Source organism: Dreissena polymorpha, chromosome 6 (genome assembly GCF_020536995.1).
Source record: "Dreissena polymorpha isolate Duluth1 chromosome 6, UMN_Dpol_1.0, whole genome shotgun sequence".
NCBI classification, from domain to species: Eukaryota; Metazoa; Mollusca; class Bivalvia; order Myida; family Dreissenidae; genus Dreissena; species Dreissena polymorpha.
Window position 1 is genome coordinate 104,334,059 of NC_068360.1, and position 72,089 is coordinate 104,406,147.

Sequence of the window (72,089 nt, forward strand, 5' to 3'; positions counted from 1 at the left end):
TAATAATACAATCAATACTCACTGATGTGAATTCATTTTATGCATGCTTTAACTCATTATTGCTGGTTGTTTATGTTTGGCATGAGAAGTGATACACATGCCGTAATCATGGATTCACAGAAATTAATTAGTGAACAAATTAGTGAAAGCAAGCAATATGTTTATGATAGTATAATATAATGTTACGATAGTATTGAATACAAGATAAAGTAGATACGGTTTTTCATGCGAGGCTAAGACCATGAAAAGATCTACCTCGGATATTAGTTCAACTGTTACTTAATAATTATTGTTTATTCATAAACGAAGTTTGTACCTCGTACACATTAATTTGACATAGTGAAGTATATATGACAACAGTAATTATCGCCCTAAAGGGTAATTATTCCTCAATATAACAATGTAAGGCTCATTGTCTATATAAATAGATGTATATAAACCTATGAATAATATATAATAATATGATATATTAATGCCGAAACGCAATATCAATTAAACAATAGTTTTATTAATAAACACCTGTTTTTGTGAATACAAGGACTTAACGTTATTTATATAGGTGTCTGATTGCTTTAACTTTCTCTGGATGCGCTTGCGTAATACAATATGTTGAAGCTCACAGCAAGATTTTGTTGACATATAATATCGGCAATACACAATATAAGACTAAATCAACGCTCTGAAGGCACTGCAGTTGTTCGCTCTTTGAACGTATTTAACATTACTTACAATGAAAGGACATGAAGTTAGACTTTTTAACGTAGGCCATTCGAACGGCCACGAAAAATGCAAACACCAATGTAATTTACTTTTACATTTCTACAGTGGTGAGATTTTGAAACAAACTTCAAGGAAGAAAATGACATTGATTTGCAATGTCTCATAATTTTATACGGGATTGACACAAACTCCACTTGTGATTACAAAGATGAGAAAAAGAAATTCAACGTATATCTAAGTTGGCGCTAAGGAAAAAACTGTGAGTCTAACAAAGAATGAATCACAGCATAATTCTAATAATAAATGTATTGGTATCAAATAGCATTGCATTAAATTCTCAATCAAACCACATTAAAAAATATTTAATATTTCGCGTGAAATTAAATACTTTAGTATTAGTATATTTCCATTTCATTTTTATTCATTTTCATGTACTGACATTGACGTGTAACTCATCTACTCTCCCACCCGTCACCAATATTTTTATGAACGAACCTTCTACTGCAATGTTTAAGTCATAAATTAACGTATTTTTTCTATAGTTTCAATGAGCATTTAGTCCGATTTAAATTTTCATAAAATACAACATGTACTGAATTGCACGTCTATATTTAGTTACAGCACCTGGTCTGTTGCAACACGCACGATTTTCATACGGGGAACTTGACAGACGACAGCAACAATTGCGCACTCTTATAAAAACACGTTTTTTTAGATGCGTACGAAGGGATTTTAATAAGCAAATATTAACACATGGCTATAGAAAAGCGAAAAACACATGTACTGAACTTAAATTACTACCGCGTAGATTCTTTAAAGTTTGTTGTTTCCACAATTTACTCACCATAAGAATTCATTTGCTCACCATTTGCTTTTAACTTTTCATAAGTAACTATTGTTTACAGTTTAAAGGTATTTGGATGATGCCCTACATTGTCTTTAATGCACTGTATTAATTACCGTTTTTTATTACGTAAATGGTAATTCTTTAATTATTTGCTAAACAATCTGCAATAAACGCTTACTGCATTGACCGACGTACCCAAAAATAATAGTCGCCAGTTAACCCCACCCTCATAAGCATTATCAGAACCGATTGGACGGCGAAAATTACAGTTCGGCGATAGAAAGTAACATGAGAATTTCTCGTGGCGTATCTTCGTCAGCGCATATGACTATGTTATGTGGCTTGAATATTCGATAAGCTCGTAATGCTGTCTCTTATCAGTGGATTATCTATTAACACATGGGGAGTTAACGGCGATTACAAAAACGTACATAGTGCTCCTTTAAAGTGTGTGTGTGTGTGTGTGTGTGTGTGTGTGAGTGTGTGTGCGCGCGGGTGCGTGCGTGTGTGCGTGCGTGTGTGTGTTAAATTTTAATGCAAAAAGGAACATCATAGAGTTATTCACGCTGTTATTTCATACAATCAAAATTAAACTAAGTTTACACATACTTACATCCAGATTATTCCAAAGCCAATTTGTTGCGAGAATGTTTTTAGTTAACTTTTAACACTTGGTTACATTATGCTCAATGTAACAACAGATTGTCCGGATGGCTACATAATGATCTAGTATAATTTTACCTACTATGATAACAGCGTCAATCGACAAAAAAATAACTAAATTATTTATGACTTTAAAAAAAATATATATTTACGTAGCTCATAGTGCCACAATGCCGCGCCATAAATGTGTCGTGTTAGGCGACCGCCTAGTTCGCTTAGTGGTCAAACCGGGCCTGTTTATATCTTGACTTTGCTTGCTAATTTTCTTAGCGGGGGCTGTAATTCTGTGGTACCGCGTATATAATTTCGTAACGAGTAAAGTCGAAATATATAACGAATATAATTAACAAAAGTAATAAATGATATAAAACGGCGAAAAATACGTGACTCGGCATGGGCGTAGCCATCTTGCCTATTTCGTGATTACAACATCTTATATAAGAACCAGTATATTGTTTTGATTTTGACCAAAGTATCTTTGTTTTACGCACATAATAGGGACCGTTTGGGTTGATAAAAAATGTACTCAGTATGGCAATATCTCACGATGTTCATTACTTTTTTTAAACTTTGAAACTTATGTCGCACATGACTATAAACAAATACAAAGAAAGATAACTTCTAAGATAAGTTCCGTTGCTTTATTTTGCACCAACAAGTGATTATCTGTACGAAGTAAAGGGTCATGACAGGTCCTAAGTCCAAATACATAACATCTTCATCAGATGTATAAATCAGAAATCATAACTATGCACAAGCTCATCAGCAGATTTTCACTGTGAGAAAGGATATACGTCATTTTGATACTTGAGGCGATGTTACATTCCCAGATCGGTGTAGTTGTTTCATACATCGTTCTACCAAGGGATGGCAATATTTCATACCCGGTCGAGGATATGTTGTCAGTTGTAACTGAACATATCCGGTAGAGTTCGGTGTGGTTATTACAGAGTTCGCCTTGGCACGAAATCGCAGTCAGTAGTTCCGGTCCATTGGTGTCGCAGTAATCCATCGGCGTTAAGCTGCATGACCGGTAGAAGTAGATAACAGTCCCCGATTCTAAATGAGAGTCGACACAAAGTAATACATTGATGCATTGAGCCTTCATACGTATTGTTATTGTTACCGCTTTGTCGCAAGAGCTTTAACATTCGTATTACCAGATCCGCTAAATCTTACGCCAAACATGATTGAACTGACCAATTTATTGCCCAATACGCAACATACGTATACTTATTAATAAGTCAAACGTACTTATCTTTAGAAGTAAGTCAACATATCTTTTAACCAGGTTATTGATGTTTTTATAGACCTTTTACATACGTTCTCTCGGAACAATTGAAAGAAGTACAGTTCCGTATGTTTTCTGAGCTATTTGAGATATCTCATACTCACCGGTATCAAATTTTGCCTGAGTGATGCAGTAGCTGGTTTCGTTACACGGGAATGTCGGTCGGATTGTTTCCGGGTTGGTAATACACTCCTCCTTGTTCCATTCTGCTTTGTTGTACCGATCAAAGGAGCACTGGTAGCAGTGGAAACCTAGAATACAATGAAACGGATTATTAAGTATATTGACGTTAAAGCAAGATAATTGATAGGTCAACGAGAATTGTGAGAACATATTTAGCCATTAATAAAGCTGCCCTGATTAAAGACAACATTTATAATTTGGAAGGACCCCACATGTTTTTGAGAAATCACATGAGCGGCATGGGTATGAACCACAAGTGATACGTCTATTGGGAGTAAACCTTACATCGCTACATGTTATCGGTAGATGCGCCGGCGCGGTATCAAGACTTAGATTTTAACCCATGTATGCCTAGTGGCTCTCCCATCCTTCTTAATTGGATCAATTTATTAAAAAATTAGGGTTGTCTAGTATATTTATTTCTAAATTTAGAATATTTCTTACATTAATTCCTTTAAGCAAACAGCGCAGACCCTGATGAAACGCCGCATCATGCGGCGTCTCATCTGGGTAAGCGCTGTTTGTCAAGGCCTTTTTTTTCTAGACGCTAGGCATAAATGGGTTAAGTGAGCGAGGAGGATGTATTATAAAAATTAGAAAATGATGAATATACTTCTAGAACCTGAACGATACGTATATTCTAAACATTTCACAAAAATAAGGTCTGCTCAGCCATGTTCTTAAATTGCGAGCAAGATAACCTCACAAGACATTCAATATACTGAACTGTAAGCAAAATTAGAAGAACGGTAATATGTTTACTTCGCGTAATTGCTGTTTCTTTTAACTTCTAAAAAGGTACGTTAACAAGGATAAACTGTACATTTGAAAGATTAAATGTGTTGTGAATAGGGCTGCAACGGGTACCCGAAATATCCGATGATATCGGATCCTACCTCAGATTCGCGGGTACGGATCCACCCCTGGAAATTTCGGTTCCGAATATTTATTTTTATAGTTGTATGTAACCTAGCGCTGTTTTCACGAGTATTGTTTTTATACAGACTGGTTTCATTTAAAAGATAAAGGGGGCACACTACAGTTTTTCACAAATCGGCTACTGGTCATGTAACCCCAAACCGGAACTCCTGTTTTCAGGGTTACATGCAGTCAGTTTGATACTAAGCACACATTGTTCAGTGCATGCTGCCTAGGATTTGTCAAAAACATTGCAAATGGTTGATGTTGGTATCAACTTGAAGGTATATTTGTAAGCAATAAGAAAAAAAGCCATTTTTGTGCTCTACTTTTTGTGTTGATGGTTCCCGGCTTTGAAAGTAGGTCATACTATTTGAGCCCAAAATGGTCGTCTGCACAGCTGTCAAAATCGGTATGCCTATTCTAAGGTAAATATTTTGAGTTAACGCGTATAGAATTTAATGACATGCATTTGTTTTTAAAGATTATGCATTTATCTTTCCAATGATGTATGATGATATAGTGGGTATGCGCTTGATCATGGTAAAAATTGATATCGAACTACAACTATTTTATATGTAATATAGAAGGAAATTAATTGCGCATGCGTAACCTTTAAGCACATCCGTCATTATTTGTCGTCTGCTAAAAAATACAAAATGGAGGCATATAAGCAGGCTGTTTTAGAAAAAATATATGGCAGATGTCATTTGGACCCAGTTAAAGGGTGTATTATGTGGGATGGGTGCTCCAGTAAACATAGGGGGGTTATATATGGGAAAATCAAAGCAAAATGTCCACCCGAGCACTCATCCAAGACCCACTATGTACATCGCATAGTTTTTCAGTTTCACTTTGGCATTAATTTGGATCCCTCTCAGCATTTATCCCATTTATGTCATAAAACCTTGTGTTGCAGTCCCCATCATTTAGTTATAGAACCGGTTTCGGTCAATAATGCTCGAAAAGTTTGCGCTCAAAGCGGCAGATGCACAGGTCATGTTGACCACCCTGCCTGCCTTGTCTAAAAGTTAGCCATTTTTTGTCTTTGCAAACTAAACTAATCCTATTTAACATCATTTGTTTTTTGTAATCATGTGTTTAATTGATTTAATCATACAAAATTGGCCTAAAATAACTTTTTTTATATGCATTGATTCATAAAAACACAAGGCAGCAAACGACAACATAAGTAACTCGTCGGCTTGTTAAATAACATGTCCGATGAAATAACTGCTTAATATGTGGCCGACGTATTAAATTATACGTAATTGTGGTCTTGTAACTGTCCGACACCTCTAATACCATGTACAGTGTCAGTGAGACCTTTATTGTAATGCAAGCGTTCATGTAAATGGTAACGGCGCTGTCGTGCCGCATACCTAGTAATTTTGCGTTTTTGGATAACATCATTGTTTGGCCTTTTTGATATGGCATCGGTCTTCCTTATTTGACGTATGACCGAAGAACCTTTTGTAAGAGTTGCCCCCAGTGATTTGGTTTTTATCAGCACTGATACTGCATACCCATTGTTAAGTTTAAGAACCTGGCCATGAATCCTTCCCGCAAAGTTCCTAGGGTTAGTGATCATTTTTGGGTTTACAGCTTGGTAGGATCGATTCACGGCCTCACACTTTTGCGTAGATGTCAATAATTTTGTTTTATCAAGGGCTATGGGAGACAGCATGATGTCCATGCATTTTAAAAGCAACACCTTGTCACCCTCAGTCATTCTTAGTTTTACGGTCATGGGCATATAGTTTTTGGCCTGTCTATAGTTACCGCAGCAAACTAAGCTAGATGCTTTGCAGGGCTCACCACAATACCCGCCAAAGCAAGCAACAATTGCATCGGCTACCTTTGGCATACATTGTTTAATTTTGTTTAGGTCACCGTTATAAGATTTGTGGGCCATATTCAACTCTGCTATACACCGGTGTTTAATTGACAGAGCAAAGCGATTCTTTAGGTTTGTGTTTGACGACCCTTTGAACATATTTGAACTAAAGTTGGCTGCGTACACAGCACGCTTCAGTGAATTTCCCAAGTGCCTTATATCTTTAAAGTGTAGAATTGTGTGTTCACTTGCTTTGCTCACCCCTGCATGACTCCTGGAGTCACCATCACCAGTATAACCAGTAACTTGAACCTCATTTGATATGTTACGGGCCACAATTTCAGACCATCTACCTTCGTCACCTATTGGATCTGACTCGGACATGTTTGCCGAGCAATGACCCTTATGATTAGGGCAAACAACATTGTTCCCCTTGTTTCGCAATCTAGCTCCTATCGTGCAAAGTTTATTGGCAATGTGTACCCCTATTATTTTCTTGTTTTTAGTGTTATTTTCACAAAATGTAGTTGTCGCAATGGACCCCGCCTGAAATGGGGTTGAATCGGAATTGAACATAGGGTTATTGTAGCAAGAGTCACCCTCCACATTTACAGTTTTGGCATTTTTTTGACCTATTATGGCATTTTCTTTTACAAGAGTGACTCTTTGCTCATGCATGTCCCTAATATTGACATTTTTTATCTTTTCATTTACTTTATTACTTAATCTTTGCATGGCGCCTAGGTTTGGGGCTATGATGTTTGCATTATTAAAAATTCTGCGTACACCTGTATTGCTAATTGGTGTAGTACACAGACCAAGCTGAAGGCCAATATTTACCTTTGCAGCACGCCTACCCGGACCTTTTTTATTCTCAACCTCCTCATACAGATTGTGATAATCGCTCATGTATGAACACTTTGTACATTTTAGCCGCTCACGCCAACCCATACCCCACCTAACTGAGTTAGCGGCATCGAAATTCAGATCCCCGTCACAGTTCGGCTTATCATGTCTATGTTTTTTTAAGGAAGAATTAAAAAGAGCCTGGACCTTAGCCTGAACCATCAACTTATTGGTATACAAGTCTGGATGAAGTGACTCGTCACCACAGCCACTATACTCGTCAACTACATTAGACGCGTTCGGTCGGGGTCGCAAGGCTGACACTGTTGTGTCCGTACCATCAGTATCTTTAAAGGTTAGTACATTGTTATTGATGTGAACTCTACTATCAAAGGCTTCCTTTTCCAACCTGACATACTTATTCTTAGCAACAGTAGGAAAAACCACAGTTTGACTCTTTGTAGGACTGACATTCCCCTTTTTGAACCAAATTTTCCGTAAATGAGCTCGTCGCTTAGACAGCCCCATAGCTAATGACTCTATTACTTAATAAAACAACCTACACAGTTTACAGTGTGAGAAAAATATACAAGACTTACACTAAATAATCCTATATTTGATCAAAATGCATATAAGAACCTTTTATTTTCACAGATTGCACTGCAGAGAGTACCTGAGACAGTCTGGGGAGTACTGAACACTGGCCCAGAAGGATTTCACACCTGCCCTGCAGACTCTAGTGTCACATTAGACTGTGTATTTACACCCGGTATTGACACTTTGGGGTCAGATTTGTGTCTGTATGTGCGAGAAGTGAATGTCTGTTAATGCATATGTAAAAAAAAACTTTTCTGGGGACAAATGACATCTGAAATGCTACTTAAATCTTCTTATCACCCCCAAAAATGCGGAAAAAAAATGCTCGAAAGAGCCTAAATTACCATTTTGTTCAATTTAGAATACCGCTGAAGAGTGTTGTTAACTCTGTTCTCATTTTTGCTACCTTCTATGCCTTAAGAAACTCAAAGCCATGCTTATTTTTGGATTAAAACTATGTTTTCAACATGAACCCAAAAAGTTTTTTCTGCTCTTAGTTTTCAACTCAAAATGCATTTGCATGTGTTATTTCCAATGCCTTGTTTTTCCAATAAATCCTCACTTGAGCTTGACAGTACTTAATATTTTTTCTGAATATACATCATGCTTATTAAAAAATATTGTTTTATTAATATCTGAAAAGGTTGGGTTCTCTTAAAGGTCATGTAACCCCAAACCGGAACTCCTGTTTTCAGGGTTACATGCAGTCAGTTTGATACTAAGCACACATTGTTCAGTGCATGCTGCCTAGGATTTGTCAAAAACATTGCAAATGGTTGATGTTGGTATCAACTTGAAGGTATATTTGTAAGCAATAAGAAAAAAAGCCATTTTTGTGCTCTACTTTTTGTGTTGATGGTTCCCGGCTTTGAAAGTAGGTCATACTATTTGAGCCCAAAATGGTCGTCTGCACAGCTGTCAAAATCGGTATGCCTATTCTAAGGTAAATATTTTGAGTTAACGCGTATAGAATTTAATGACATGCATTTGTTTTTAAAGATTATGCATTTATCTTTCCAATGATGTATGATGATATAGTGGGTATGCGCTTGATCATGGTAAAAATTGATATCGAACTACAACTATTTTATATGTAATATAGAAGGAAATTAATTGCGCATGCGTAACCTACTGGCTGCCGGGCAATCTCCACGCAGAGTTGTCGTTCCTTGCTCTCACATACAACTCTGCGAAAGGCTCAGCCCTCCATTTTGTCTATAAAATAGATAAAACCGAACAAACGCATTCAACGTATATTTGATTGGATATTTAAGATCGCATGCATTAAATTAAGAACTATGACTTTTAAATGTACGATAAATCGTGCAAAAACTTGCGAGTTTTAATGCAACTCTTTGGAACTAATTTATTGCCCATTTACGCAGATGGAATTATTCCACGCACTTCACAAATGTAAACAATTGAACATATTTTTTTTAGTGACGTTAGGAATTGGGTCGACGTGTGTATGTATGTTGGTTTCTTAACATAAAAAAACCATATCAATTTTATAATAATGAATTAAGACTGATATAAGATATCATGGTATGAGATGGTTTTCTTAATTGCAGTGAATGCAATGTAACCGTCGTGCAAGAGATTGTTTAGTATTCTGTAACCTCAATGATGAACGCTTGGAATGATCATGACATAAATGAGACGCTTTCATAACAAAAGTCCGTTCTGAGCCCAACACAGAGGTGAATGTAATGTAACCGTCGTGCAAGAGATTGGCTGCCGGGGTGCGGGCACTGTCCGTCCTCACAGCTAACACAACGTCTCCACCTGAAATCATACAAAACATATTTTCAGTATTGTTGGGGGTATGACTTCCAAAAAATACATGGATAGCCATGGTGCACCCACTTGCTGTATATTTTTATCATGGAAAATCAGCCAATTTAGGGGTCTGAATGTCACCTGTTTTCGAGGCCATTTCTGTGATTTTCAACACAAATTTACCACTAAACTGCAAATGCCAGTTCATTAAACACTTTCTGTTTTACTTCATCACTAACCAGATATTTGACCGACACCGAAGAATCCTAGGGTCATCCACGCTGTTTTTTTGCAGAAATTCAGTTGAGTGGAGGCACCTTTAAAATTCATGCAAAATTAGCCTTCGGAGCTAGAAACCAGCAAGTACGTATTTCATGACCTTGACTGCCCAGCAGACACACTGGCTAGGCACTGGACACATTTTCGAATTCACTAAGCATGCATTTCAAACCACCACCACTTAAATCTGATACTTTAAACTTGTAAAACACTATTATTGCTGCTCAGTTTTATTGTATCCCTATTTATTAGAAATTTCTCCCTGCCAATTCGACACTAAGGCTCAAAACTGTATAGTGCTACCAAAAGAAACGTATAATAGTCGATATTTATTGACGTGTGACAGTCAAATAGCAGATCATTCGAGATCCTTCGGTTTTTATTGTATAAGATTGTCATTTGCGACAAGGTTACAATATACTAAATAGTTTCCCTACATAATTCAATGTAAAAGCGACATCTTTAAGCGAAAATAAATGCAACATGTTGCACATAGAGACCCCCATACCCATACCTTTTCTTAAAGGCCATTCTACGCGGAGTCGATTTGTGCAAAGATATGTCATGTACGAACCAAGAATGAACTTGTCAAAAGTCAAAATCGACTGTTTTTGCAACTTTTTTTCCGGCCGTTGTATAGTGGAATGTAACCATTTTCAGTGCAATGTTTTACTTAAGTCTCTAAGTTTAGCACATTTCAGGGATTTAGTAGTGAGCACATATTCATGTCCTACTACTTTCTCCAAAAGATAAAGCCAGAACAATAGTTTAAATTGTACAACATGCCTTCGAATCAACTATGATATTTTTTAGAGAGTACAGCACTACATGAAACGTTTATTTAGTATATTGTAACCACAAAGAAAAACTAATTCGAAATCATGGAGGATTTACACATTACAAATGCAATTCATAATGGCAATAAGTAAGTTTTCAATCCTTATTGTCTTTCTGAGTTGTATTAAAAACAACGGTAGTGGATCCAGTGTGTCTGGAATGTTATTCAGGTAAATTGTGCACAATTTCGCGACCTGTCCAATAGTTGCAATAACTCAACTCTACGCTTTATAGCCCTATGGGCTGCTTAAAGTTACAGTTATCAGCGAGAAAAGTGTGTTGAAACATCGTCGTGTTTTTATAGGGTGCATGCAAAGGATAACATCCGTAGGTTGCCATTCAGGTAAATTTAACATGTTTATGAAGTTTATTCATTATTTTCCTCAATTTGTCTCGAACGACGTCTGTTTAGTGAAGCGCACGGATTCACTGCGCTGAACTGCACCCATGTTTATGAAGGGGTGCATATGGACTCCCAGAGCCGCCATAGCAAAAATTATCAAAGACTTTGGGAGTCCGTTTATATGGACGACATGTCCAATTGAGTTCCTGCATCATATTAATTGTAATGTCTTGAAATCATCACCTACTAAGTTTAAATGCTATCTTGTGATGCAAGGAACCTCAGTGCCCAGTGAGAGAATCTTCTGCACAGCAGGAGATCTCGCCAGTGCTCATAGGGCTTGCCTGGACCCGGACAATGTTGAAATGCTATTTTTGTGAAAACAAACATCAAACTGTATGAACAGTGAAAAGCATATGTTAGCAAACAAACAAACTATTAAGTGAATAATTGTTAAGGTTTCGTTTTATTTTGACATTGCTACAATGTTAAACGAGAACTTTGTTATGTTTTTTTTGTTAATAAATGTTTAATGTTTTTTTAGTCAAATTATACTTCTAAAACCATTGATTTCTTTAATTTAGACAGAAACTTCTAATTTTCACTTATATGAGGGATCCGGGTCCGAAAAACTGTAAGAAACCATATTTGGATTCGGATTCGGATCCGAACAAATTTTTTGGATTCGTTGCAGCCCTAGTTGTGAACATTACAATTATTAGCCTCGTACGTGATTTAACCCATTTTTGCATAAAGTCTAGAAAAAAGGCATTGGCAAACAGCGTAGACCCAGATAGGACGCCGCATGATGCGGCGTCTCATCTGGGTCTGCGCTGTTTGCATATAGGAATTGCTGTAAGAAATATTGTAAATATAGAAATAAATTTACTAGACATGCCTAATTTTGGAAATAAATTGATCCAATTTAGAAGGATGGGAGAGTCAACTAGGCATAAATGGGTAAAGTTTTTCTTAATCGGTGTCATACGATGCGCACATCAGCCGCAGAATGTCGTGTTTTCCAAAAGAGCTCAAACTATCTTTCAAATGCAAAACATTTCCTTGCAGGACGTATACTTTTATTTCAAATAAAGCGATTGTATCCCGCATATCACAGTTGCTTGAAACCAAATTATTTAAATATTATTTAAATATAAATTATTTAAATATTTCAACAATTAACCCTACGTTCCCTACAACCAAATTTGGAAATGGATTGCATATAGTGGGACTGTTTATAAGAGCATTGTGGTTTAATTTGAAATGTATTACTGTGTTGTGAATGGATGTGTAGTTGCAAGATAATAGCCCATTATTGCTAATATCTGTGCTAAATAACAAGAATAATCGTCCAAATCGCATAAAGACGATAACTCAGAGTGATTTTGCGAGCTAAGAATTATAGTGAACAATACAAACACAGACAACGTAGTTAATAGGGTGAAGGAAAACTACTTACAGTTGATTGTAGTAAATCGACACTTTACAACATACATTTGTATTAAGCGTTTAACGGCAGGCTTCTCCAAGTTTTTACTAGTTGGATAACAACGTAGTGATTGAAAATGTATGCCGTTCCAAGGAATTTGAATATGGATGTGCTATATGCCGTGAGCACAGTACAATACAACTATTTTAAATATTCGTTTCTTAAACACAGACTAGCAGACAGACGTACAGACGCGCGGACGGACAGACCAACCAACCGACCAACCGACTAAAACAGACAGACAGACAGACAGACAGACAGACAGACAGACAGACAGACAGACAGACAGACAGACAGACAGACAGACAGACAGACAGACAGACAGACAGACAGACAGACAGACAGACAGAAAGACAGACAGAAAGACAGACAGACAGACAGACAGACAGACAGACAGACAGACAGACAGACAGACAGACAGACAGACAGACAGACAGACAAAGACAGACAGGCAGGCAGGCAGGCAGGCAGGCAGAAAGGCAGGCAGGCAGGCAGAAAGGCAGGCAGGCAGGCAGGCAGGCAGGCAGGCCGACCGACCGACCGACCGACCGACCGACCGACCGACCGACCGACCGACACACAGACAGACAGACAGACATTTTTATTGACGTTAAGTTTACATTTCTTGTCATTTGCAAACAGTTCTAAACTTTTAGTAAATGTTAGTACAAGTAAGTATCATATTGATCGTGTAAGGATTATCATACATATATACTAGTACACGAATTTACATATAAAAAATATGTAAAATCCATGAACTATTGAAACGTTATATTAGACGAATTAATATGCAAACAAAAATATTTGATGGCGATAAATCAGTTAATATTTGAACAACTGTATCGCGGAATAGTTAAATCTGAACATGCGTTAATGCTCTACACGAACAATTTGAATATTCAATTGTACAATATGAATAATTTAAATATTAAATTGTTCAAGTATTTAAATTTGTTTTGCTATACTCACATATAAAGATGATGAATACAATGAATTTATTTATGAACTTGTACAGAAAAAACGGAGGATGAAAACTATAAATAAAGAACAGGTAATACAACGTTTTATACAAGAGGAGTTGATATAAAAAAGTAAAGAGAAATTAATTATAAAATGTTTGAACAACTATTATCAACAATACTTAAATTGGAATGTACTCAACATTGAACGCGATGACACAGCAGGGCTAGCAGGCGCGCCGAAAACAAACCTGACATATAATGCCTTACAAACGTTCACATATTCATTTAGATTAAAATAATTCATACAAAAACCATGTCTTTCAATTTATTCTCTATTATTGAACAATAAAACTATCACTTACCACTTACTGACCACGCCAAACACAAACATAATGCTACACAGTGGCAACATCCATTCATATCCATTGCTTTTCTTTGTCTGATGTGCACTTTCGTTTTTTTCGGGTAAAATTTTCCGCAAATGAACATTTCGGGGTCGTCAACTATCTTAGCGGTAACGCGCGGTGGACATTGCTGCGTTGCTACTGATCTGCACGTGAGCAGTGATGTATCATCTCTTTTTGGGCGCCTTCGTGGTAAATACTGGGCGTGGACAATGTTTTCGAGAGAAGTATTAATTTACGTTTGATGAAATGGCAATGGTTGAGGCACCAGCAAATTGTAATCGAAAATGTATACAGGAAAGGAGCACTAAATTGTAGTTATGAATTTAACCGTATGTACAACTGAACACAGTAGTGTAAGATCAGAACAGAACAAATATTTCATTCACTTTTACAGGTCATCGTGATCAATATAAAACATGCATACATGCTCAGAAAAAATAGTAAGAAAGATAATAATATTCGGGAGAGTGTTGTGTGTTTATGTACACACTTAATTTAGTATTTATATTCAACTACATATTAACAAAAAACAGTGGAAACAGCAAAACAAATCACATTCATTTCATAATCATTTCATAATACACTGTACATGTTAACAAAAATCGGCGTTAACAGACAAAAACACAGCTTTACGAAGTTATGCCTCTAAAGTGATTTAAATCAGAACTATCGCCCCGTTTATGTAATGGAATAATTACTCCCATTGACAAGTAAGTATTCATAAATAATATTATCGTTTGAGGCTGCCTTATTATTATTTAAACGCCTTGTAGATTTAATTATTTCTTCTTCGGAAATGTGTTTGTCTAGATCAGGGTAAGAGCTGATTGGATTTTCTATATTATCAAACTGCCGTAAATAACTGTCACTTTCGTCGTTGTTTACGTTAACGTCAGCCTCAGAAGCTTAAGTATTGAAATATTCATAGAATTCTTGCAGCGATATATTATCCGCTTTCGGTAATACCGTTTTTTGTTTGAATAATTTCCAGAATTCGCGATTTTTTTTGCGACTCATGTTATTTAATTTAATTTCACACCCTGTTCTCTGTTTAACTTAGATTTCATTTATGTTAAACTTAGATTTTATTTTTTCCGACATAAATACTTATATTCTTTCCTTGCTGCCAGCACGGTTGTTCGTGTATGCATATTCCTATTTAAATTATACTGGTAAACTGTTTGAGTATATTCTGTCCGTTTTCGTTTGCATTTTTCATTAAACCAGCGTTGCTTGTCGGTGTCAGCGGAAGTTATAAGTTATTAACTATGATTGTTCATAACATTATTGCTAATTACATGTTTAAAATATCGTTCACCTCATTTATTTAGGATATCAGTGAACTCCGAGACAAATATTAATAAATCCGGATCTTATCGCGAGTGAATACCTGTTTGCAAATTGTGTTCTAGTTCTTGAGCACCGTTTAATATGTCGTGCACGAAAGTATCCATTTACTCTGATTTCCATTTAACGTATACGCGCTGATTATTTTTACAGTTAGTAACCGGATTGTTCATGCTCAGAGCAAATATCACTGGGACATGATTTGAGAATTCCGTGAAATCGTGCACCTTAAAATAGGTTAAATCGTGAAAGTTTTTTACTGATGTTAACAAATAGTCTACTGTACTTTCCCGTTTATGGGTAAAACAAGTGAATTTGCCAACTTCTTTATCTTGAAATAGTCTACCGTTTACAATTATTATGTTAGTAGATGTACACACGTCTAACAAATACTTACCAAATCTATTTGCACCAGGGTCACAGGCTGCCCTCTGAAATAAATTAAAATCACTTAAGCTTCTGTCATTGTCACTAAAATCAGCTTTATGAACAGTTCTAGCATTTGCGTCCCCATTGATAAATACTTTCCCTTTACTATTAAAAATGTTAATATCGGATTCTAACAGTTGAAAAATGTTGACATCATACATATCATGCGTTGGTGAATTATCTGATGGAATATACATAACAGCTAAATACATATCATTTTCAATATTAAAATGTGTTTTATCTATTTAAAGCCCTAGCAAAAAAATCAATGTTATTTCTTACTCTTTTGCGAATACTGTCTCTAATATACACGATGATCCCGCCGCTCGAACTCCTTGCTCTACGGTGTTGGAAGCGTCTGTACGAGTGTATAGGATTGATGTAACCTTTAAAGTCAGTTATTGAATTTTCGTTAGTCCAGGACTCAATTAAACAGATAATATCATGTTCAACAAAAAATGACGAAAGTTTGCTGTCACCACTCTTCGTAGAAGATAACCCTTCAATATTCCAAGAGATAACTTTTATGGCTATCTCACTGTTGTCCTATTCGACGTACAGCTGTTTGCTGATAAACAACCTGTCGACCTTAATATAGGCTTCTTTGCCGTATGAGCGTGCCGCCCTCATAATCGGAACCAGCTTTCTTCGTTCTCCATTATTTCCGGGGGATATTGTTCGGCGATCCCAAATGGGGTTACTTTTAGCTGATTGGCTGCTTTCCTTATCCGGCAAAAAAAAGCAAACTTAGCCACAATGGGTCTCACATTGTCTTGTCTGAAAGCCCCAACTCTGTGTGCCCTGTGAATATTTATGTCCTCTTTGCACGTTATATATGTAGTTTTGTGTCAATAAAGTCCAGTTTTCACATTTTTCTTTTTTTCTTCCGTGATTCTAAAAAACAGAAGATTGTCCCGCATACTACGGCATTTTAGTTCCGCCTGAAGATTCGATTCCTTGGCGACATGTGCATCTTCTGTTGTTGTCATGTGTTTCATATTTTTTAACATATTGTCCACCGGCTTTTGTTTATTCTTTATATCCTCTACGGCACTACCACTAAAGTCACGTGATTTTTTAAATACTTCTTTAATTCTGATTTCTAAGTCACTAATACGCCTGTCAACTTGACCTATTCGTAAGTTCATGGCCGAAACACTTGCTTGAATTTTCTCGAGCTGTGACAATTTATTGCCATTTATTTTAAGGACGTATGCTGTAGTTTTAATGCAAATTTTGCTCCACCCAGAATATGATATTTTTTGGTATTTAGGTACAACCATCTGTTGTGGATAGAAAAATAAAATAAAAATCACGGGTCACCGGTGTTGTTCATTTTTTATTCGAACTTGAACAACAAGCATATTTCAGCACAAGAACAATTCACCAATAAGGTAATAACATAAAAGTTAGAGTAAATTAATGAGAAAAGTGTTGAAAACAACCTCTTTTTCTCACAAAATATGTGATACTGATTTAATTTGACTGCAACTTTATTTTTTTTATCATGAATCGATTCATTCATGGTTTTTATCAATTTTTAAACATAAACAAAAACAACAGAATTTCACATATGAAAATAAATAAAATGCATCAAAGTCATTTTTATTTTAACATGCCTTCCTCCACCCAGATTTTTTCGAAATTTACCTAAATGTTTAATGACTTATAACTTAATACAAATATAAAAAGAAAACAATAGGTCACCGGGGTCGTTTGTTCAAAAATGCAGTTTAACTGCAGGTATTAAAATACAATTTAAAAACACAGTGAAAACCATATACATGGTGCAGGATAAAACACATACTAGTACATGTATTGCTGTATGCCAACGAAAAAGGAGATTTAAATGTAAATGAAAACACAAATTATGTGTAGCAAGATGAATAAAAGAAGAAAAATACAGTAAAAAACTAAAAACAAGATGTATACAATATATTTAAGGGGCATATCAAAGGTATTAAGTGCAATTCTTTACACAACTTGACCAATCTACTACTGTATGCGAATTCAAAAGATATTTGACCAATGTTTATGTATGCCAATGTAAAAGTAGATTTAAATTTAAGTGAAAACACAAATTATGTATAGCAAAATCAAACAAATATAGGTTTATACGGAACCAAACACAAAACAAGATACTTGAACACATTTAAAGGGGCATATCACTAGTTTTTTTTTGTAATTCTTGACATTACTTTACCAATTTATTGCTGTATGCAAATGAAGATTTCAATATTATAATGAAAATACAAATTATAAATGATGTGTATCGAGATCATTACATAAGGTTAATTAAGTATTCAATCAAAAACAATACGTATACAATAAACTTAAAGGGGTATATCAACGGTATTAATTGTGATTCTTGACATGACTATACCAATTCACGGCATATCATTTGTATGCATTAATGTAGATTAACGCAGTACCATATTATTGGAATTGCTAGGAAAATAAACATGAAACACAATTTTATTTTCACAGTTCGTGTGCGATCAAAACCTAATCCAACACAAGTATTGCATTTTTAGGAAAACGTTCACATACTACAAACAAGTTTGCATGTGAATAGAGATTCTACAGAAGGCATTTATGACGTATATGTAAAACAATTATTCTACCTACATGAAATTCTCTATCTATATTGAGTTTTTAAAATTATAATAATTTATTAGTTGTTGATACGCCACTGTAATGTAATAATACTGAAATCAGTATTTTGTTTTTAAATCTACAATGACTCACATATTCTAAAGTACAGAACACATTTTAAGAACGTACGCGGTAATTTTAACTAATTATTACATATAGCAAAATGTTTGTTACGTCCATCTTTTGCTAATATTAAAATGACATAAAAATCAAGGTTGACGGCCGACGGGTGTGTCGAATTTGTTTTATCGAGCTTTGAATTAAATGACTATGTCAACGTGTGAGTTCACGTCGCAAATATGCCTCAAAGAACAAAACTGAGCACACAAGTGAGAAAACTGCTGAAAATAATATAATTTTCTGTGTTCATTTATAATTATGATTACAATTTTATTTCATATCATGAAACATCAAATGGAAATAACCAAAGTTATTTGGAAAAATAAAAAATATAATTTCTTGCTTTCAACTTTTAATACCTTTCTGCATAAAGATTTTATCCTAATTTACACAATGGACTCGTGAGTTATCAAAAAGCAATAAGAAAACAGATAAACACGCAAATTCGTTGAATTGATATCCCCCGCCACAAACATTTTGTTTGTGACAGACGGGCGGACGAACTGACGTACGGACGAGCAAGGCCAATACTATATCTCTCCGCCTTTAGAGGGGGATATTAACTAAGACACAAGGCTCTTTTGTGCACAATTACCATTAACAAAACAACTCGCAGTCAAACAATAAATGCTAAGTGCCAACAAATCACGACTAAAAATTTACTAAATAAATAAATATCCGATCCTGTTTTCTCAATATAATGCATTTTAGAGGATGTTGTTTTCCCATTCAAATTCCCCTATGCTACACGTGATTGCATGTCGTGTCGTAAGTATTTCAGCGTGTCACAAAACTAAAAATAAAGATTTTACAATATTTAGGTAGATAGATTTAGATTGCATAACATTCGTTTTATCTGACGTTTTGTGTGTATTATAAATGGATTGCACGTGGTGCGGTACCAGCGCGTGTTCAAATACTTTGATTAACGATTGACAAGCCTGTGAATGACTCAGTGTACATCAATGTTTTTGTTAAATCAACTGCTTACCAAAAATAAACAAAATGTTAGTTTTTTCTAATCATATTGGCCAGAGAGAAATAAATTAAGCGAACACAAATTAATATTATTCAAGTATTACTATATTCACGTGCGGCAAGATGCAGTTACATCCGCACATGGTTTAAACGTATCATTGAATTCATCAGATATTCTATGTAGTAAATTATCTCAAACAACACTACATGAAAGTTGATATCTGAAGCCGTTGTTTGAAAAATTAAAGTTATAAAGGTGTTCCGATTTATTTTTAAGCATAGCATAAAACTTACATAACGATTTTGATTATAGTTTATATAAAACACATATACTTTGATGGCATGTTTTAAATATATGATGATTCAATAACAAATCGGTTAATTTGAAGAAAAGCTGTCCGGTCCGTTTTAATCAAGTCTTACTTGCGACACAAACATGTTCAGTTATAAGGAAGTATTAAGTGCTGTTCCATAATGAGATTCATGCTTGTTGTTACAATCACGCGATAAAAAAGGTTTGTGTGGTCGTAGGGATGATGGTCGATTCGTATTATGTTATATAGAGGCTATAAATTGTTTATCAATTTTCTAAACTTCATAATAATTTATTTCTTGGTATCATTCCCTTATTGAATATGCATCCCGTTTTTATTCTAATATCCGAAAAAACATACACTTATTGCGCAACCGGTGTTTCAGTCAAAAAACATTTGCGTACAACTAAACTGCCGCGTACGTCCTTAAACGGTCAAGTATTGTCGATTAAATGTCATGGTTTGGAGAATTGGACTAGCTAATTGTGCTCATTATAAATTGCCCCATGGGCGCATTCGGTACCTGAAAACAATTTAACAACTGACCGTATCCTGATGTACACTGAACATTTTGCGCCATTTTGTTTTTTTCTGTTTGCCTTTTTGGCGTTCCTGTTTGTTGTTATCTGACCGTTATCCGCCGATTGTTTGATGATTTGCATTTTCTAGTCATCAAGCGATGTTAACAAAATCTAAATAATGATATAAAATACTTTTCCATCCACGTTTGAGCTTGTTATAATAAAAACATTAATTTAGGATAAATATTTTTTTTTGGTAAGATCAATGCAAGGAAAACACAACTTTTTCTATTCTACAGCAATCATTTGATTCAAGTCATAAAAACACACACGATGGACAGCAATTCGTGTTGGATTTCACTCGAAGCTGTAACACGGAGTCGGTGTCCTGGCAAAGTAAAGAACACAGTTAGGCTTTCATGGTCCTTATGACTACATGATTGTTGCTTATGATCACACATTGTGTTCCTCCAAATAAGAGTAACTTTGTGTATGTGTGTGTGTGTGGGGGGGGTGTGCGTGCGGGTGCGTGCGGGTGCGTGCGCGTGCGTGCGGGTGCGTGCGGGTGCGTGCGGGTGCATGCGTGTGTGTGCGTGTGTGTGAGTGTGTGTAGTTCATACGTTATTTACAGGTCATTGTTGAAATTTAACGACTTCTTTATGTGCATACTTGTCTCTGTGATCTTTCAGTGAAAAATATTTAATTTTTAGCCAAAGTAGGTCAAATTTACCTCTGTTGCCCGGGAATTTGCCAACGAAATAAGTTTGATCCAAATAGACCAGTGCCAATGAGACTTAAATGTGCACTATTAGACAAATTGCAAAACAATTAACGTTTTTTTGCCCTTAAAAGGACAAGGTTATTCCCCCAAGGGAGTGCTGACAATTAAAAAAGACCTTCTTCCCGCTCCTCGCCGCGCGATGCGCCGCTTTTATGGCCTCTCTAGTCGCCACAAGCCGCCGATCCGAACCATAGGACGGTTTCCTCAGCACGTAGAGCGTACTGAGTACCGCCGTCATGGGACACTTAAATTATCTTCATCGCCCAACCTCGAAATCCTGGCCTGTATCTCTACCCAAGGTCCGCCCCGTCCGTCCTCTACGCTGCCAGCTTCGCTGCTCCCATCCCTCTTACGGCGATGTAGTGAAACCACTATCCACCTACAGACAATGAACATTGCGCTTGTCGATCCTTTTAAGTTCTGGGAGTCAGCGAAGCCAGCTGGAGAGGATGTTCGGGTCAAGGGATGACTGTACTTGCTTGATTAACAGAGCCGCCTGAAGAAGTTTCCCTATCCGACCTTCCTCAGACGATGAAGTGAAACCACTATCCACCTACGGACAATTACCATTCCGCTTGGCGATTCTTCGGAGTCTTCAAGAAAATCTTCTGCGGGTGACTCTCACCCTGGTCCTGACGTGTAGCTCCAGTTGCTGACCGAGCTCTTTTAAACTAGGAAATACTATTAGATTTATAAAGTAACTTTGATTTTTTGACTATTGCCCTTTTCTTTTACATTTTCAACTTTAATCGCCAGCTGACAGATTCAATCGCCATTGGCGATTATGTCGGTCAGAAACTCTAAAATATAATATCCTGACTTTAAAATAAAGTTAGAAAAATACGTTTTAAATAATTCAATTAAACAATACGGTTCACATTGTTGTTGTTTTTTGTCACTTGTTAGTCGCATATTCACCGCATGAAATGTGTGTAATTTATTGCACGTGTATTCAAACCACATGTTGATGTATGTAAATAAAAATTATACTACAGGAGATCACATCATTTGTGTCCTCACATTTCTTATAATGAGTTTATTTTTTCACCATCAAAATATATGGTATTTTAATATTTGATTAACACGCAGGTTTTTTTTCGACACATTCAAATAATACTTTTAGAACCGAAAATGGGTCTTATGGCGCGTTGGCTAGCGTAGCTTAAGCCCTGTCTTCACAGTTGCGCAGTTGCGCAGTCTGGTCAGGAGCCGCGCCGTCCGCTAAAAATCACGTAAGGTTTCGTTGTCTCATTAGGTATCTCCTAACATACTGCGCAGGCTGGACCATAGCGACGCGGTTCTATAAAAATATCATATTCAGTCTTTCAAGAACGAGTTCCATACCGACTGAACGAGTACGGCAAACATTTGTGGTTAGATAATAATACGATAACCGTCATGGCTCTATATTATTTCGGTAGTTTTTGTTTCCTCATCTTAAAAGAGATTGTGTGTTATCAACGTTTATCGATAGTCCATTATGTTATCCCCGACGATTTAGTGACCGAGTACCGAGTCAAAATGCGAATATTATTTAAACATATATCACACTCAATAATATTAGAAATGATAAAAACAAACAGTTTTGTTGTTTTCTGTTGAGATTTAGCGAATATCGATACATTATTTCCGATTGTCACGAATTTTCCCAATGAACTACGTTTTACTTATCATTATGAAACAATAATAAAATGGAATTTATATGCATATTAAAATAAAATATTACCTTTTAACTTTTTTTTTTGCTTTACACAATGAAAAATAATGGTTTTATTGATCACTTAGTAAAATAGTATTGGAATTTTTCCGTTTTTCTCCAGTTGATGTGATAAAGAATCGGCTGTTATTGAGGTTGGTAACTAATAGCCTCATATGTGCACGTGTATTTGTGTATTTCATAGTTCATTTAGAAGTCCTGCTGCGTCTTCGCGAATACATCTATTGGCTGCCCTGACCCTGTGACCGTTAAGGAGAGCTGTGTTTATAACGATTATAACGTAACACGCAGTGGACTATTTGCATTAGGCAAAAATGTTATTTAACTTAAGCGAATTCTTTCTCCACCTGACCAGCATAATGTACTTCTTTTAAAAACATGTACGTAAAGTATACATCCGCGAACTATTTCTCGGCGCAGACTGCCTTTAATCATCGATTTTTGAGTGATTTGGTGAACGGTAGTGGTCTGCATACCGATTTTCAAAACCTTTAACCTTTATTGTTCTTGCGAACAACCAAAAATAAATGTACATAGGGAGCTTAAACCTGATGCGTTGAACAATTCACATTCCCTTGCGTAAATAACAACGGCTGTGTTATTCGTGAGCACATGTGTGCAGAAAAATTATATGGTTGCGGACTAATTCCGCATCATTATGTCAGATCCGTCTTCATAATTTTGCCGGTATTTGTAAAAATAGCAAATACATTAAAAATATCAGACAGATTGCTAGTTTAGAAGGTTGCCAATAAAAAGTAATCCATAATACATGTTTTGAATTAGATGTGTTGTTTAGCAATAAACAAGAGAAAGAACACATTCGTAAATAAAATATTTTCATGATTAAAAACTATCTGATGGGATAAGGTAATGTATGTGAGAAGAATTTATATTCATTTAAATTGTTTGAACTTTGACCTTCTCGAATATATATATTCTGTACAAATTGCTGCACTACTGCCGAATGCATAAAGTAATTATACTATATATACTACATATATATAATTATTATATGCTTTCGGCAGTAGTTGCAGCAGGAGTAAATGTAGTCGTACTCATTCTATTGTTAGTAGTAGTTGATGTAGTAGTACAAAAAGTTGCAGGTGTTGAAGCGGGAGAGGGCGTAGCTGAATAAGTAGTCGAATACGTTACGGCAGTTTATCCATTTATGCCTAGTGGACTCCCCCATCCTTCTAAATTGGAACAATTTATTTTCAAAATTAGGGATGTCTAGTATATTAATTTCTATATTTAGAATATTTTTTACAGAAATTCCTTTAAGAAAACAGCGCAGACCCTGATGAGACGCCGCATTATGCGGCGTCTTATCTGGGTCTACGCTGTTTGCAAAGGCCTTTTTTCTAGACGCTAGGAATTAATGGGTTAATGTCGTATTAACAACATCAACAGACTTATAATAAACATCGGACTGAACGAAGCAGAATCAGCACATGTTGCAGTGTCAACAGCAACGGTTGCATAAGGATTATTTTTAAACACCTTACATACCTAAAGGAGAAGGACAACTAATATTTATGTTCATGGAAAATGCCTGTCGTAATCCCTTTCATTTTTTACAGGCTTATCGGAAGAAATTGCTTATACAGACGCATTTCTTTTCATTATCAGAATATTAAGCGATTACTCAGTTGAATGGTCAGACAATAATTCTACACGCAAGGATAAATAGTGCTCCTTCGGAAGCGCTGAAGCTTACTTATATGCAACATTTTGTTTCTATTTAAGTCACATGTAAAAGGTCTATCGCAAATTATAGCAAGATCTATTCCAAAGCCTTAGAGATTAGCATTTCTCTTTCGTCATGTTAATTACACTCAAACTGTACATAAAAACCGATATTCCATGTTTTATTATCATTATTTGACTTTGCGTTGCAATTGATCATAAAGTAAGGTAAGTTCGTACATATGCATTTTACATATTTTATACTTGTTTTGCTCTGTAACTACTAGTTCAACAATTTTGTGTGACATACGGAATGATTTATTCGTGCGGTATGCATGAGACGTTTATAGCACGAGGTCACTGTGAACTGATGTATACATAGGCATTTGTTGTACAAATACAGGCGAAATTTGAAATCACACATATAAATGCCAAAACGCGAATCCGAAAGTCACAACCATAACATATTTTCATTTCGTACTATGCAATGAATCAGTTGTGAATAAAAGTGAACGACGACCTGAAAATAATACTCTAGCTTGAGTGAAATGATACACGTTGATTATTTCACTCTGGCGCAATGCCAATGATTTTTCCTGTGTATTTATTATATTGACAATATGCGAAAACCTCATCGTAAGTGTAAACCTCGATATGTTAATATAATATAATCAAAAAATATAATTAAATCATGTAACATATTATAGCGACAACGATGTGGAAACAAAGGTAACAGTATTCCACAACAGCAGCGAGATTCATTCTCGCCGTTACGTGACGTTATGGTTATAATTTGTACGAACGTTTAAAGTGATATTATGCGCATTTAACAGCATATGCTATGTTTATAGGTGTGTATTGCAACCGTTGTTTATTTTTGGGGTTTTCACTTCATGTAAACTTATATTTATATTTATACACTTATATTGCAGCATCAACATACTAAAACAATATCCCGGAAAGAGAAAAATAATGCATTTTAATATTAACCGTACTTTCGTTTGACAACTGATCATGCATGTACGATGTGAATCTAAATTTAGTTTTAGTGCTGATTTGTTCATATCTATTCATACGACACAAGAACACTAACTACGATCCTGATAAAAAGACAGTTCCGCTCGGCTTAGAGGACTGTACAGTTTTTTATAAACAACTTGAAGCAAGATGAGTTGCAGATAATTGGTCAGTTACCACATTTTAACCAACTCTTTTGACCCGTTTTTCTTTTCAGCGTAATTCAACAGTGAAAAATGCGCATACTATTATTTTAAGGCGCTTACAAACCTTTTTCGCATTTGTAAAATCGTCGTTCAAAATAGCATGGACTGAAAAGATAAAACTTTATTTCAGGAAACGGGCACAAAAGCATATTATAATGACGTCGTCATCTTAAGAGAAACACATGTGTAACATGTTGAATATGTGCTTAACAGTTTTTGTTTGTTTGTTTTGGTATAAGCAAATTAAATAATTGTTTCGTTTAATCGTTTTTATTACTGTCATTTGTTTCACCATATTTTATCACAATCATTGAAAATAGTTACATTTTACGTTGCCAATTACAAGCTCGGATAAATCGAACTTCGGATATATCGAAGTTGCATTTGCATTCCCAAACGACTTTGAAATAAAACGTTCAGCTGCATGCATAACCATACTTTTAGCTATAAGTATACGTAACCATATTTTAAGCAATGCGTTGAACCTTTTGACATTATAATTATATTTAACTATATTAACTATATTTAACTACGCTGTGAAACAGTGAAATGCATAAAACAAATTTCAATCGCTTTCAACTTCATTTTCGTATGAGCTTCAATATGATGATTACCATCATCATCCTTTTCACCATTATGGTCATCATTATGCTCATTAATAATTTTTTTTTCTTATTTTATGTTTGTAGATGCGTCTGTTGCTGCAACTTTCTCTGACATGTTCGATCATTGCCGGATGTTCCACGCAGAATCGGCTTTCTCCAATATGCCCTACTTGTATGCTTCTTGATTAAATAATACCTGTAGTTAAGATTAGTATTTACGTTTTTAAAATGACACATTTAAATGCTTGCGTTGTTTCCGACTATGTACCTCCAAACATACAATGTAGACTGATATATTATCATTCAACTTACCTGATATAAGAATTATATCAGGCACTTTGTTATCAGGTCGATATCAGCTTTGTAGTATGACCAACCCAGATCATTGTACAATACATTCAATAAAAACCAATAAGTTATAAAAATCGTTTTGCCATTTCGATGCCAGCAACGGAGCAATATTCCTCTCAAAATTGCGACTACTTTGTGTATTTCTGATTTTTGGTATTCTTATATTGATTTTTGTTTTGTCTATCGTAAGATTCGAAATTATCAAATAAGTAGAGTATCTGAAAAAAAAACAGAGAGCACTTATTAACAGGCTTGCCGTGCTATTACATGGGACAATGGTACCAGCACGGTTCGAGGATCCCAGACGACTGCAATACTTGTGGGTGCAATAACGGGTCTGTGATGTGTACTCTTATTTACTGCAAAGGTATTAAATCATCTTCATGCCTTCATTTTTATACCAGATATACGGAATGTTAAATAATATAAATATAAATTTTAAATTATTAACGATTATTATTTAAATTTAATAAATAAATAAATACAATGTTGACAGATATATTATCATTTAACTTACCTGATATTATAATTATATCAGGCACCTTTTTATCAGGTCGATATCAGCTTTGTGGTATGACCAACCCAGATCATTGCACAATACATTCAATAAAATCCAATACATTATAACAATCATTTCGATGCCAACAACGGAGCAATATTCCTCTCAAAATTGCGACTTCTTTGTGTATTTCTGGTTTTTAGGTAGTCTTATATTAATTTTTGTTTTGTCTATCGTAAAATTCGAAATGATCAAATGAGTAGAGTATTTGACAAAAATAAGCACTTATTAACAGAACGGCGGTGCTATTACAAGGGACAATGGTACGAGCACGGTTCGGTGTTCCAAGACAAATGCAATACTTGTTGGTGCAACGACGGGTCTGTAGGATGTACGAACATTGACTGCCGAGGTATTAAATCATCTTCATGCCTTCAATTGTCATTTTAGTGCCAGACATACGAAATGTAAAATAATGTAAATATAAAATTTAAATTATTAATTATTATAATTTAAAATAAGTAAATAAATAAATAAATAAATAAATAAATAAATAAATAAAAACATGAATAAATAAATAAATAAATAAATAAACAAATAAATAAATACACACGCACACACACACACACACTGCGTTTCAATATAATTTATAAGACAGTGTTCTTATAATTTGTGTTATTATAAAGAGTAATAATACATTTGTTTTCCTCAAAACAGTGGACATTTCGCTAAAAAAAGCAAAATCCCAAATTTGCATTTTTCTCAAAATTGCCAGAAAGAGGCCTGATATTGTTCTTAAGTTGCAGTTCTTTTATTATTTTCTCCATAAATTGCACTGTAGTGATATTGCTCATATGAAGCACTGAATAAATATATTGAACTATTTAACAAAGCGGCGGTGATTATGGATTGCATATACTTTATTTACTTTGATATAAAAGCTTCACTGTTGCCAAATCAGTGTCAAATTCAACTTCAATAATAGGAGATTTGTCTTCACGATCATTTTTTGATTTACAGATTATTTCCAAGAAAGCATGGGAACATTTTGCACGTTCTATTATATACATTAATTTTTAATCTGTAAGTTCTAACCAATATTAATTGACACTGCATTATTAAATAAATTAAAAAACTCACATATCTTTATTGATGAATTTATTTGTAATATTTTATTGTTTCGTCTGAATCTTGAAGACATTTAAAAGCACGACATTGTTAATAAACACATGTATAAACATCGGCATACACGCATGCATATGTAAGTTAAAGGGCGGTCATTATCTTGTAATACATTGAGGATATTTGTTGGCTGGGGTTGATTATAATTCAAGAATGATCAAAGCACATGATATTTTCACGATTTGCTTATTTTGATTTTTCATATTATTCTACATTTGTGCGTAATATTTTATATTATTAGCGCATTGTGTTTTTTGCGTCATAAGTAGATTAGTGTCTCTCAAATTGTGAGTGCACTCGTCTCAATTGTGAGTGCACTCGTTTCAATTGTGAGTCCACTTGTTTCAATTGTGTGTGCACTCGTTTCAATTATGAGTGCACTCGTTTTAATTGTGATTGTACTCGTCTCAATTGTGAGTTCACAATTTTAATAGACCGTTTGCAATAATAGGAGATTTTTACGTACGCACCGGTTCGGCCGCCATATTGGAGGTATACCAGCGAAGCGTAAACATCGATCAAAATTAAGAGAGCGTAAAACTGTGACTCATGGCGTCTAAATCACTGAACCAAAAAGGGCCGTACAAAGATAGACTGGAGCCTGCAACAAAAGCAAGATACATTGAAAAACTTGCATTGATTGGTGGTATTGACCCATATGATTTGAAAAAGCTTTGTGATGATGTGAATCAACTGCCATCGTTGACCTACCCTGACATCGTTAATTATTTGTTGTTTACACCTAGTATTTACACGATGGAAGATCTGAAAAACTTCAAAAGCTTAGAAGCAGTGAATCAAGTTGAGTGTGGCTGGGTTTCTGGCGTGACTTCTGCTGTGTTGAGTAACAGACTGTTGGTGAAAGGAAGGTTAAGTTATTGTTTTTTTCTTGAAATTCATTGTTCTGGATATTAAGCTTTTTTTTTTAATTTTCTCTCATTACTACATCAGCCCTGTTCACAGATTTGTACTGGTATATATGTATCGAGGTAAACGGCATTTGTACTACCACCCCTCGAAGCTAGCTTTTTTTAGCAAGTACTTTTGCCAGACGTGGTAGAATGTCTGTGTATGGCTCGAGAGGTCCTGGGTTTGATTCCCAGTCGAGGCGTGTTACTGTATGTTTCAGCCAGTAACACATAATATACACTACTAAGTACAATGTTATTCTCATGTATACCAAGAATTGAACTGAATTTTACCTATGCTGACCTATGATATCGGATTTATAAGATCCAGTTATGATGTTCTTAACGACAAAACGCATGGTTGGAAACAATTATTTTAGATTTTGGTTTCACTTCAAACAGCATATGCGACATGCTTACAACTTAGGTAATTTTTAGCTTTTATGCTGACTTTTTTTATGTGTTTCATATGTCAAGATGCTTAATATCTTGTAAATGTAGTTTACTATTGCTTTTTTATACTTACAGGTTCTTCACTCTCAAAGAATGCATGAAAAACCACTGTCCCCATGGTTCATCTCTACGAAGGATGGTCAAGTTTTGGCCAGTCACTGTGATTGTATGGCAGGATGTGGAGAAACTTGCACACATGTTGCTGCCTTAATGTTTTGGGTTATGAGAACTGTTAAAGTAAGAGACGAAAGGACTGTAACACAGGAACCAGCATATTGGACCATCCCCCCATCCGTGAAGAATGTTGAGTATAGAGAAATTTCTAACATTAACTTTCAAAGTGCGAAGTCCCTCAAGAGAAAATTTGAAGAGTGTTTAAGCAGCTCAACCAGTCAAATTTCTAAAAATGTTCATCCTGTAAGAAAGACTAGGAAAATCCCTTCCCCTACAGAAAATGAATTAGACTCTTTCTTCTCTGATCTAGTTTCCACCAACCGTAAGCCTGCAATCTTATCAATTGTGCCTGATTATCTTGAGAGCTACAAACCTAAGTCAGCAGTGCTCAAGTTGCCTAAACCACTAACTGAACTCAAGAACAAACAATCGATGAATTTAGATTATGACCAGCTAATCAAATCATGTGAGGGCATTGAAATTACGGTCACTGACGAGGAAATTGAAAATGTAGAGAAAATCACCCGAAAACAGGCAAGTGAGGGTAAGTGGTTCAATTACCGCGCTGGGCGTATCACAGCCTCAAAAATGAAGAGTGTTTACACTGCGAACATTGATAATCCGTCAAGTGCGTTAGTAAAATCTATTGTTTATCCCAATGTAAACTTTAGAAATGAAGCCACCAAATGGGGGATTGACAATGAGAAAAAAGCTGCCACTTTGTGTTGTGAAGCCCTTGCTACTGACCACGACAATGTTGAGTTGATAGAAACAGGACTTTTTATCTCAAAGGACAGACCATTTATAGGTGCTTCCCCAGATGGGATCATCAAATGTGATTGCTGTGGGTCCTGTTTATTGGAAGTTAAGTGTCCATTCAATCACAAAGGAAAAGTGATTGATGAATCAGTGCCTTATTTGATTAAAGGGGAAGATGGAGAGCTATGTTTGGACAGAAATCACCCATACTTCTTCCAAATTCAAACTCAACTTGGGGTAACAGAGTTGGAATCGTGTTACTTTGTTGTGTGGAGTGACATCAGTGTTCACATTGAACAAATAAATTTCAACCCGGAATTTTATGAACAAATCTGTGCTAAGGCAGAAGTTTTTTTTCGTAGGGCTTTGTTACCAGAGCTTGTTGGAAAGTACTTTACCCGTCTGTCTAACATCAATCAAACTGATATGAACTCAGTTCATATTCTTAAGGAAATAACATCCAGCCAAAAAGATGATGGTAATGTGGGAGAAAGGTTTTGCTATTGTAGAGGACTTGAGGAGCCACCCATGGTTGGTTGCGATGGAGAAAATTGCAAAATTGTGTGGTTTCATTTTAGCTGTGTAAATATCACCAAGTCGCCTGAGGAAATTGAAACAGTGAAATGGTATTGTCCAGATTGTGCTATGTAAATGATAACTTACTTGAAATGGAAGTTCCAACTTGATCGCAACAATTAAATTGAAACAGTGAAATGGTATTGTCCTGATTGTGATATGTAATTGTTAACTTATTTGAAATGAAAGTGACAACTTGATGGCAACAATTTCAGAGAAATGTGTATCTGTTTAATTAATAATTTTTCTCCTGAGAAAATATTGTACCATTTTCATATTGACAGATATTTGTTTTGAATGAGTGATGCATTTTGGCTAATTATGTGACTAATATGGTTAATGGAGTTGTGTTGCTTGATCATTTGAGCCTTGGTTCTTAGAAAACTGGGCTTAATGCATGTGCATAAAGTGTCATGCCAGATTGGCCTGTGCAGTCCGGACAGGCTAATCAGGGACGACACTTTCCGCCTAAATTGGATTTTTGCTAAGAAGAGACTTCATTTTAACAAATGTCAAAAAAGCGGTGTCGTCCCTGATTAGCCTGTGCAGACTGCCCAGGCTAATCTGGGATGACACTTTATACATATGCATTATGCCCATTTTTCTCAGAACGCGACTTAATTTGGTCATAAAAATGTCTTATTTGTTAAGTCTTCTGAGTAAAAGATTGGTATTTTTGTTTTTATAGGAAATCTTCTTGATTTTGCAAAATTGAGAATTGAATAAAGACGTCATAATGATAATGCAATTCCATGTGTACTGTTTTGCTTAACTTTATTTCTTACATATTGGTCCAAGTCAAGGAGTCGAATGACAAAAAGTCCTTTAACAAAGTAATTCAACTGTTTATCACACTTAAGTAAATATTGAAGTATTTAAATGGAAAATCAATTCACAGAATATTTTTTTTAACTATGTGTACTAAATTCATAATACAAGTTGAATTATTTTTTTTAGGACTTTTTGTTCAAATATTAATCCTTTATCAACAGCTCTTTATTCATAGTATTTGAGAAGTAACATCATTTAGAGAGTTAAATTTAATCAATAAAATATGATTTACAGAGTGAATTATGAAACTATATAATGCTATATACTAATCTATATATACTAAACACAGAGAGCATGGATAAGACAATACAATAGACAGTCTATTTATCAAAGTCGACCACTGATTCACATAAGTTAACCAGCGCACAACACACATGAGCTATTTTGTCAATTGTAGTAAAGCCATCTTCATCTTTGGTAATCACTAGGTCCAATGGTAGTGTCCCATTTAAGAATGTGTACTTTTGGCGCACAAGCCCAATAACTCTCTCAACATGTATCCGTACATTGGCTATTTTTCTTGTTGTTTCTACATCCAATGGAGAGAGTTGGTCTTTACCTTTGGTGAAAGCTGGAATTTTCAATGACCCACAAACAGAACCAACACTATCCGCAATGTCAAATCCTCTATCTGCCAACACTAAATCCCCGGGCAAAATGTTATCTAAAAAATTGCAATGTTCAGTGACATATTTGTCACTTGCACGACCGCCCCAACCTTTGGAAATAAACGACACTACTCCCTGTGGTGTGATTCCAATAAGGAACTTCACAGTGTTGTGATGTTTGTATGACGACCATGTCTCTGCCCTCGCTATAAGATTTGATGGACGCTCTATAAAGATCTCGAAGCAATCAATGATTACTGCACACTTATTACCAAACTGTCTTTGGAACTGTACTGGCATTGTTGCTCTCAATGAGGCTCTGTCAGGCCATCGCACAATTGGTTTTAGTCTTACATACATGATGTCAATAGTATTCACAAAAGTTCGAGAAATGGTTGCACATGAAACATTCAGTTGGTAGGCAAGGTGATTGACAGTCAAATTTAGGCGAAGTCTACTTAAAGTCATCACAAGGCACTCAAACTTTCCAAGTGTTACACTATGTTTGCTTGTTAAATAAGAATATAGATACTTGTACAATGACATCAGTATAGCAAAACAAGAAAGTCCTGTAAAGTACCTCACTCTTTCATCATTGTCTTTAAGAGTCTCCTGAGAAAACATAGACGCATTCCGGATAGATGTTTTTAGATTTTCATTTTCTAGTTTCAAACGTTTATTTTCCTGTTTTAATGATTCTACATCTGAAGTAAGCATATCAGTCTGAACATTCTTTGCACTATCTAAATTTACATCAGGTGGTAACTCTGGAGTGTTGTTGTCTGAAAGATCTTGGACCAATGATCTTGCAGTCTCAGCACGTTTCTTCCGTCTCTCAAAGCGCTCAGCAGCAACTTTAGGGGCAGGCGTACTCGGAGCTTGACATCCCATGTTCACTGATGGCGCCCAATCAGGACTGTCTCGGTCAAAAAGTTCTGCCTTTTGCTCTGAAAATATAAAGTGACATAAAGTATGACTTGTGTGGTATAACAATTTTCTTTCCACTTTCCTGGCTTTAACTATGAGACTCAAACCACCAATTTTTAGTCTGAGCTCCAGCTATGATCTTCTGGTGAATAGACAAAGAATTTCATAATTTGATTCTTTTCAATATCAAAGTGTATTCTTTATGTGGATGTAGACTTGATCAATGATCAATGCTTAAAATTGTGTACCAGTACCGTAGACTGTTCAACTTGTACATGTACATGGTATAAAATTATGATCACTACATTCAAGTTATGTATTCATAAATATTTGCACATTAACTTACTAGATACAAAATGGTCAGAACACACTCGAATATTCTTCAAATTCTTTCCACTGAAGTCTTGTTGTAGCCTTGCTAACCATAATCGCCGCCTCTCTGTTGACAACTCACTGGTTTTCTTGCACTGATTAGTAATTATCTCAGGTAATCTATAAAAATGTCTGTCCTTCTCCCTTGTAGAATTGTTATGACAGCCGATGACTCGGCAATAATTGACCATTTTGACATGTAAAGAGAAATTAAGCGGCGAATTGTAAATAGCTGTCAATGATGCGTAATGGTTAATCGAGCGTGTCCCTCCAATATGGCCGCCGGATATTCGAACAGACACCTGCAAACGGTCTATTGTGTGTGCATTCGTTTCAATCCTGAGTGCACTCGTTCCAATTTCGATTGTACTCGTCTCAATTGTGAGTGTACTCGTTTCTATTATGAGTGCACGCATAGAGAATACTAGGTTAGCGTTGAATACAGAGAAGTTTATGTTGCGAGGCTTAGAACGCCGGAAGCGCGAGCCTTGGCGAGCGCTTTCGGTGTTCGAGCCGAGCAACATAAACTTCTCTGTATTCAACGCTAATCCTAGTATTCTATTTATCCCATTTGATTTTTTCAACGTGACATTTAACATAAATAGATCTAATAACCTTAACAATAATTTTAATTCAGTCATAAAAGCGCTTAAAATCTAACAAATGTAACCATGCGTAGTGATATACATGTATTTGTTCTGGTACGCAAAATAGTCTTTAAAAAATGCACACACACACTGTAAAACAAGTAAAAATATCACCATATGCCTACATTTAATTTTACGCAGTATGCGAATTTTAACACATTACGACCTCGAAAAGAAGATTTTACTTTACTATAATTTATTTTATTTTCGAAAGAAAATGATCAAAATCCAATATGGCGGCGATTGCTCGTGACAAAATGCTGTCGATGTCAACATACATGTACACCATCGACGACCTAGTTCTGGCTACCATAACTTTAAATGTCGCTTTTTATGATTTTTGACTGGCGCTACTTTGTACAGGTCTGTCAATACTAAATAAACTGTACGCTGAAGTTTCTTTAGCTATCGAAGACCTTGACAATTTTGACGAGTAAACAGGCAATTGCAGCGACTGACACTTTATTTGACAAAATATACAGGGCAATACGTTTTTCGACTTCGGACGACGAATTTAAGGACGCGCAGAACGTGTTTTTTATATAATGTTATGGGTATGCCGTGTGTAATCCGATGCATCAATGGCGCCCATGTTAAAATCATTTCCCCGAGAACAGGGAACGACAAAAGTACAAACAAAAATCAAAACACGTAAGAACTAGTATCTTACCTTTAATTATCCTTTAAAATCCATCTAATAATCCATTTAACTCAATAATTGACGATTTTGCATCTAGGGTCCTTAATAATTATTTAAGCATAGTTAAATAAAGACCCTTATGCTATCACTTTATTCAAATGAGTTTATGAACGCGATAAACTTTCTTCTTCGTCACACGCTACGTCATGTACTCTACATTTCTGCTGTTCAAATGAAGCGGAGCAGTTTATCTAATAATAGCCGTTGGTAAACTCGGTTGCATTTGCAGATTTCTGCATACAAACATAATTATGTTTAAACTTGCACAATGTTTTATTTATCTATGGTAAATACCCTTATTGTACGAGAAAATAATTTTATATATAAATACACAAAGAATGGAAAACATTCCAGTACACAACAGACAAATGAGTAGAAAATACCCGTGTACAAAATGGGACGTTCCCAATTCCAGTGTGGTGCTATTTTTACCATCTTATACTTTACACAGCTCTATGCCTAACGTGAATTAAATAGGAAAGCAAACATAGCAGATTATTCATGAACTGTGCGATATGTGTATGGCTTGTTGTACATTCATAATATTTAAGTTAAATGTCAAAAGTATATGCTTTGGTTATAAACAATGCACATTACAAGAAATAAGGAAAATGTGATCAATTGACAATTCAGATATGTCGACATACAGTACACGTAGAAAACATGTGAAATAAGTCGCGTTTATAATAAATCGTCAAAACAAATGGGGAAAATGACGCAATAAGTATGTCATTTTATGACGCCATCAATCAGCTGATTCATTATACGGATGGCGAAAAATTATGTCATATGACTAGCTTTAAAGGTTGAAGGTCAAATAATTTTGAAGCTTAAGTTTTGTCGACTTTGTTTGTTATGAAAAATCATTCAGTGGTAAAGTAAATATAAATAAAAAAATAACAAAACAAAATTCGTGTAATTTTATATTTTGTTTCAACATTTCTTTTGGTGTATATGTCATATGTATATTTTTCTGCAAAATATGCACATTTTCTTCTAATGGGTGACCTTAAAATTCGATCAATGAACCAAACAATATCGACCTAATTTTAGCGCATATCGCATGACGTCATTTAAAAAGTAGTCCGTGTACGCGACAGGTATATTCCACAGTGTTGAATACAAGCAAGTATATTCCACAACGTGTTATACCGTCAATGTCGCGGTGAAAATGGGATAAATTTATACTGTGAGTGCACTTGTTTCAATTGAGATTGTACACGTCTCAATTGTGAGTGTACTCGTTTGAATTGTGAGTGCACACATTTCTATTGTGAGTGCACTTGTTTCAATTGTTAGTGTTATTGTTTCAATAGTGAGTGCACTCGTTTCAATTGCGTGTGCACACGTTTCAATTGCGAGTTCACACGTTTTATTTGTGTGTGCACACGTTTCAATTGTGAGTGCATTCGTTTCAATTGTGACTGTACTCGTTTCAATTGTGAATTTACTCGCTTCAATTGTGAGTGTTCTCGTTTTAGATAAACCAGGCGTATGTCCTAGGCCTGGCTTTGGGGTATGCTGGGAAGAGTGCAGTTCCGATCATGACTGCCCGGGTGTACAGAAATGCTGCTTCAATGGCTGCGGACATACATGCGAACAACCAAATTGGCAGTAACACACCGTTTTTCTGGTTTTGTAGAGGTGACCCTTTTCAGCTAAAACATTAATGTATTTAACGGTACAGTACTTAAGAAAATGTATGTATAAAGGACAATGTACATATGTATACGTTGTAATAAACTGTCACTTCTATCAATATCTGTTCTTTTCTGTTCGCTAACAATATGACAAAAATAGAACCAACCAAAAAAGCTTAACATGCAAACATTGAATATAACTTAACAATCTAAGACACGCAAAATATAGAAAGATTTTTATTTTTGTAAAGGTATTGCAAAAAGCTAGTCTCTTTATTTCGTGGCATTATTTACAGTTTACCATATTATATATCATCGCAGTGATCTCCATTGAAGGCAGGGTTAAACATTTATAGCAAAACTAAAGGAATGAACAAACTGATAAACCATGCTGGAAATTTAAACAAGAAACGTATGTCTTACTGAAATGGATTTCTATATATATATTCAAATGATTTTATGAAAGTATCTAGTTTTAAAATATATTATTGCATATGGAAGGGAAAGACCGCCGATATTATTGATCATCAGAAATGTTGCACGTGTTGAATATTCAGCTCATTTGTTTAACAGAGAATTTTTAATATGTTAAAATACAACATTTTAATATCTGTTGTGTACAATTTTAAAGTGTACAATGTTGTAAGTTCCGATTCTACAAAATCGATATGCAAATAAATCAATTATGAATATAGAGATATGTTCATGTTAATTCGTTCGATGTATACAGTACACATGTGTACAGACTTAACTTCAATAGGTTTAAATGTTAAAAAAAACAAACATGTAACTTCTTAAACTACAGATCTAAAAATGAAGATAGTGCATATATAAAGTCTAAGTAAGTTGATGACAAACTACATTAGGATGTTGAATATTTTCTAAGTTGTACGATCGGTTTTTGTAATCTGCTTCAAGTCAGCATCTCACAAGTGAACACTTTACAATTGAACAGATTACAAGTTGACGAATCACAATTCAACATTTTACAATGCATTTTCAATTCAACCGGTGTTAGGGTACAACTTGTCATTAGTAGTAGCCTGCCTTTGCCTTCTGTTATCGTGGAAGAACCTACTGGCCAGCTTAACTGAATAGTCGTGATAGGTCCCAGGTAAGGATTTATTAAGATTTCTATATATCATCATCATCATCATTGTTATATTCATGGATGCTGATAGGTGTCACAGGTGGAAGTAACGTACCCGGGGTAGTATATGGGCCCAGAAGCCCAATATATTCAAATAAATATAATAAAATCATGATTTAGGAGAGAAAACTTGACAAAGAGCCATAAAAAAATCCCCACCCTCTGATATTGAAATGGTTACTGCGTACACTTTCCACCATAGTAGACAATGTTTACAAGGACTAGGGTGTTTAAGTGCGTGTGAAAATTTTAAAGATCATGACCTCTATTATACCTGAAAACAGCTGTTCAATCTGCTGAGGGTTGACCTAGTTATCAGTCAGATGTAGACAGATGGGATCTAGAATCATGCACTGGGAAATTGTGCACAATAATTCAACTTAAAAGTTTAGATTTAACTACTCACCAACATTGCAATAAAAATTTATAGATTTATATAATAAAATTACTAAAATCAGCCACTATTTAATAATCAAGATATTGATCACTATATACGGTTACTGATTATTTGAAAGTTATTTACAAATTTCTCTGTATTATATAGTATTAATATTTAATACTAGTGATTAAAAGGATAAAAACTTATACACAAGAGGAACATACACAAAATACTATTCATCAGGTTTACATGAAAATCATTTTAATATGGAAAACATAAACCTGAAACAAGTTTTGGCAACTTATAATAATCACACTCGATACCTTATTCCTTCTGGAATCCATCACAATGATGGTCTCATTTCATTTTTGAGAAGAAGCCAGTGCTTTCCGCATAGTGGAACGCATAAACCACGGGTAGCAACTGGTGCCGTTTCTGTACGTCTAAGGATTGAATCCACAACCTCATGCACTCGAGGCAAACGCTCTACCACTGAACTGTTAAGGCAGTTTTAAATTGTGGTTTCTTCGGTATAGGCTTGGTTTGTAAACAATATTACAGATAATAGACATGTTAAGTACCTAGAAATTACATAATATTTTACAGGTCGAGGCTATCCCCAACAGATCAGATAGTGCTCCAGAATGGATCCTGGATGAGCAGAAACTTAAAAAAAAGGCTCATTGGTTTGTTGTAGTCATGCACAGGTCAATCCATTGTTTTAGGTAATAATATCAATTATCATTTAAAATAATTGGAAATAATTGTTGTATGTGTTTGATACCTTTTTTAATATGTATAATATTGACTTTGATGTATGTCAGCCGTATAAACAAGTGTTTTTAATACACAAAAAATAATGTTTAATGGTGAGTGGGGTAATGTTTATTGATGTTGATTTATTGAAAAAATTAACTGTGTGGAGAATTTGACTACTTTAGCAATACGACATCAAAACAGTGCATTATTAAGTATTTGATATTTTTTGAGGAATTTATTACATTTTAAATGCTTGGTTATATTGTATGGTAAACCACACTAGACATATAATGGATATAAATGTAATCATTTTCACTGTGCAGCTGAACTTACTTGTTTTTACTGAAGGTCACTTGTGCAGTAAGATAATTATACCAAAGATTCAAATTCATGTGACTACAATGCAATAAGCAGGCTTTATTCATATAAGATAATTGTCTAATTTTAGATATTGGAGGCCATTTCGACCATGGATGGAGTGCAAACTACTACTACACCTAAAAATAGAATATTCAACAAATCAGACCGGCCTTCTCTTGTGCATCACAACATAGAACAGCAAATGACTCAAAGAGTCTGATAATGGACATAATTTTAGATGGTGTGATAAGCAAGCTCAAAAAGAGTGTGTCTTTCCTTCTAAAGCTTAGTTCGTGAGGCTGCTTAGCATACTAGGTTTGAGGTGCTTACTCATATTATCTATTTGTTTGTTTAAACATGGGCATCTATATCACATTCATATATTTTCTAACAAAGTTTATTTTAATATACATGATTATGCAAATTATCTGTGCAACAAGCAAACCATTTAAAACAAGAATATTATTTAGGTCATTCAAAATTAGTTTTTTAAATATTTTACCATCTAATAATTGTATGGTTGTAACAATATACATGAATTCTTAATGTAAACATTTATTTAATTGGTTGTCAGTATGGTGTGTAATGTGTTTTTACTTATTATTTGTATTAGTTTTCAGTGGTTTTGCCTTCATATGATTTACATTTTGTATTGTGTTCCTTTCAGAGAGGAGATGAAAGTATCTTCTAGAGACTTGAAAAGATATATTGATAAATAAACAGTTAACAAAAAATATTACAGATTCAAAAGTGTCACGGTCGGAGTAATGTTCATTTAACTCTTTTTTATTGACCTGTCTTGACAAACCAGAAAACTGTTCTGTTTAATTACCTGATGGTGCAAGTATTGCAGTGAAAGAAAATATTCAAAGTAAACATTGAATAAAAATGTATTCACAAATTTTGACAATTCAACAAATCAAACAACATTTCATGTTTATTACTTGATGCAGTGGTAATACGATCTTGCAGCCCCTTTTCATGACTGAGTTTCTTGAGTATTTTCATTAAGTATTTCATTAAGATTTCATATGAAATTGAGTTCATTTATTAGTACAATTTAATACGTTTGTTGTTAAGAAGTCAAGAAATGTTGATGATGATAGTTTGTTAAGTGTCAAGTGGCGCTTTTTAATGTTGGTGTAGTAAGATTTGCAAATTCATAAATTGACAGATTAAACTTTGTGAATACTGCTGTACTTCTTTATGAAGTTGATACTGACTTACTGCTGTCTTTAACATGTAAGATTGGTATTCTTATTTAATTGTAATGTAATTGTTAATGTAGTGTTTATTTAAATATACTAAAGAAACCCATATGGTTATACAGGGCTTTGTTTCTTTCTTAAGCAAGGGCCTTGTATAGGCCCCTTCTCCCAAGAGAAAGGCCCCTTCCCCTTAGATTTTTTTAAAGGATGCAATTGTCCCTAAATGTAAAGCTTACTTTGGGTAATTTCTTCCCGTTTTCCATTTTTGTCTATATTTTTTCCAACTGAATTGGAAGGTCAGGCCCTTTTCCCAAATCAGGAACATAAGACACGGCATAAGATTGGAAACTAAAGAAACTTTAATAGACCACAAACAAGCATCATTGGGTATATATTATTATTTGTTGTGAAACCACTGTTATATTAATATGCATAATCAGAGTTCATATGCATCTTATCGATATCAATGATAACATAGAAACACAAATCATAAATATATACGTCAATTAATATATAAACTTTGTATTGATTATGCAACAATAAATATAAAATGGTTTGTTTATATAGTTCCTTAAGCTTTCCATAGTCCCGGTCTGTCACTGCAGTTGAAATATTAAACTTGCTGCATAGCAACAACTGCGTAGCTTGATGGTGTTAATGTACTTCTAACACCGCTTTCCACCTTAAAACTGGCACAAGTCTTTCGAAGAATCCTTTTCAAGTCTGAAAAACAACAGAAGACAACACATTTTAACTTGTGCTTTAAATTTCTTTATGTTTTATTTATACAAAAAGTGTGTACAAATAATTAAGCAAAAATATGAATCATGATATTAAAACACACACAAGTAAATAGGAAGAAAATCTTATATTAAAAAAACATGTATGTTCAAAACGATAAAACTTCAACCGTGTGGTTTATTTACTGTTCAGTTTAAAATAAATAAGTTTGAACAATACACAATTAATTCAGTATTCCATCTTGTAAAGATTGGTTTATTTGATATATTATCAGTACAGACTAAAACATATGTTCCAGAAACTTATAATAATTTGTTAAGGTTAATTGCTGGATGTCCTTTTAGTATACACTTGCCTTGGATATTTATCATGCACACAAAAATTCTTGGTGAACAGGATCATCATCATGCCAATCTGCCATGACAGTTAGGCATATTTGAAGGATTCCAAAATGGAATCTGAAACATAAAATGTAATTGTCAATTGTTGTCCAGAAATTAAAACAAAAACTAATGAAATCTACTACATGAAAATGTGTTATTTCATCCAAGTCAAACTCAGCTGAAAACCCATATAAGGAGTTTAGACAATTACTTAAGTGCATATACACCGATTTTAATATAATTTCGGTAACAATTCGCACAGTTTCTGATACAATTTTTTTATACATACTTTATTCACAGTAGTTGACTTTTGTCGTTATTGCACCAGAATTCTTCTCGGAGAAATCAATGTTTACATGCGTGGGACGTACGTCCTGTCACAATGGTTCCCGGCCTTCATTAGCATTAACGTAGCATTGGTTGCAGGCTAAGATGAAAAATATTTTTTTTTACCGCGTATAATGAAGGGAAAGACCGCCAATATTATTCACCGCGTATAGATTGTTGTTAAGCCGACTTTACAACTGTGCAGATGTAAACGTGTAACATTGCAATGTGTTAAGTTTCGCGTTGACCAATCTAGACATGTTTACATGCTAACAGTGGAAATTGGCAGTTCGTTAAAGTTACTGTTGCACATTTGTAAGTTTTATGCGTTGTGTATGCGCTTTAAAAATACAAGTAAATGTATTTTTTCATTTTGAACATTTAAGTTGTTATTCATTGAACAGTTTTAATTGGACAATGAACAAGATGGACATTTGAGATGTCTTCACCTTAAAAATTAACATTCTTGAAAATTGAAACATAAAATATCGAACATTGCTTATTTTAACGGATATTATTTTACATGCATGCATAATCTATAATTGCAAGATGAAAAATATCAGCTTAATACTCAGCAAGTGCAACATTTCTGGTGATGAATTATATTGGCGGTCTTTCCCTTCCATATTGCATGCTTGAGAAATGGAAGTAAAACAGACAATAGCATAGTAGTTAATGATAGCCTATTGTTTTAATAAAAGCTAATACATGCTTTAGCTCTTTTTATAATTTTGAGTGCCTGTTTTCACCCGGTGTGCCCTGCAGACAGTGAATTCCAATGCCTTGGTGCTGCAGCCATGAAAAAAAAAAAAGATCACGGAAGCACTTATCATATGTCATGAACTTACTAAGAAAAGTCAGTTTGAGAAATAAGCTGTCAGTGTGAATCATAGATATTCAACTACGCTTCAGATGATGACTCCCCAGTTCCCAGTGATGTATTTAGCTCATATGACCACAAAGTGCCCATCATCAGCTTTTCTGGTCGCCCTTTGTCGGTTGTGCGGATTCTTTTCATTCAATATTACATATTTACCAACACCCTTTATTTATACGAAACTGCAGAGGAATTCACAATAGTCTTAATGTGTTCATGCTTCAGTGTAATTGTAATCCTAAGTTTGAAAATATTTTTTTAATTGAAAATGATTTATTTAACACCACCGATATCATTTTTGTAACCAACATCCAACTCAGTGCTGACAGGTATATAAGAAGCGCATATTAAATTTATAAGTTATTGAACATGTGGCATACTCGCTTATTAAATTATTTAATAAAAAGGTATTAACGTATAATAAAAATACGATTATTTGTTGAATAAAATGAGATTACAAAATGTGTGTCTTATGAGGAATTTATTGTTTGTTTAAATAATATTGATTTATTTATTCGTAAACACATGTCAGCAATATAATACAAACATACATACTAGTGACAAAATATGAAGATTATTAAGACGATAAAGCACAATTTGACAGAATTAAGAAATATCGATCAAAATAATCGGAGTACATCCTGACTTTGAAACAAAGGGTAGAAAAATTACTTTCTAAGTTATTAATTTTGTTATTGTTGTTTCTCTTTTTTCACTTAAAAGTCGCATAGCCACCTCATGAAATATTTGTCATGAAGTGCACGTATATTAAATAATAGTGTTCGTGGGTACAACTTTTAGTTCCAGTGATCACATCATATGTGTCCTCACGTTGATTATTATGAATTTATTTCTTAGGAAAAACGTTTGATATTTGATTAAAACGCAATTTACTTTCCACACACTCAAAAAACACTGTTACATCAGCGTAATTCAAAATTGGTCTTATAGCATATGCGGCCAGCGTAGCTCAAGCCAAGCTGCGCAGTCTGGCCAGGGGCTATGCTTTCCACTATAAAAGCACGCAAGATTTAGTTGAATCTCCTCAGAATATATATCCTGACAGGACTGTGCGGACGCACATGCTTGACTGTGGCTTCGTTGGCAGCATATTGCATAGGTCCGATTTCGCATGACGAATCTTAAAAATCTCACTGCGTCTTGAAACTAGAACCACGATCAAACCACGATACATTCCCGTGGAAAATTGAAGTCCCACTGTGTTATTCAAGCTCGATTGGCCATTGACCATACTCTTAATTATACATTACTGTACCCCGAATTCGGAAACGATTTCTCTTCTATTATGGACACTATACTACTTTGGTAGTTTTGACTCACAATTCAATACAAATGGCATTTACCGATAGGTTTTCATTCATTTCTTTCCAAAAAAATTTGCGCTATTTGATATATTGAAAGAAATACTGTGTTATCAAAAAATACTTTTTATTAATAGTACAATCTGTCTTCCCCTGACGATTTACTGACCCAGCACTAACCCTGAAAGTCTTGGGGATGAAATTTATTGGTGATGCGTAATTGTATCGGGGCCATAATGAACATGCAGAGAGTAGTCCGCATTTCCTTACACAGATTAGTGTTACATCATATACTAAAAAGACGCGGCGATGTTGCCAATGTTCCGGGGGATTATGCTTAAATCAGCCGATGAAATGAAATGGTATGTATTCATTTGGGTCTGCTGGTGTTATGTTAATGTCATTTCTGATGTGCATATGCGTATTTTAAAGAGTTGGTTGAGATTGAAAGACGAAAAATAGGTTACCGGTACATGCTTCACTAAGAGTTAATTCATATATGGTACCAGTATAAATTAAAGTAGGCTACTCGTTATGTGAGGTGTCTTTATTTGTTAGAGTTTTCATTAAATTCGAAAAATAAGTGTTGTTAACGATCATACAATTATTCTTCGTATTGTTTACGGTCTAACAATTACTCACCTTATTGTTTACGGTTTTTCTTCTATTCCTCTTATCGATTCGATCTTAAAACTATTTCTTTTATTGTTAACGGTATAACAACTATTTATCTTATTTTTTACTGCCTTACAAATATTTCTCTTATTGTGGAATTCTTTCACCTATTTCTATATTGTTTACTGTCTTACAACTATGTCTCTTATTATTTACGATCTTAGTTTAAACGTATTTATTGCATCAAATATGCATGGGATTGGATTACAAGTTTTTGCAACATTATCTGGATCCTCTCCCAGATAATTATATAACATAATTTACTAAAATACATTATTAATAGTTCAACAACATAATCAGTTAGTTTAACACAGATTATACACAGATAAATAGACATGAAAGTAGGTTAACAATTGTAAAGTTATTGAGAATAGTTTCTCCCATTGTATGCATGTCATTGACAATTTTATACAAAATTTAAAACCTTTTTGAGCCTGCTATGAATGTCGGTACTGTTCTGAACACCATTTCATTAAAATACAAAGACATGTTGGGTTCACCACAAAGCAACAATTTAACATTAAAGTTATGGTTCAATTTGCTTATAGTTAGTCCTCTTATGTGTGCGAAGTTTAAACATTCAAAAAAGTAATGCCGCGCATTTTCACAAGGAGCTCCGCAAGAACAAGATTGATCAGCGATTAGATTTGATCTATAAAGATCGTAGTTTAAACTACTACACATATTTCTAAGTCTTGTGTGAGCAATGTTTACTTTTCTTTTGCCTATATTATAGTATTTTGGGCACACAAATGGCTGTGGGGTTATCGCTGATCTGAAAGAAGATATTGTAGGTTTTTTTCTTGTGTCTTTATTAAGGTTATTCCACAATTTTATTGTAGATGGAAAATACGATATACTGTATGAAGTTAATCGCGATTGGGGCAAAGAGTAATTTCCTTGATTTCTTAGATTGTAATGTGATATACTACCGACATGTTGTGGAAGTAGATTTGATAAATAAGAGGGTGTTAAATGAGAGTGAATTTTATAAAATGTTACTAGTTTTCTTTGTCTCCTCGAGGCTAAGGGTTCAAGACCAGATTCTTAATATAAGTTCTCTTTACTACAGAAGAGGGGTAACCCACATGCAATTCTAGCAACTTCCAATTGTAAATGTTCCAGCCTATTGCTTTCATATTCAGTACAACCGTCCCAAACTTCACTAGCATACTCTAAGATTGGAAGAATAAAGGTTCGATAGAGTTTAAGAATGTTACTTTTCGATTATATATACTTAAGTTTTCGGAGAACATTTATTTTCTTTGAACAGGATTCAAAAACATTATTTACATGGTCAGACCATTTGGCATTTGAACTTAATGTAACCCCAAGATGTTTATGGGTGTTTGATGATGATAACACGGTATTGAAATTGCAGTTTTAACGCTTCTCCGGATAATGTGTTTGACACAAAAATGAATTCAGTTTTATTTGGATTAAAAGACACAAGCCATTTCCTGGACCAACAGTCAAGCTTGTCAAGGTCAGAGTTAATAATTGCGATTATTTCGGAAATATCTTTAGAAGCATACGCAAGAGAAGTGTCGTCAGCAAACAGTCTAGTAAGACTATCCAGATTTTCAGATATATCATTAATATAGATTAAGAATAAAAGAGGGCCAAGGACAGAACCCTGGGGCACACCAGCTTTAATAGGCTTACTGTCAGAGATGGTATCTTTAATAAGAACTTGTTGTGACCTGTTTGAGATATAATCAGTAAGCCATAATAGCAATTCATTTTTAAAGCCATAAGCTTCAAGTTTATGAACAAGACCTCTGTGCCACACTCTATCAAATGCTTTTGAAACATCACAAAAAACAAGACAAGTGTGCTTCTTTTTATTGAGTTTTTTGCATACAGAGTCGTACATTTCTAATAGTTGATAGACGGCGCTATGACCCGGTCGAAATTCGGATTGGGAACTATGAAATAGATCGTTAGCCAACATATAGTTACAAAAATGTTTAAATAATACTCTTTCAAATACTTTACCAACACACGAGAGTAGTGAAACAGGGCGATAATTACTGCAATCGTGTTTGTCGCCTTTCTTAAACAATGTAATTACATATGCTTTTTTCCATAGTGTTGGAAATTGACACTGATTTAAAGACATATTGAACAATATACAAAGTGGAACACATACTGTTTTGGATGTATTTTTAACATACAATGGCTTATACCATCGCAACCAGATGCTTTCCCAAGTTTTACAATATGCAATATATCTCGAACTTCTGCCATTGATATTGTAAATGGTGCACAAGTTGTAATTATGTTTTTAATGAGGTTCGGGGGGTCAATGTTTTCGTCGTTAACAGTTGATATCGAACTAAAATAATTGTTTAAAACATTGGCTTTGTTCATGTTGTCCATGATAACATTTCCACTACTATCTAAAAGAGGAGGGATATCGTTACACGACCCAGGTTTATTTGTAAGTCTTTTTATTAATCTCCAGTACGATTTCGGATCGGATGCGTGTAAACTCTCAATTATGCCATCAACGTGCTCGTAAAAATGTAAGCGGACATGTTTGCGCATATTATTAACTGTGTTACGTTGGTGCTTAAATTTAATTAAATCACTGTTAAGCTGCGATCGTGTGTATGTTTTGTGTAACCTTTCACGCAATCGTATTGCATGCCTTAATTCTGAAGTCATCCACGGTTTATCAGACGGTCTTATAGTAACTGTTTTTGATGGTATTGTACCTTTTGCAAACTCTAAGTACATCTTTGTAAACAATTTACAAGCTTGGTCTAGAGACCCGCATGTAGAGAGCAACACTGTCCAATTTGTATTACTTATAAGTTCATTAAAACGATCAAAGTCAGCACTCTTGTAAATCCATACGTCGCGTTTATAATATTTCGAAAAATTAAACGATATTTCAATACTTGCAGTGCATGCTGCATGGTCACTTAAAGACGCATCCGTGTTAATAACAGACGCTTCAGTACATTTACATGATTCACTTAGAAGTATTGGGTCAAGTAAACTGTTACGACTGTTCCCAAAGCGTGTTGCTGTTTTAATTACATTAGTCAATCCATATATTGATGTTTCATCAAGTTTACCGTATGATGCAGACAAAGTGTCGAGAAAGTCAACATTTAAATCACCTAATATGTTAATATTAGGACATATTTCAAAGGCTTTTTCAATTGAAATGTTAAAATGTTGCCAAAAAGCGGATGTAGAGTTTGGTGGTCTGTAAACTGTGCACAAAAGATATGATATTTTATTTACTTTTATTTCTATCCAAACTAATTCGCATGTGCCTAACTCTAAATCTAATCGTCTTTTGCCGTATAAAGTATATTAATTTATATAAATTTACGATCTTACAACTATATCTCTTATTTTTTACGGTCTATCAACTGTCTCTTATTGTTTATGGTCTTGCAACTATTTTTCTTATTGTTTACGGTTTTTACAACTATGTCTCATTGTTTACGGTTTTACAACTGTGTCTCTTATTGTTACCGGTCTATCAACTATTTCTCTCATTGTTTACGGCTTATCAGTATTTGTTTTATTGTTCGCGGTCTTACAACTATTTATCATATTGTTTACGGTATTACAACTATTCGTCTTATTGTCAGCGGTCTTACAACTATTTCTCTCATTGTGTACGGTCTTACAACTGTCTCTATTATTGTTTACGGTCTTGCAACTATTCGTCTTATTGTCAGCGGTCTTACAACTATTTCTCTCATTGTGTACGGTCTTACAACTGTCTCTATTATTGTTTACGGTCTTGCAACTATTTCTCTTATTGTTAGCGGTCTTACAGCTATTTCTCTTATTGTTCACGGTTTAAAAGCTCTTCCTGGTTTAAAGCTCTTCCTCTTATCTGTTTCACTTTGTCCTAAAAATATAAATTGTCAGTGATTACCGATTTCGCCACGTCAATGCAAAAAATCCCAACAAAAAAATCCCAAGAAACAAAACTGATAAAATCGAATGGAGCTTATATTCTTCAGTGGTTGAATAGAAAGTACCAGTATGTTATCAGAACTATGAAAACATGTGTATAGGTCAATGACATAAATAGTGTACATGTTTAAATAATAATAGATCTGCTTACTCAGTTAAGTAATAATACGATCCATAATCACTCACGTTAATGCATTTTATTCATGCTTTAACTCATTATTGTTGTTTGTTTATGTTTGGAGTGAAAAGTGATACATATGCCTCAATTATTTATACACATAACTAAATTAGTGAAAGCAATCAATATGTTTTTGGTACGACAATTTAATATTAAGACAGTATTGAATACAAGATAAAGAAGATAAATGTTTAATGCGAGGCCTAGAACATCAACCGATCTGCCGAGGATGAATGTGATATTAATTCAACAGTTACTTAATAATCAATGTTTATTCGTTAACGAAGTATGCAGGTCGTACACATTAATTTGACATTGTGAAGTATGTATGACAACAGTAATGATCGCCCATCATAAGTCCTAAATATAACGTAAGACTCATTATCAATATAAATAGTGGTATATAAGCTTATGAATAATATATAATAATATGATATATCAATGCCGAACGCAATATCAATTAAACAATAGTTTTATTTATAAACACATATTTTTGTGAATACAAGGCTTTAACGTTATTTATATAGGAGTCTGATTGCTTTAACTTCCTCTGAATGCGCATGCGTTATACAATATGTTGAAGCACACATCAATATGCTGCTGACATAAAACATCGGCGATACACAATATAAGAGTGAATCAAAGCGCTAAAGGCACTGCAGTTGTTCGCTCTTTGAACGTATTGAACATTACTTACTGTCAAAGGACACGAAGTTCGACTTTTTAATGTACGCCAATCCAACGGCCACGAAACATACAAACACCAATGTAATTTACTTTAAAATGTCTGCAGTGGTGAGATTTGAAAAAAAACTTCAAGGAAGAAAATGCTATTGATTTACAATGTCTCATAATTTTATGCGGGATTCACACAAACTCCACGTGCGATTACAAAGATGAAAAATAGAAATTCAATGTATATGTAAGTTGGCGCTAAGGAAAAGTCGGTGAGTCTAACAAAGAATTAACCACAGAATAATTTTAATAATACATTTATTAGGATTATATATATATATATATATATGCATAAGATTCTCAATCAAACCATATTAACAAATATTTAATATTTATAGCCTAAAATTAAATACTAGGCTTCCCGTGCCGCCACAACGAAAGCGAAAGTAATAATTTTGTAAGTTAAATTGATGGAAATTACTATAAAGCGTACATTGAACGTAAATATTTGATAATAAAGATGATATCAATGACACTAGATATTTGACATATTACCGAAAAGCTATGTTAAAAAGTCATCAAAGTGGCATGTATGCACGATTGTTCCACCACCCTCGTCATCATTCCATCTTCGATAGAGTTTATGATAAGTGTTTGGACCTTCGGAATACTGTGAACCTGTAGCTGGATATATGCTTCAACTCATGGACCACCTCTGTTCATGCACACATGTGTTTACGGGTTTTAATTTTAGATCTTCCTACATGTGTTGTGAATTACGATCATCGATTTTCTTGTTTATGACAGAGAGGCAGCCAAGAATATACAGAGAGGCAGCATTTTGACAGGAAGGCCACCGATATGCATCTACACCATGAATGAATATAATTAAAGTTCATTAGTAAGGTAATATAGTATCTCTGAATTGACTGCAATTTAACCTGCACATATCAGTACATAGCAAGGCCCAAAGGTTACATTACTATCGAAAGTAGTGCCTATTTCTAAAGAGTTCCTTTTCTCTTCGGTATTAAAAGCAATTTAGCGGTCGCACCCATGCTTTTTGTGATTATTTCCTACATCCTATGTGTGTCTGCAACATTTTGGCGCATTTCATTGGGGTTTACGTTGAAAGATGACTGTTTGGGGTGCGTTTATTGAAGAATTTTACTTTCTTAGAAGTTGCGAGACCATTTATTTTTGACTGCATTTATTGAAAGAGGACAGATTTATCTTTTAAATGATACCGGTCTTGCAAAATTTGATATATAGGAGATACAAGAAAAATGCTTTGAAAGTTGGCAGTTTTATAATGGGACCCTATGGGAAATGGAATTAGTGTAATATAACCCAAACAATAATCGGAGAATGACATCTTAATTTTTTTATGCAAAAAAGGAACATCATACAGTTAATCACGCTGTTGTTTCACATCTCATACAATCAAAATTACCGGTAATCTTATTTTACACATACTTACACATGTACATCCAGATAATTCCAAAGCCAATTTGATGCGGTAATGTTTTTAATAAAATTTTTGACACTTGGTTACATTATACTCAATGTAACCACAGAGTGTCCGGATGGATACAAAATGATCTAGTATAATTTAACCTCGCTTTTTTTCTTTGCGGCGGGCTGTAATTCTGTGTTCCCGCTAATACAATTTCGTAACGAGTACAGTCGAGATACTATTTCGTGATTACACCCTCTAATATAGGAACCAGTATATTGTTTTGATTTTGACCAGTATCTTTGTTGTACGCACATAAAAGGGACCGTTTGAGTTGATAAAAAATATACTCAATATGGCAATATATCACGATGTTCATTACAATTTTCAAAACTTTGAAACTAATGTCGAACATGACTATAAACACATACAAAGAAAGATAACTTCTAAGATTAGTTCCGTTGCTTTATTTTGCACAAAAAATGTATTATCTATACGAAGTTATGGGTCATGACAGGTCCTAAGTCAAAATACATAACATCTTCATCAGATGTATATATCAGAAATCATAACTATTCACAAGCTCATCATCAGATGGTAACATTTAAAGGCATAGCTATGCACTAGCTCATCAGCAGATTGTTACATTTGAAGGCATAGCTTTGAACAAGTTCATCATCAGATGTTCACATTTGAAGGCATAGCTATACAAAAGCTCATCAGTAGATTTTCACATTTGAAGGCATAGCTATGCAAAAGCTCATCATCAGATGTTCACATTTGAAGACATAGCTTTGTACAAGTTCATCATCAGGTGTTCACATTTGAAGGCATAGTTATGCACAAGCTCACCATCAGATATTCACATATGAAGGCATAGATATGCACAAGCTCGACATCAGGTGTTCACATTTGAAGGAATAGCTATGCACAAGCTCACCATCCGATGTTCACATTTAAAGGCATAGCTATGAATAAGGTCTTCATCAGATTAGAATGCGCAGCTGTTCGGTAGACTTTCATTAGATGTTCACGATAGAATGGATAGATGTGCACTGAATGTTCATAAGATGTTCGAAATAGAATGGATAGCTATGCATTGGGTCTTCATCAGCTTTCTAAAATACATGTCCTAGCTATGCACCAGATCACATACCCGTAGCCGGGGGGATGCGTTGGATGCGTTCGCACCCAATCTTTTTGACGAGTAAAAACATTGTTCTATACGTTGCAACCAACTTTAATTGACGCAAAAAACGGTTATTTATTTTTTCCAGGAACCCAGTGAGTCTTCGTATTTAAGCGTTAAAATAATGTTGTATTCAATATGCAACCGACCTATCACCATATATTTAATTTCTCGATTAAGTCATTCCCAATATAGCGCGTGATTTTTATTTACAATTTTTAACCGTAGAATTGTTGAAATCAACAGAAGTTTTGACAGCAAAATTTAAGAAGATCTAGGAAGCCGGTCCCCGCAAAATGGAATTGGAATCTGTTTTGAATGAATATTTTCTGTGTGTATAATGCATAATTGTTAACCTGGCACTCCAATCCGTATAATATCAATACTTATTTATAGATATTTGATACTAAATGATTGTTTTGTAACTTTTGTCATCGTTATTAATATCTGTTTAAGCCATAACTTTAATACTTATCATAACAAAATGATGAAGCCACGACTTATAACAATTACACACTGTGCACAGAATTTTCGACAGACAGCGTTGTATTTTTGTTATATCCCCGTACAACCATTTTCGGATCCCCTAAATAGTTTTCCAGCAACAAAAATATCAGATATGCTCAAGACAGGCTAATTTTTTTATTGAATGATAACAAAACAAATCATTTCTACAAAGCAATGGAGCTTTTTTGTAGTTAACCAACACTTTATGGCATCTGTTCTGCTCCACATACATAACTTGCAACAATGTTTTAATTATGTCAAACTTGATACTAGGAATGTCCTACTCTCAAGCAGTTGTTGTAATGAATGTAAAACGTTATAACATATGATCAGGTGCGTTAACGTTTAATATTCATCGGCTGTGACGAATCTTGAGCATATAATGGGCAATTAGTAGATATTTTTTCTTCGAAGTCCTGGTATACATTGCTAAGAACTCTGAGACCATAGGTGCAGTAGTTTGTGTTTAGAGAGTCTTAATGAAGGCTTAAGTGTTATATTTTTCTGAAATTCGTTTAGAAAAAAAAACTTATTTGTTAAAAATAGTTAAAAAAAAATAAAGTAACCAGTCATACCAATTTGATTTCTTTTTGGTTTAGAATTGATGCAGATTAGAGAAGACCCAGTTTTGTTAATCAGTGTTTGTTGTACAATAAACTATTAGCACGTTTAGAGCAATTCTAACCCTCTGGTACTATCCATAGTAGCAGACAAACAATTGCTTTGAAAATAAAAGTCAAACATCTCCATTTAATTTGCTCGATTTATGAATGGTAGAATGTTGGAATGGTTTTATCAAGATTCCAAGATTCCAATATGTAATGCTATTTTATTCCGTTCTTATTGTTTGATTTAACATTCTATAAACTTGTTATTGGATATGTCAACAAAGTGTGTGCGCGCATAAAGTGTGAGCGCGGGTTAAACACAATATAAAATATAATCCGTGACTGATAAAAGGTGGTTATTGAAAACGGCGGTGGGGAATACATGCATGTTATATCATATTCATGTCGATCAGTCACGCTCGGCTGCGAAAGCTTGTCAGATTGTTTTAGAGGTCACATTGACCTTGACCTTTGACCTAGAGACCTAAACATGGGTATGGCGTGTAGAACTCATCAAGGTGCAGCTACATGTGAAGTTTCAAAGTTGTAGGTAGAAGCACTTTGATTTTAGAGCCAATTTTAAAAACCTTGACAAAATGTTAAGGTTATAGCATGACGCGGACGACGCGACGACGGACACGAACACGACGAGCCGGCTATGACAATACCTCGGGTTTTCTTCGAAAACAGCCGAGCTAAAAATGCTCTATAACTTCAGTCTGTAAATACAGTTAAAAAGTGACCAGAGTGCAGTCGTTTAAGTTTCATTTCCAAAATTTTCTTGGGGAAGGACATCTAAAGTCCCCGATTGCAGGAGGGGGACATCCACTCCCGCACATACCCTCTTCGCCACATCGTTGCTCAATAATAATCGTCGATGGCAAAAATTCGCACCCCCTTTTCAAAACCCTGGCTACGGGCCTAAGATCTTTATCAGATTTGCACAGCATATTATTAAATGATGAATTGCACAGCATATTAAAAACTGATGAAATGCTCTGTAATAAGTCTTACTAAGTTACTCAATTCAGAAATCATAGCTGTTCTGGAGATCTTCAACAGAAAAAGAATGCATAGTTTTGAGCAAGGTCTTCGTAAGATGATTTAACGTTTTTCGCCAATACTTATGATCATGTATTAATAAATATAATTTATACATATACATCAAATCAATCCCGGTTGCCTGCATTTCAACGAGCTAGGGTAATAGACGATAATAAGTTGTATGGTTTTAATTCTAACACATATCTTCTACAGCAACTTTTCATTGTGTCCATTTTTCGAATGAGTGCGGCGCAATATATTTGCCAGAGACGCCGCCTCTTAGCCCAGACTCGTTTTACTGGGAGTCTTTTTGATTGAATTTAAGTGACATTTATCACATATGTCCTCAAATAATCAAAGCCCCATTCTTTAAAGAATAACCTAGGATCGGGATAATTAACGGATTCAATTAACTTTAAACACACATATGGTTCATGTCTTATGAATACTGATTGTTGGCATGACCATGCCTATACATATTTCAATAAGCGATCCCAAACAAATATTTACAAAAACTAAACACAAGGTTATACGTCATTTTGATACTTGAGACGATGTTACATTCCCGGTTCGGTGTAGTTGTTTCAGACATCGTTATATCAAGGGATGGCAATATTTCATACCCGGTCGAGGATATGCTTTCATTTGTAACTGCACATATCCGGTAGTTTTCGGTGTGGTTATTACAGAGATCGCCTTGGCAAGAAATCGCAGTCAGCATTTCCGGTCCAATGCTGGCGCAGTAATCCATCGGCGTTAAGCTGCATGACCGGTAGAAGAAGACAACAGTCCCCGTTTCTAAATGGGAGTCGACACAAAGTAATACATTGATGCATCTAGCCTTCATACTTATTATTAATGTTACCGCCTTTTCGCAAGAGCTTTAACATTCGTATTACCATTTCCGCTAAATCTTACGCCAAACATGATTGAACTGACCAATGTATTTCCCAATACGCAACATACATGTACATTTTGATAAGTCGAACGTACTTATCTTTAGAAGTCAGTCAATGTATCTGTTAACTACGTTATTGATGTTTTTTTTATAGACCTTATATATACGTTCTCTCGGAACAATTGAATGACGTACAGTTCCGTATGTTTTCTGAGCTATTTGAGATAGCTCATACTCACCGGTATCAAATTTTGCCTGAGTGATGCAGTAGCTGGTTTCGTTACACGGGCATGTCGGTCGGATTGCTTCCGGATTGATAATGCATTCCTCCTTGTTCCATTCCGCTGTGTTGTACCGATCAAAGGAGCACTAGTAGCACTGGAAACCTAGAATACAATGAAATGAATAATTCAGTTTATTGACGTTAAAGCGAGATAATTGATAGGTCAACGAGAATTGTGAGAAAATATTTAGCCATTAAGAAAGCTGCCCTGCTTGAAGACAACATTTATATTCTGTTTTCGAGAAATCACATGAGCGGCATGGGTATGAACCACAAGTGATACGTCTATTGGGAATAAACCTTACATCGCTACATTGTATCGGTACATTAAGACTTGGATTTTAAGTGAACTTGGAGGATGTATTATATAAATTAGAAAATGATATATGCCTCTAGAACCTGAACGATATGTATAATCAAAACATTTTGCAAAAATAAGGCCTGTTCAGCCATTTTCTTAAATTGCGCGCAAGATAACCTCACAAGAAATTCAATATACTGAACTCTAAGCAAACGAGATAACACATATTAGAAAAACGTTAATATTTTTATTTCGCGGAATTGCTGTTTTTTTCCTTTCTAAAAAGGTACAAGGATAAACTGTACACTTGAAATATTAAATGTGTTGTGAACATTACAAGTATAAGCCCCGTACGTGATTTAACCCATTTATTCCTAGTGTGTAGAAAATAAGGCCTTGGCAAACAGCGTAGATCCAGATGAGACGCCGCATTATGCGGCGTCTCATCTGGGTCTACGCTGTTTGCTTAAAGAATTTCTGTAAGAAATATTTTAAACATAGAAATAAATATACTAGACATCCCTAATTTTGGAAATAAATTAATCCAATTTAGAAGGATGTGAGAGTCCACTAGGCATAAATGGGTTAAGTTTTTCTCAATCGGTGTCATACGATGCGCACATCAGCCGCAGAATGTCGTGTTTTCAAAAAGAGCTCAAACTATCTTTCAAAAGCAAAACATTTCCTTGCAGGACGTATACTTTTATTTCAAATAAAGCGATTGTATCCCGCATATCACAGTTGCTTGAAACCAAATTATGTTTAATATTATTTAAATATAAATTATTTAAATATTTAAACAATTTACCCTACGTTCCCTTCAACCAATTTTGGAAATGGATTGCATAGTGGGACTGTTTATAAGAGCATTGTGGGTTAATTTGAAATGTATTACTGTGTTGTGAATGGATGTGTAGTTGCAAGATAATAGCCGATCATTGCTAATATCTGTGCTAAATAACATGGATAATCGTCCAAATCGCATAAAGACGATAACTCAGAGTGAATTTGCGAGCTAAGAATTATAGTGAACAATACAAACACAGACAACGTAGTTAATAGGGTGAAGGAAAACTACTTACAGTTGATTGTAGTAAATCGACACTTTACAACATACATTTGTATTTAGTGTTTAACGGCAGGATTCTCCAAGTATATACTAGTTGGATAACAACGTAGTGATTGAAAATGTATATCTTTCAACGGAATTTGAATATGGATGTGTTATATACATTGAGCACAGTACAATACAACTATTTTAAATACTCGTTTCTAAAACACAGACTAACGGACAGACGTACAGACGCGCGGACGGACATACCAACCAACCGACCGAACAACTAAAATAGACAGACAGACAGACAGACAGACAGACAGACAGACAGACAGACAGACAGACAGACAGACAGACAGACAGACCGACAGACAGACAGACAGACAGACAGACAGACAGACAGACAGACAGACAGACAGACAGACAGACAGACAGACAGACAGACAGACAGACAGACAGACAGACAGACAGACAGACAGACAGACAGACAGACAGACAGACAGACAGACAGACCAGACAGACAGACAGACAGACAGACAGACAGACAGACAGAAGACAGACAGACAGACAGACAGACAGACAGACAGACAGACAGACAGACAGACAGACAGACAGACAGAAAGACAGACAGACAGACAGACATACAGACATTTTTATTGACGTTAAGTTTACATTTCTTTTCATTTGCAAACAGTTTTCAACTTTTAGTAAACGTGAGTACAGATAAGTATCATATTTATCGAGTAAGGATTATCATACATATATACAGGAATTTACACATTAAAAATATGCAAAAACCATGAACATAGCACAACTATTGAACCGTTATTTTAGACGAATTAATATGCAAACAAAAATATTTGAATAAATCAGTTAATATTTGAACAACTGTATCGCGGAATAGTTAAATCTGAACATGCGTTTATGCTCTACACAAACAATTTGAATATTCAATTGTACAATATGAATAATTAAAATATTAAATTGTTCAAGTATTTAAATTTGTTTTGCTATACTCACATATAAAGATGATGAATAAAATGAATTATTTATGAACTTGAACAGAAAAAACGGAGGATGAAAACTATAAATAAAGTACAGGTAATACAACGTTTTATACAAGACGAGTTGATATAAAAAACTGAAGAGAAATTAATAATTAAATGTTTGAACAACTATTATCAACAATACTTAAATTGGAACGTACTCAACAGTGAACGCGTTGACACAGCAGGACTATCAGGCGCGCCGAAAACAAACCTGATTTGAAAACGTTCAATGGTGTCATTTAGCAATTCTAAATTATTAAACGAATGCAGTTGTTCATATAGTGCCTTACAAACGTTCACATATTAATGTAAATTGAAATATTTCATTCAAAAACCATGTCTTTCAGTTTATTTTCTTCTATTGAACAATAAAACTATGACAAACCACTAACTGACCACGCCCAAAACAAACATAATGCTACACAGAGGCAACATCCATTCATATCCATTGTTTTTCTTCGTCTGAGGTGCACATTTCGTGTTTTTTGGGTACAATTTTCCGCAAATGAACATTTCGGGGTCGTCAACTATTCTAGCGGTGACGCGCGTTGGACATTGCTGCGTTGCTACTGATCTGCACGTGAACAGTGATGTATCGTCTCTTTTTGGGCGCCTTCGTGATAAATTCTGGGCGTGGAAAATGTTTCCGAGAGAAGTATTAATTTACGTTTGAGGAAATGGTATTGGTTGAGGCACCAGGAAACAACCATTCATATGTAAATCCTGTTTGGTTTAAAATTTTGCGACCTTTAAAGGGCCAATTAACAGTATCAATTTGTGTTTCAATTTCTAATCTTTGCATATTAATGACAATAGTAAGTAGGGCTCCCCCCCTGGCCCAAAAATTTCTGTAGCCAACATTTTAGCCAAATGGATTTTTTTGTAGCCAAATTTTAGAAACTGTAGCCAAAGTGTTAGCAAAGCATTCGGAACCGCCTGTTGTAAGTCTAGGCTAAGGGGTGTAAAAGAAGAAACTACAAAACGAAGCTTTAATGTTGTTTACTATAATCATCATGTGTGTTTAACAAAAATTAACAGTTTACAACACACCATTTATAGAAGTACATACATCATTACTTGAGCACAAGTTCATAAAATAAGCACATGATAAATATACATTACATGAACACACGATATTTTGAACATACATTTTAGCAGAAGGCCATTATCCACATCACGTGTTCATAAAATAAGCACATGAAAAAATATACATTACATGAGCACATGATGTCCTGAACATACATTTTAGCAGACGGCCATAATCCACCTCGACTTCATTTACATTACATGAGCACATGATGTCATGGACATACATTTTAGCAGAAGGCAATACTCCGCCTCGACTTCAATCCAGACCAAATCTTGAAAGCACGTTTGATATCAAACTTTTTCATTGGTGGGCTGTCTATGTCAACAAGTTCTCCAAGTTGTCAATTTTAATAGAATTTCTGAGAGATGTTTTTATGAGATTTTGTTTACTAAACCCCCTCTCACAGTCAGCTGTTGCCACTGGAGCTAACAGTAATCTGCAGGCTAATTCAGCACTGCCTGGATATGTTTCTTTGTTTCTGATGGCCAAATTGCATGCAGTAGAAATGTCTTTTACATACTTGTTGCCACTCAAAACATTGGTCCTGCAGAATTTTGAAAAAGTTTTTAATTCCTGTTTTGTTCCCTCATGGCCGAAAGAAGTCAAATAGTCAAAAAGTGTGTTGATTTCATTGTCAATCTCCTGATCCTTAATTTGAGGACTAAAAAATTTGTCAGGGCAGTCAAAATGGCTGAATTATCATTGTCAGAGAATCTCTCATTCAAACTTTTCAGCATGTTTTCAACAAATTTTGCACGGACACTCCTGGCCTCTTGTCTTTGATTTACCACATCCCTAAGTGTCCTAGAAATTCAAACGTACAAAGGCCATCCTTATCAAGTTGAGACTCAGATTGGACTTGAGTCTAGAATTTTGACAGTTTGTCACCTGATTTACCATCTTTTATTTCTGCCAAAGAGTCAATGGTAGCAGCGAGAAATGGATGTATTTCTGCAAAGTTAAGGTCTTGTTTTTGGAAGGATTTGGACAGGATTGCCAAAGATTCTAAACAGTCTGCCAAAAAGTGAGAAACATACAAGAATTTGAAGGTTGTTATGGGTTTGTGCAGAGAAAGTGGTTTGCCAGCAGTTTCCTCCAGGAACACGGACACCAAAAATTCATAATTTGCAATAATCGCACCCACAGACCCTTCAAAGCTAAGCCACCTAGTGTGAAACATTTCTTTGAACTTCTTTGTTCCCCCATTTAGTACCATCTGAATTTTGGAAAGAGTGGACATGTGTTTGGAGAATTTTGAAAGAATTTGTAAACAGAATTCAGAATCTCTTGGTATTTCACCAAATATGGAATGGTATCGGCTGCCCCAGTTCAACTCAATGCCAACCAATGTGCTATGCAGTGTGTTGCCAACACACCTGGTACTGCACGCTTCAGACGGTCGACTACCCCAGAATTTCGCCCAACCATTACAGAAGCCCCTTCAGTGCTCACCCCACATAAATTGTGAATGGCAATTCCGTTTCTACCAAGCAAATTAACTACAGTCTCATATATGCACTCTGCATTTGCTCTTTGAAGTTCAGCCACACCTAAAAAGTAAGTATGTGGCAAAGCCATTCCAAACTCATCAGTTTCCAAAAGTTTAACATAGGTCACTAAATTTTGCTTTACTGAAATGTTTGTACTCTCATCAATCATGATACTGTACTTGCATGATGTCTGTATCTTCTGGAGAAGATCACTTCTCAGAACATCTGCCATACAGTTTTGAAATTCCGACACACTGGAGCTGTGTTCATATGACGTGTGGCTGTCAACTCGAAGGTCATTGAGCTGGGTTGCACCATGAAAATATATAAATACAAATTTGCAACCTGAAAATATAATTTATGATTTCAAAATATATTTTGTTAAATATATTTAGCAAACTTAAACACAATCAAATTGTATAAATCAATTTAAATTAAATTAAATTTGTTTTAAAGATTATTTATTTATTTACCTGCAAGACACACAATCTGTTCAGATCTGGAACCAGCGATGATGCGAGAGTATGTTGTGCAGCAAAGTACACATTAGTCATAGCCGACACTACAGCTGCTTCACTTTTGGATATTGCTGCAGCCTGGGGCTTTTGTCATTGATGTTTTCAGACTAGAAGCTTGTGGGGCCTCTTTGTGATCTGAAATAAACAAAATCAAATATGCTAAATTTCTAAACAAAAAAATCATTTTGAAAAGTGTCAATATATTTATTATGAACATAACAAACTATTATAGTTATTTTTAATATATTATTATTAATATATAAACATTCATGTATATACATTTTAATATTGATTGTCATTCTTTTTTATAACCTTTTGATTGTTCGTGTTTTGAAATGTTCTCTTTTTAACATACTACACCCAGATGTGAATGCATTTGATTTTTGAAACTGTATGCATATTTTGCAATACCTCGTTTTTGATTTTTTCATTATAATCCAACCACTTGAATTCCGAAAGCCAAACATCTTTGAATTATCTATTATCATATTTGATTTTTTTTGAGACCGTGTAATTAGATTCGTCAGAGTCCAAAGGACGCTTATTGCCTATGGTCGCCATAATGACAGTCGCAGTTTCAGACACTTTCGCCGAAAATGCCAAGGGTTTTATACTCGTTCATCTATCGCCATTCACAAGTGTAACACATTTAGCCTTTAATCATTACAAACATTACGAACTTCTCGAAATTAAAATCATTTATCAACTTCTTTACTTACGTGCATTGTGTGACTTAGTTGATATTTCGCTAACGGCTTTAACTCAAATTGATTGAAATCGGCAGCAATCTTTAATCTTTAATCAGATGTAATTTTTTATTTAAGCCGATAAGATGTAAGGTTACATCATTGTTTCGTTTTTACACCAGTCATTTTCCTTTGTCTCGATGACCGGTTTTGACCGGTCTTAATGCAGACTGCGTATCAATTTTCCGGGTCAATAACACGGCGATGTATTGAAGCACAGTCTACAGCTGAAAGAGTTTGCTTTCTGGGACGGCATTTGTCAGGAAAAAATCGTTCGCCGAACGTTTCGCCAAACGATTATTTTATACGCCGAATTTGCTAAATTTTCGCCATTGACGAATCTGGCGAACGGCAGCGGGATTTTGAATCAAGCTATTTGATGCATATGTGGTGTCAATCCTTAATTATAATTGCGAAGTATGGGGATTTATTGCGGCAACTAATATTGAACGAATTCACAGAAGGTTCTGTAAAAGACTGATAAATGTAAAACTGTCAACAAATTCAATGTAACTTGTGAGAAATGTTGCTTAGAAAGTAATACGCGTCTTAACGGTTCGATCTTTTATTTACTCTATTTTAATCAAAACAACAACAATGACGTCAGCGTCATCGACGGTCGACGTTAACGCGCCATGGCGGCAAAGCATGACGTTACATATTCTCAACATTCTGGGGGCCGCGAAAGTAATAAATAGAAAACAATATTACGTTTGACAAAATCATCAAATAGTAATGTAAATTATCATTAAAAGCAAGGTAAATAGAAAAGTCATTTCTAAATCATGCTTTTCGACCATGAATGTCATTTAAGAAATTAAATTCCTGAACATGTCCTTTTAAATTATTTCGAATGCAATCAAAATCACATCACAATGTCAAAACGTGTCTATGGGCACTCAATTGGATAAAGTCGTGTAATTGGGCGCGTCGACACTCCTTTGCTGGAGCAAACAACTGCATTGCGTACACATCCATCGTTACCCGGAAGCAGCTGTTTCACGACCCCGAGTTTCCACTTTTAGCGCGGACCATCGTCATGGATATGCTGATTATCTTATCGCAAATCACGGTTAAGGTCGTCGTCTTCCTGTACGTCGTATTCTTCGAGCTGGATGTCGGCGCGCTTGACTTCTTTCTTTAATGGCATCCCCGGCGATAGTCGGTCTATCTGAATCCCCGGACTTCAGGGCGGCGACATTGTGTCAAATGCTTCGAGAATCCCTTCGATTGCCATGCCCTCAACGGGCGTTATTGACGGGATAGGAGAGAACTTCGTTTGGGTGCTTTTTTCTCGATATTTTGAGGTTTTCTTGCTCGCAATATTCAGATTTTCTTTCTTTTTTTGTTTGTTTAGCGGTTCTCGTTTCCTAAGACGACTTATATGGGTGGACAGCGTCCGAAGGTTCTGACGCAAAGACGGCGTCCGCGTTTCTTTACGCGTTGACGGCGTCCAAGTCGCAAGACTCGTGCTGATAGCGCGATGTACGGAGTTGCGCGAGATCCCGTTCCCTGAGAGGTTTGTAGCACTGCGCTGGAGAGATTTCGTTGGGGACATTGAAGGTTCTGTATCCGTGGTTGTTTACTCGTCCGTATATAGCTCCTCTAGGAGTGTCTTGAGCCTGTTTTCCGAAAGCTTACGCATCGACATATCCATGTCAATACTCTACAAACCGTTCGCCTTGTCCACCACGGCATCCTTCCACGCCCGGGGATTCTCCTTCCGGTGGATGCGCGCGAGGGGGTGCATGTTGGAGGCAGGGTGCATTGTGGGCATGGGCGCGGAGAATTCTTCTTCTAGTGCGGTGGGCGAGCGCGTGAGTCTAGCTGGAGTGAACCTAGTACGTTGCGGCATCGATGAGGATTGAGGGTTCGGGACTTGAGAAGATCGATCTCTCGCTCGAGATGGAGTGACGAATTGCGGAGAATCTCTAGCACACCAGTTGCAGTGTAATGAAGACGAGTGACCGGCGGGATAAACGGGTTGTCCAGGAGGCGCTGTGGTTGAAGTGTGTATCCTAGAAAGCAACTCAGTGGAAGTCGATTGTAGCTCAAAAGGTGTAGTCAAGAACGTCGGGGAAACCCCAAGATGGCGCTGTGGCGGAAATCGTGGATTTCCCTGAATGTGCGGTGTTGAAACTTTGTGGAAGCCATACTGGCGTTGTGGTGAAAGTCGGCAGTGACCAAGTCTGCGTGGTTGCGGAGTTTTGCGGTAGTCCAGTAACTACATCGACGGTAGTTGGTTGTAGCCCGTAGGGTGCGTGTGCGGTGGAACTCGATGAAATGTTATATAGTGCTTCGGCGGATGCGGGTGTTACAAGCGTGCTCTCATCAGTGCTGATTGAAGTCGACGGCAGACCTGGGGGGTAAACTGTTTTATTGTTTTTATCTGTGGACATAAACTCTTTCTTTAATTTCTGTTACTTCAGTTTAAGCTGATTCGTGTACGTCGCTGTTTTCGTCATCTCTTCGGGAATTCTCTCAAATTCTGTTTGACTTAAAATCTCCTCATCAATCGCTTTTAACGAGCCCAATACTTCTGAAATGTTGTTCTAAATCATCTCGATGGAGTCAAGATCATTTTCATCTTTTGCAATCTGTAATTCTTCAAGTTCATGTGCGATGACTGCTCGACTCCCATTCTGGATAGACAATAGTCTCTGTAGATCTTGTTTCATTTTCATTTTTCGTCACGGCACCATAATTTGTGAGAAATGTTGCTATGAAAGTACTACGCGTCTTAACGGTTAGATTTTTTATTTACTCTATTTAAATCATAACAACAACAATGACGTCACCGTCATCGACGACCGACGTTAACGCGCCATGGCGGCAAAGCATGACGTTACATATATCAATATCACTGTATGCTGAATTTGGTCGATTTCCTTTAACATTGGTAGATACCTAAGAATTGTTAAATATTTTTTAAACTTCATTAAAAGAAACAAGGAAATTGTATCCTAACAGTTCAACCTAACATTTTTTGGCATTTCCATATCTTTTGCGATACAAAAAGTGAATTCAACAACCTTGTAGCTTTGCCATAAAATGTATTCGTAGATATAAATGAGCCCCCACTTGACATGGCAATGCCAAGGTAGTTAAAATTGCTAACTCTCGATATCGTTTTCTTTGTAGGCCCATTTGTTGCTTTTGCTTAGCGCGCCGCCTTTTCGGAAAATCAATATTTTGATCTAACGTTATTCCTGCGTTTTTTTCGTTTTGCAAATTAAATTCTATATCATTAATACTAACATTGCTACTAAAAAGGCATGGAAGTGAGTCCATGTGTTTTACTTGTTGTTTGAACTCACTATACATAGAGTGCAAGTGAATTTAAGTTGCCGTCGATTCCCGATAAAATCATTTTATGCCATAGCTGTCCGCTATGTATAAGGTCGTAGGCCTTCCGGTAATCAACACGAAGCAGAACAATTGGTTTTTACTATATATTTCCTTTTCTATTAAATGATTTAGAATGAAAATTGCATCTACAGTACTGCAATTGGGTTTGTATCCGACATGGGCGTCTGTAAGAATGTCATGGGTTTCTGTCAAAGATTTTAAGCGTTCAATTAAAAGGATCACACTTGTACATAGTTTCGCAAAACAGCTTAACGGTGTGATGCCTCTAAAGTTATTTGGAAACAGAACTATCGCCCCGTTTATGTACTGGAATAATAATTCCCGTTGACCAGTAAGCATTCATAAATAATATTGTTTGAGGCTGCCTTATTATTATTTAAACAAACGCCATGTAGTTTTAATTATTTCTTCTTCGGAAATGGATGTCTCTAGATCTGGGTTAGAGCTGATTGGAGCTGATTGGATTTTCTATATAATCAAACTGCCGTTAATAACTATCACTTTCGTCGTTGTTTACGTTAACGTCAGCCTCAGAAGCTTAAGTATTGAAATATTCATAGAATTGTTGCAGCGATATTTTATCCGCTTTCGTTGATACCGTTTTTTGTTTGAATAATTTCCAGAATCCGCGATTTTTTTGCGACTTATGTTATTTATTTTAATTTCACAACCTGTTCTCTGTAATACTTAGATTTTATTTATGTTAAACTCAGATTTTATTTTTCCGACATAAATAGTTGTTCGTGTATGCATATTCCTATTAAAATTGTAGTGGTAAACTGTTTGAGTATATTCTGTCCGTTATTAACTATGATTGTAAATAACATTATTGCTAATTACATGTTTAAAGTATTTTTTACCTCGTTTATTTAGGAAATCAGTGAGTGAATACCTGATTGCAAATTTTGTTCTAGTTCTTGAGCACCGTTTAATATTTCGTGCACGAAATTATCCCTGTAATCTGATTTCCATTTGACGTATACGTGCTGATTATTTTTACAGTTAGTAACCGGATTGTTCATGCTCAGAGCAAAAGTCACTGGGACATGATTTGAGAATTCAGTGAAATCGTGCACCTTAAAATATGTAAAATCGTAATTTTTTTTGACTGATGCTAACAAATACTCTACTGTACTTCCCCGTGTATGGGTAAAACAAGTTAATTTGCCAACTCCTTTATCTAGAAATAGTATACCGTTTACAATTCTTAGCAGATTCATAGAATTGGATAATGAAATGGAATTTATATGCATATTAAAATAAAAAAATGATCTTTAACCTTTGTTTGCTTTACACAATGAAATACTGGTTTTATTGATCACTTAGTAAAATAGTATTGGATTTTATCACCTGATATAGAATCGGCTGTTAGAATCTGATAACTAATAGCCTTATATGTGCACGTGTATTTGTGTATTTCAGAGTACATTTAGAAGTCCTGCTGCGTCTTCGCGAATACATCTATTGGCTGCCCTGCCCATGTGACCGATAAGGAGAGCTGTGTTACGCGATTATAACGTAACACGCAGTGAACTATTTTCATAAGGCAAAATGTTATGTCAAGCGAATTCTTTCTCCACGTGACCAGCATAATGTACTACTTTAAATACATGTACGTAAAAGATACCTCCGCGAACTATTTCTCGGCGCGGATTGCCTTCAATCATCGATTTTTGAGTGATTTGGTGAAAGGTAGCGGTCTGCATACCGATTTTCAAAATACCACTTTTAACCTTTGTTGTTCTTGTGTGACAACCAAAAATAAATGTACATAGGGAGCTTAAACATGATGCGTTGAACAATTAACATTCCTTGCTAAATACCAACGGCAGTGTTATTCGTAAGCTCATATGTGCAGAAATATTATGTGGTCGCGGACTAGTTCCGCATCATAATGTCAAATCCATCTTCATAATTCTGCCGATATTTGTACACATAGCAAATACATGAAAATTATAAGACAGATTGCTAATTTAGAAGGTTGCCAAGAAAAAGTAATCCATAATGAATCAGAAGTTTCGTTTAGAAATAAACAAGAGAAAGAACACATTCGTAAATAAAATATTTATGTAAAGTGTAGATAATAATACAAATGATTAAAATCTATCTGATGGGATTTAGTAGTATAAGTAATTGAAGTCGTTCTTATGCTAGTGTTAGTAGTTGATGTAGTAGTACAATAAGTTGCAAGTGTTGAAGCTGGAGAGGGGGTAGCTGAATAAGTAGACGTTATTGAAGTTAATGTCGTATTAACATCATCAACAGATTAATATTACACATCGGACTGAAGGAACAGAATCAGCACCTGTTGCAGTGTCAACAGCAACGGTTGCATAAGGATTTAATGTATTTGTAAACACCTTAAATACCTAAAGTAGAAGGGCAATTAATATTTATGTTTTTTGAAATGCCTGTCGTAATCCCTCTCGTTTTTTAAAGGCTTATCGGCAGATAATAATACAACTTCAGAAGCGCTGATGCTTACTTATATGCAACATTTTGTTTCCATTTTAGTCACATGTAAAAGGCTAATCGCAAATTCTATCCAAAGCCTTTGGGATTAGCATTTCTCTTTTGTCATATTAATTAAACTCAAACTGCACATAAATACCGATCGTCCAAATTGTATTATCATCATTTGGCTTGGCGTTGCAGTTGGTCATATAGTAAGGTACGTTCGTTTATATGCATTTTACATATGTTATGCTTGTTTAGTTCTGTAACTGCTAGTTCAACTATTTTGTCTGAAATACGGAATTATATATTTGTGTGGTATGCATGAGACGTGTAAAGCACGAGGTCAATGTGTAGATGTGTACATAGGCATTTGTTGTAGGCTACAAATACAGGCGAAATTAGAAATCACATATACACAGTGCCTATACCACGTGACGTTTTTGGATCTGTGTTGGGAAAAAAAAGCGCGACCCAGTTAACATTTTTAAGGATTTATTTTTAAATATTTCACCATTTTTAATGGGATAAAGTGGAGAGCCGCTCATTCGTAAGAGTTTTCTATAGGTATCATGATCTTTTTAAACAAATAAGTATTTTTTCAGTAAAGTACAACCGCGCGTTTGAACGGTTAGACAAATGTCGGATCAGTGTGGGGACTTCATATCACAAACGCGCTGTTGCACTTTACTGAAAAAATACTTATTTGTTTAAAAGATCATGATATCCCTTTATCCCATTAAAAATGATGAAATATTAAAAAAGACATCATTAAAAATGCTAACTGGGTCGCGCTTTATCCTCCCATCCTCATATCTTAAAAAGTCACTTGGTATAGGCACCGTGATATATAAATGCCAAAACGCGAATCCGAAAGTCACAACCATAAAATTTTTTTTTTCGTGCTAAGCAATGAATCAGTTGTGAGTAATAGTAAAGGACGACTTGATAGTTTCACTCTAGCTCGAGTGAAATGATACACGTTGATCATTTCACTGAGGCATAATGCCAATGTTTTTCCTGTGTATTCATTATATTTACAATTAGCGAAAACCTCATCTTTAGTTTAAACCTCGATATGTTAATATAATATAATAAAACATATAATTAAATCATGTAACATAATATTGCGACAGCGATGTGGAAACCAAGGCACTGTTACAACAGCAGCATGCTTCATTATCGCCGTCACGTGACGTTATGGTTATAATTTGTACGAACGTTTAAGACGCTTACAAACATTTTTAGCAATTTTAAAATCCTCGTTCAAGAGCATTGAATGAAAAGACAAAGCGTGTTGATTTCATGAATCGGGCACATAATCATATTATAATTACGTCGTGCTTAACATTATTTTTTGTTTGTTTTGGTATACGCAAATCAAATAAAATATTTCGTTCATTCGTTTTTATTACTGTCATTTGTTTCACCCTTATGTATAATAATCATTGACAATAGTTACATTTAACGTTGCCAACTTCAAGCTCGGATAAGTCGAACTGCGGATATATCGAAGTTGCATTCGCATTCCCAAAACGACTTTGAAATAAAACAGTTCAGCTGCATTCATAACCATACTTTTAGCTATAAGTATACGTTACTATACTTTAACCAATCTGTATATTGAAAGAAAACGATGCGTTGACATTTTTGAAATTATTACTATATTTAACTTCGCTGTGCATTAAAACTTTTCCAATCGCTATCAACTTCATTTTCATCCTAGCTTCAATATATAACCATCATCATCAGTTTCATCATTATGGTCAGCATTATGATCATAAATAAAAAAACATTCTTATTTTATGTTTGTAGATGCATCCGTTGCTGCAACTCTCTCTGGCATGTTCGATCATTGCCGGATGTTCAACGCAGAATCGGCTTTCAATCCCAGACCCCCGTAAGTCAATTTTTGACCATATAGAGTATTTGGTATCGTTAGACTTGTTTTGAAAAGATCTTTCTAATGATACTGTTTACGTGGTTTATTATAGTCCGCAAACGCCTTATTTGACAGTTCTAAAACCCCGTAAGTTACTAAACGTTGAAATTGTTCAATTCCAAAATCCCGTTAGTCGATAGCCAATGAAATTTCACCATATCGACCACGTGTGCCGCTCAGCTTTGTTTACATTCCGCTTCAATTTTGTATTTTGCTTGAAACGATACAAACAGAAATGAGCCGTTTTATTAATTATGTAAGTATTATCAAGTGTGTATCCATTGCGAAATGTATACACATTTGTGTGTCCGTAATAGTTAAACAATAATAAGCACCCTTGTCGTTAAACTGATAAAGAATCAACGTCCGAATTAAAATTACATCTGATAATCGGATAAAACATTTGGACAGATTAATCAAAGCCCAGTATAAATTGACTGTAAATGAAATGTACTGCACAAACACATATTGCTATACAATCCACAATTTATTCCAATATGAACGTTCGTCTTAAATGAATCTGTATACTTATATGTTCCCGACAATTAAATTCATAGTTTAAATATAAAATGATAAGACATTTTAGCATTATATTTAAATAACTATAATTAATTAATCCAGTACTCTGTTTTACATCTGATACATTACATTTTGAATTCAATTGAATGCCAGTTAGGAATATATATTATGAATGAATATTGATTTTTTCCCTCTCATATAAGTTAATATAAGATGTAATAAATTGCAAACAACACCAAAAATCTGTTTGACAGGTATTCGATATGCGATCTGCCTGTTGAACTACTGGCGACCGTGTTCTTGCACCTGGAATTCTATGATTATTTGATAGTAATCTGCAGAGTCAACTCTCTGTTCTACAACATTGTAAACAACTCGTCAAAAGTTTGGAAAAAATACAGTTCAACCTTTGTGTTCGCGTTGACTCTACCGCATTAACATCGATAAAGAAGCATTCAAGAAACGTGGACAAACTATTATTGCCGTACTCTATCTGGTCGATTAAAACATTTGAATTAGATTTTGTACTGGCTCACACTTACTTTAAAAAACTTCGCTGTTTAATCATAGAAGAGGCCCCGCTTTCGACGATGTGTTTTATTCATAGTTCTACAAATCTTAAAGTGGTTGATGTATCAGGCTGCTCCAACTTATGTGACAGAGACTTTGAACGTCTTGTTGATTGTTCAAAACAAGAAAAACTGTATGTAAGCTTTACAAGCTTATGACCAGAAACACTTAAATGCATTTGTTATCGAAAATCATTGAAAATTTTGAATGCCTGTAATGTACACTTACACATAGTTCATTGTGAGAACATTTTCAGCAACACCGTTGGAACATTATTTTCAATGCATATACCTTTATGTCCTTCAGTCAATAGAAGGGAATTTGACAGACGTGTAAGCGACATTTTCTTTGAGACAAGTGTCCATATACATGAACTTAAAGTATGAGCAGATTTAACCTGTTGGATACGCTACGTCTTTTCGACGAGTATGAAATTGATCCTGAAGAGCATGTAGGCAATGATGAACTGTTCGCCGACAAGACTAATGACTTAACAGTGCACATTTGTGACACAAACAAGGCTCCTAGTTCGCTTTTCACGGATAACTTTGATATTGATTGTGATCAAAACACATATTGTTCTCAACATAAATGTCAATAAGGAACACTTTGTGATAAACCAAGAAATTGAGCCACTTTAAAAGAATGTCTTTACTGACAAGGATATTGAAAACGTGAATGTAAATGGGCATAAAGAAAATTATGCAGTGGACGTTATTACTGAAGACCATTCTACATAGCATAAGTCCTAATGAAGACCGCTTTGTTGCTGAAAAAGAAACAAAACTGATTTAAAGCAATGATAATGAGAATTATATTATCGACAAAGTAAATGTGAATGCTGATAATAATGCCACGTTACTAGTCAACCTGCTAACAGAAGACAGCCAATTAGAAGTAGGTGATGCTGCTATGAACCATGAACACATTTTTCCACAAAACAGTAAACAACGAAGCAGAAAACTTACAAGAGATCCTATGTCCTTGGCAAAGAATGAAAAGAAGGTTATAAGACA

The 72,089-nt window shown here is 35.1% G+C and overlaps 3 protein-coding genes and 1 long non-coding RNA gene across 6 annotated transcripts in view; 2 read left to right on the forward strand and 2 right to left on the reverse strand.

The window, feature by feature from the left end:
- Nucleotides 1–2,857: 2,857 nt before the first annotated feature.
- LOC127834803 (uncharacterized) lies at nucleotides 2,858–58,853 on the reverse strand. Of its 3 annotated transcripts, none has more exons than XM_052360851.1 (4): nucleotides 58,761–58,853; nucleotides 9,619–9,687; nucleotides 3,626–3,772; nucleotides 2,858–3,289 (listed from the first exon to the last, which is right to left on the reverse strand). In XM_052360851.1, exons 1-4 carry the CDS (start codon nucleotides 58,822–58,824, stop codon nucleotides 2,952–2,954), a joined length of 618 nt encoding a protein of 205 aa, XP_052216811.1. In that variant the 5' UTR covers nucleotides 58,825–58,853; the 3' UTR covers nucleotides 2,858–2,951. The 3 variants fall into 3 exon arrangements, with proteins under 3 accessions (XP_052216811.1, XP_052216810.1, XP_052216812.1); XM_052360850.1 differs by lacking the exon at nucleotides 58,761–58,853 and adding an exon at nucleotides 13,954–14,052; XM_052360852.1 differs by lacking the exons at nucleotides 9,619–9,687; nucleotides 58,761–58,853 and adding an exon at nucleotides 13,954–14,044.
- Nucleotides 4,482–9,482, reverse strand: LOC127834806 (uncharacterized). The gene is made up of 2 exons (XR_008028205.1): nucleotides 9,031–9,482; nucleotides 4,482–4,761 (listed from the first exon to the last, which is right to left on the reverse strand). It is a non-coding gene; the product is annotated as an uncharacterized LOC127834806 (long non-coding RNA).
- Nucleotides 24,740–37,063, forward strand: LOC127834804 (kielin/chordin-like protein). Its single transcript, XM_052360853.1, has 5 exons — nucleotides 24,740–24,777; nucleotides 26,462–26,549; nucleotides 26,979–27,095; nucleotides 27,523–27,639; nucleotides 36,846–37,063. Exons 2-5 carry the CDS (start codon nucleotides 26,462–26,464, stop codon nucleotides 36,980–36,982), a joined length of 459 nt encoding a protein of 152 aa, XP_052216813.1. The 5' UTR covers nucleotides 24,740–24,777; the 3' UTR covers nucleotides 36,983–37,063.
- A 9,380-nt stretch (nucleotides 58,854–68,233) lies between the features above and the next one.
- The window catches only part of LOC127834805 (waprin-Phi1-like), a 7,917-nt gene continuing 4,061 nt past the window's right edge, over nucleotides 68,234–72,089 (forward strand). The window contains exons 1-2 of the mRNA XM_052360854.1: nucleotides 68,234–68,259; nucleotides 69,858–69,942. Of these exons, the coding sequence (XP_052216814.1) occupies nucleotides 69,858–69,942 (85 nt within the window). The 5' untranslated portion in view covers nucleotides 68,234–68,259. The remainder of the gene's footprint in view (nucleotides 68,260–69,857; nucleotides 69,943–72,089) is intronic.

Bases quoted from the DNA above. Each gene is read 5' to 3' on its own strand.
- LOC127834804 (XM_052360853.1), top strand. From the start codon at position 26,462: ATGCGTCTGTTGCTGCAACTTTCTCTGACATGTTCGATCATTGCCGGA. The intron at 26,550-26,978 runs GTATGCTTCTTG...ACTTATTAACAG, and splicing joins TTCTCCAATATGCCCTACTT to GCTTGCCGTGCTATTACATG. The intron at 27,096-27,522 runs GTATTAAATCAT...ACTTATTAACAG, and splicing joins TACTCTTATTTACTGCAAAG to AACGGCGGTGCTATTACAAG.
- LOC127834803 (XM_052360851.1), bottom strand. From the start codon at position 58,824: ATGGATATGAATGGATGTTGCCTCTGTGTAGCATTATGTTTGTTTTGG. The intron at 9,688-58,760 runs GTTTGTCATAGT...GTATGATTTCAG, and splicing joins TTGGGCGTGGTCAGTTAGTG to GTGGAGACGTTGTGTTAGCT. The intron at 3,290-3,625 runs GTGAGTATGAGA...ACTCTCATTTAG, and splicing joins TCAGGCAAAATTTGATACCG to AATCGGGGACTGTTATCTAC.